Source organism: Nelumbo lutea, chromosome 1 (assembly GCF_056320005.1).
Source record: "Nelumbo lutea isolate HS-2025 chromosome 1, American lotus-T2T, whole genome shotgun sequence".
Taxonomy (NCBI): domain Eukaryota; kingdom Viridiplantae; phylum Streptophyta; class Magnoliopsida; order Proteales; family Nelumbonaceae; genus Nelumbo; species Nelumbo lutea.
Window position 1 is genome coordinate 98,592,131 of NC_142684.1, and position 72,089 is coordinate 98,664,219.

Sequence of the window (72,089 nt, forward strand, 5' to 3'; positions counted from 1 at the left end):
TTTCCAAGTGGGGGAGAATGATGGAGGGCCAACTCTCCAACTAGGCGTCAGCTCATAGTTGGAGAGGCACATGCTTCGGATAGTGACATCTAGCGAAAATCATGCAAAGGATAATAGGACGACTCCATGCATTGGATAACACTGGGAGATGGGGGCTATCGGACGATGGATATCAAGGCAGCTTGAGGAAGACTTCGAAGATGTCTAGAAGTCCAGATGTTTTAGTTGTTTTTCTTTTACAATTTTAACTCTCCTAGTTATTCTACAAATCTACCAGTTGTATTATAAATACTGCTGTTCTGAGTTAATAGAGGACACACAAGAGTTTTCTTTAAGCAATTCTATCTACTAAGGCTCTATGCCTAGCCCTTTACGTGAGGCTTCAAATCCGAAGCTGATTCAATCGTCCGGGTGCTTGCATTGTCAGCCCGGTCGAATGCGTTACGCTGGTCAAAAGCCAAGCCCTTAATAAGGGAGTTTAGATCCATCGCCAATAATTGTTGGTCACCTGAAAGTACGTTGTTCCTAGTAAGCTGTTAATCAATGCCCTCCATAGTGATTGAGTCTATTTCCTTCACCGACTAGCTTGAATGGAAGGGGACACACCAGAGAAGAGGCCTGTTATCCCCGTTATCAATAGAGCTGGTGGGGCTTATAGGAATACTAACATACAAAGGATGTGGTGGGGTGGCAGTTGTACCTTCCTCTCAGCGTGGGGTTCCTTAAATGTTACGGTTTCCAATAGTGGAGTTTGGGTTTCCAAACTTTGGGCTAAGTGACAAGGGCTTAGGATAGAGAAAATAGAAATACTTGCCCTTCTAAAAGTGCACAGAAGATGAGGGCACGCGTAAGACCCTTTGCTAAAAGGGTGATGCCTTAAGACAAATAGTTTCCTAAACAAGTTTAGGGTAAGATGAACACCTCTGAGATAGGCTATGAAGAGGACACCGATGATACTCATGAACACAAATCTCACTCTTGCTAATTGTCCAAGGCCTTTCACCAGCTTGGGGAACTCTAGCGTAGAATTGGTTAGGAATTTGATACTTCTACCACTATTTCTCTACGTCGGAAGGTCCAAGAACACATCATAACTTAGATACTATACCCTCGGCATCAGCCCCTTTAGCATTAGCCGCCCCCTCAGCATCAACATCCTCAAAAACTCATCGAGAACCTCAAGGACATGGCCAGAAGCTTTGCCCCAGTCATCTCTCAGTTTACTAGATCTCTTGCCCTCCTCTAAAGCCAAGTTAGCGGTCCCATCACACTCGGCCTCATTGAGCCATAACCCTCCATTGTAGGACCTCTATCTTTGAAGGCTGAGCAAAGCTCTTGAAGTCTGATTCAAACTCATTAGAAGAAGAAAGGTTTCATTAGGGATTGACCACCAAAAGAGATCATAAACTTTTCTATCCAAATCAAAGGACATGATGAGGGAGATGAAAGCTTATCAAACAAGTATGGAGTATGCAGATGATGGAGACCTCAGAAGATGAATGCGGAAATGTTGGACAAGAGGGTTTAAAAGCTCTCAAGTGATGACTTAAGAAATGGACAATAGGCCTCTGGTTACTTGACCTCTCTTTGATTATGCTTAACACTGACAATAGGCCTCTAGTTACTTAAGATCAATGGATATGATCTTCTCCACCTAACATCAATGATTATGCCTCTTCAATTCCACACACAAGAGCGACATGGCGTGCGCCTTAAAAATTGAAATGACATCAAAGTGTCAACCATCCATCTAGAACTTTAGTTTGACCCCTTGGATAAGTTTTGACCCAATTTCACAGAATTACAAAATTGCCCTTATATTTCCAAATAATTATGTAAATGCCCCTCAAAATCTATACAAGTTTAACCTATTGACTCAGTTTTCCCTAATTTCTTGAGACTCAACTCTTCTCTCTTCTTCTTTTCCTCTCTTCCTCTTCCTCTATTTCCCTTCATTGACGTCATCTACTGACCATCATCCACCTCTGATATCTAATCACGAGGGAGATTCCATACCAGTAGAAATCGATTGCTTCTTCCCCAATTTTTCGAACCGACCATAGTAGATTCCATTGGACTCGGACGGAGCTAATACTAGAAAGAGGATAACCTCCTTACTTCAATCTTCAGAACCAAAATCCTGACTGACGACAGAAAGCTTGTGTGTAATCATCTGGATCATTATCTTGTGTTGTTGAATCTTGTGAACATCTTGACCATCGTCACCGAGAGCTAATATAGGTCAAAATCTGATCAAGTGAGCTTTGTAACCATTCTCTTAGCACTTCGCATTGTTATTTTCCTTATGAGTTCATCTTCTTCATTTGCTTTCTGATATTTCTGCTATAAGATAATTGGGATCGGAGGAGGTGGTCGAAGTTGGTGATATGCCAAACCAATACTAACTCAGATTTTGTTTCTCATACTGTTTTAATCTTTTTTTTTTTTTTTTTTCTTTCATTAACCGCATGCTCTATTTTCATTCTTTTTAGTTGCATTGATTTACATTCATGCTATAGGTGTTATCTTGGATTAATGGTCAACATTGATGATTGAATCATTTCTCCTCAGTTTTGTTTTTCCATATTGACTAAAGTTTAGAATCCTTGAGTAGGATGTTTAAACAAGTTTCGAATCCCTACATACCTATCTGTTCTTCCTTGTTATATTAGTTGTTTCCATTTTATCTATCAAGAGTAAATTTGGTATTGCTGCAACATATTTCCTATACCCTTAATCCAGGATACTTAGTTCTAGCATATGATACTGTAACGATACGTGAATCATATGACCCCCCACCCAAGCTCAGTCACTTCGAAAATGAAGCAATAGTATAAGATCTACTTTTGAATTGATAAAATTTCACTATGATTCGTCTCCATGCGAATGAAATCCATTTGTTGATAAAAATTACTGTAAGGAAGAAAGATGAGAAGAATGCAAAAAGAGAGAGGGAGGAGTAGTCACTGGGAAGATACAGAAGAGTTGAAACAATACCTTTTGGTGGTAGTGTACGCTAAGAAGGGGACAATACCAATTACAGATAGTAGAACAACTATGAAGAATAGATAAGTAAACAGATAATAACAATAATGGGTTTAACCTGTGGATTAGAGTGGCTAATTAGCAGTTAGAACATGCCAATAGGTAGGGAGAATTAGAGGGAAAGAGTAACTTAATCGAATAATTGGTGAGTAAACATACAAATATGATTTCAAAAAAAAGATAAAAAATAATAATATAACAAGAATAATAAAAAATATAACAATAAAAAAAAAATATATATATATATATATATAATAAAAAGAAAATAAAAATATAAATAATAAAAAACAAATGAAAAGTATAATTAAAGTATAATAATAATAGAAACAAAATAAATAAATAAATAAAATAAAAATAAAAAAGGAAATAAAAATAGGGAGGATTTCTTTCATGTGGATTTGTTCCTTCTTTGATATTTTTATGTTTTGATGGATTAAATATTTGCCTTTTGTATTTACGCTTCTGTGGAATCTCATGTAGGTCTCACCCATCCAAGTCTAGTGTAGCTGGTGCTTTGGGCTTTGGAGTCACTGATGAACCAAACACTTTCCAATGTAAATCCTATAGGTCTCATCACCTTCCTTTCATTTACTTAGTGGGTGGCAACTCCATAGGCTAGAAAATGGGTGTGATTTCTTTAGGTGGCACACACAAAAAAGATTCCAAAGATGGCAGTTGAGGTAATTAGGGAACTTCTAGGAAGGGAAAGGTCATTTATGAGGTAGATTGAAGAACTGAAGAGAAAATGAGATTTATGAGGGCCCAAATCCTCCCTTGAACCTAGAGGCAAAATTTTTCTATCCACTATCCTTGATATTATTTTCACTCTAATATCCTCCAACATTGAAATAATGGCTTTATGTCTGGACTCAATGATGCCTCCATTAAATGTCTCAAACATGTTTTTGTCAACACAAACACACTTAGATGATGTCCTAAAATAGGCCTTTGACCAATCCACAGTATCAATCTTCATCAATTCATCTTTAGCAATAGGCTTCAACCTCCCCAGCTTCTCCACTTCAATATGAAAATCAACAACTTTAATGGCCTTAGCACACATCCAAAATAATCTTTGTAATTCTTTGTGTTTCCACCTCTAGTTTGCAAATATATGCCTTGCACACTTCCTGTGCTCTACATAAGGCAAAAGATTTACAACTACCTTCAATAAACCTTAAAAAAATTCACAGCCTCAACCTCTCTAGAAGGATCTCCCCTCTTTGTCAATACCATTCAATGTCAATACCTACAGTCTCATCATTAATTATTAACCAGTCAATGTCAATACCTACAACCTCATCATTATATGCTAACCACTCAATGTCAATACCTATAATCTCTTCCTCCTCCTTTTATCTGACTTACCATCACTCTCATCCTCAACCTCTCTAGAAGGCTCTCCCCTTTCAGTCACTATAGTGGGGTTTTTCTCTCCACCCCCTCCAAAAGGCACTCCACCCTCAATCACTTGAGTAGGGATTTCTTGTCCACTCCCTCTACTATGCTCTCCATCTTCAGTTAATCGAGTGGGATTTTCTTCTCCACCCCCTCTAGTAGGCTCTACTCCACCAATAACCCTAGTTGAATTTTCCTCTACACCCCCTTCATCATTGTGAACCTTAGCCTCTCCACCCCTTTCAATAGGGTCAGCTTGGGTGACATATATATATATATAATATATATATATATATATATATATATATATCCTCTAAATCACCCTTGAAAATTACATCATCACTCAACCCAATCTCATCTTTGAACTCAGGTGCATATTCATTCAAATCCACAACCAATCTGGTCCCAATTGGGTCTATTGGGTCCCCACCATACAATTCTTTTGCAATGCACCTTGCTGCAACATATGTTGGGGCTAATAACATTCTATTCCACATGCATGTCAAGACTCCCACCCTCAAATAGATATGTCAACAACCCAAATGTGGTTGAATTATCAAACACTTCCCTCAATCCATCACTAATACCCATATTCGACACCCTGTAGAAAATTTTACCCACCTCATTCTTCAAATACCCACAATATACCATTATTCGTAGTATCCAGTAGGATATCTTGTCTGCATCTATCTTCTCAGTGAGTTTAACCCTACACCCAACATACACCAACCCGCCGTTGGTGTGTTTAAATCTCCCTCCAATAAACCATCTCAATTCCACATATGTATCCACTCCCATAGTGATTCCAACTTGAGAATAAATAAGCAAGAAACAAATTTAAAAAATTACAGGAAAACCATCTCAATGAGCTTAACAAAAAAACGCCCTTCCAATGCACATTAATAAATACCTTTGTTCCCGCCTTTTTCCTTCATTGTAATGTGATTAATGGATTGACACTAGGTTACGGTGTTGGGAGACTACAAGTTCAGGGTGGGTTAGCTGCTTTGCTTTAGTGGAAAAAAGGTTGTCACAATTTGTTTGTTAGTCGGAAAAGACGACTAGTAGATGATCGGAGAGATTTTGCAAGAGATAAGTTCAAGGTGAAAAATGATCCAAAACAATGGTCCCTTTTGACGTGTGGGGCTTAACGTTCAAGTGTGGGCCCCACATAATTGTTAGGTGCTGAATAGGTATGCCAAATCAGCATTTTTTATTATTTTAATCAAGCTCAAATGGCGTAAGCGACGATGTTACAAACGTCTTCTGCTTACGGTTGGCTTTTTTTTCTAGTCTAGGATCTAAATTGGCCTTTTTCTTTAGTTTGAGGGAAAAAGTGCCTTTTTCAAATAATACAAGGGTTGTTAAAGACATTAATCCATATATATTTAATATAATATATAAATAATATGGAACATATATTATATATATAATATACATATAAATACATATACCAGTCGATTTTGTTAATTGTTTATGAGCATCCCTGTGTAAGGTGCCTAACACCTTCCCACACCATGGTCGCTGAACCCTAAGAATCTCTTATCTCCGTAGGGCAACGAGTCACCAAGAAAACTAGTTTTTCTTGCAAAATCCCATATTTTCCTAAATTCCCATTTCCCAAAAGTTTAGGTGGCAATTCCATCTCTCTTTGGTTTTGGTAGCCACAATCACAATGCTCACTCTCATTCCCAAAACACTCCCCCTGAGAAGAAACATGAGGAAAGAATGGAGTTGTCTCAAAAGGAGAAAGTTCTTGGAGAAAAAAAAAAAAAAGAGGAAAGAAGAAGATGGTAGAAGAAGAAAGGGGTGCCAGAAGTGTTTTGGCTTCCCCATTCACTTGTGTTTATATTTAAAAATTAAAGGAAAGTCTCCCGATTAGAACCCTGTACTTTGGGCCTAGTGCCACTTTGGTCCCCAAAATTTAAAACGTGACAATTCAGTACCCTAACTATCAAAATGTGTTAATCCAGTACCTGTTGTTAACCAACCATTAAGTGACATTTGAAAATACACAAATGCCCTTTGAGTTGTCATCTAATTTTCTTTATCAACCATCCACATGTTGATAAAAATGAACAGTCTCAATTGCCTCTTCTATTCAAGAAAGTTGGGGTTATGTCTCAGTGGGCATTCTGATGACCTCAACATTTTTGAACAAAAGAGGCAAGGATTTGGGACTGTTCATTTTCTGTCAATGTTTGGATGGTTGATAAAGAGAATTAGATGACACTCGAAGGGTGTTTGTGTCTTTTTGAAAGTTTTGAAATGGCACTTAACGGCTGGTTAATGGTAGGTACTAGATTGGCACGTGTTGAAAGTTCGGGTACTAAATTGTCATGTTTTAAAGTTTGGGGACCAAAGTGGCACTAGACCCAAAGTACAAGGCCATAATTTGGAAATTTCCCAAAAATAAACTATCTACAAAGACCATAATGACCCCACTAACACATCCATAATTGGAACCACTATAAACAAATGAAAATAATGGGTAGTAGCCAGGCCCAACAACTAAAATAGTAAGAACAATAATAATAAATAGGGGTGCCAATGTTAATCAAAAATTCAAAATTTGAATTTGATATTCTACATATTAAAATTGAATTTGGATAATTTGGATATCATAATTAGTCGAATTCAGATATGACCTAATTCAATTTAATAAATATCCAGATTTGACCGATTATTTAATTGTTACATATATTATATAAATTATTTAAATATTTTATATAATATATAATAATTGAATTATATAAATAATTTATATATTTATATACTCTGTATAAATAAAATATTTATTTTATATATTTATTAATTACTTAAATAATTAGTTGGTCAAATTCGAATTCGAACAACGATTTTCAATATCTGTCGGGTATTGAATAGAATTTGGATATCGAATTTCAGATATCAAATCTTTTAATCGGATTTGAATTTGGATATTGCCATATTCAATTTGAATTCAATCCATTTCCACTCCTAGTAATAAAGCAAGAAAAATAAAATAAATTGTCGACATACAAAATAAAAAAAAAAAGAGAGAATTGAAGAAAATCTTGAAACAAAACAGCTCGGTAATTGCTGACTGAACCCTAGACACCATTAACAAACAATTGCAAAACAAAGACAGGAGGAAGCTATCGTTCCGTTTGCGAATCATTTCTTCTTCCTCGACTCTATAGCAAGAGTTCTTTCCCGCGTAATTTCCAAAGCCCAAAGTTAGCAAACTTCAAAGCCCATTTAATTAGCCATGAATCCATCAGATTCAACGATTTGACAATGAGGTGATGAGCTACCCGTAGTGGGAGGATCTTTTAGCCTTCTTACAATAACTTAGAATTGGAGAATACACCTAAAATCTTACTACCTCAACGACTCAAGTAGGTCGGACCGTCGGAGTGAGTCTGAACTGAGTGGTTGGCATTGACGATGGAGGTCATTGATTGGGGAAGAAGTTTGTTACCGTCGGGCTTTTGCTATATATTATGCACAAGCATGGCTTCACCACTAACCAATATCGTTGTTTACACTGAAAAAATTGCAGATTCTATATATGAGCTTGCCAAGACAAGGTAAATTAGATATTGAACTTATAACCTGGCTATTTAATAAGGCTCACCGATGTAAATTAGATTTGATTTGTTATATTACTTAGGCAATTTCTATGTTACCTAATTAAAAGGTATGATGCATATATATTATTCCAAAAGAAAGGGAAGGTACCACTAAGCTACCATATATAGAGATCTTTATACTCTGAACTAGAAAGGAGAATTAAAACGACATAAGAAATTAATCATATATATACCGAAAAAGAGTAATATGCTTTGATGTAGTTTAATTTTCTAAGAAAATTGATCACATGGAACAAACAAAGTCAAAGAAGTCAGTTGGTGGGCTAGATATTGAGACGTTTTTCCTGCTGGGTAAATATGCCTAGTGAGTATGTTGAAAGCATCATCTGAAACAAGGCTGGGAGTTGACGCATAGAAAGTATGGCAATTGGGAGAATAGCTAGACAAGCAGGAGGAATCATAACCCACTTCATTTCATGGCGAAGTACCATTAATATGGTGCTCATAAAGTTGGCTATCATGGATGCAATAGAAATGTAAAGGAATAGAAGGCCGATGCACAATATCCAGGGCAGGATAACTAAGAAATCTTGTTCTGCGAAGCGTGTAATATAGATGGAGAGGAAAGCAATCAAGGAAGAAGAGGAGAAGAGGAGTGATATCATATTGGTCATAACGAAAGTGTTGAAGTTGTAGCGATCAATGAAAATGGAGATGCCTGAGTCGGATTTAGTTGCACCAGGTAATGCCAAAGTTGCTGAAAGCATAACTGAAGCCACAAGCGTGGCCACCACCATACATGCTTCTGCGGTTTGCTTCATCCATTCCTCTCCTTCTTTGAACAATTCCTTGTGTGAATCATTGAATAACATCCTAGGTGTCTTGTTGTCCATGTTTTTAGCTTGTTGGTGGAGAGGTGGAAGAATGGCTTGCACTTTCTATCATGATCACGATGAGAAGCAAATTAGTACGTAATTAATAACTACAACATACCTACGGAATTAAAATTACAAAAAAAAAAAAAAAAAAAAAAAAACTCACCCTGAACCACACAATCTCTTTCCGTAGCTGAAGAGCTGCTGCACCAGAGATTTGATTACGTCGTTGCACAGGTGGCAACTCTGCTACAAGATGTAATGCGTTGTTATTGGTTTTTCTGTCTCTGTAATCACCTACCGCAGGACCGGTTGGTATATCAAAATCGTTGATGAGTTGGAATATCTTATCTTTACGGCAGCGGATTGCTTCATGAAACAGGGTCATTCCTTCATTGTTTTTCAGTTGTGCGATTCGAGGACGATACCTAAGAATCTCAACGATGAAGTCAGCATTCCCCTTCTGGACGGCACGGAAAAGCGCATCGATAATTAATGCTTTCATATCTTTATCATCAACGTCGTATTCATCCCCAACCTCGATGTTTCCAACAGTTGCAATTTGCTGACAAATTGCTCGCAGTAGCATGAAAGCACCCGGCGACATCGAGCGGAATCGTCTCTTTTCGTTGGCAAATTTAAGTGGCCTTGGGACAAGATGGTCAGCTAAAACAAAGCAAAACTAAAGTAATTGGTAATTGATCTAAAATTTGAAAATGGAAGTTTCATTCATTGTCTTAAATAACATAGGTAGAAGCTTCCAGAAAAAAAAAAAATTAACACAAAGAAAAGAACACGTGTCAAATGTGTCAAATAGATTTTCTACAATTCTATTTCTTATGGTTGTAATAAGTCATAGCCAGTAGCTGACTGCATTATTATGATTTAACATATATTGGTCCTGAGCGCTTAGCTAAACTCAGCGCTTGTTCGTTTGCTTTCAATTTTAACATTGAAAGTGTTATAATTACATTAATAGATATATTGATATCGGTGAATTTCTTTTTTCTCTAACTTTGAATACAGAGAATGTTGTTTGAATTCTGAAAATTATCAAATATCTATTTTAACCCCACTATATATGAAATCTTTTGTTTGTTTGTTTTTTTTGAGAATATCATTGAAAAATAAAAAATTATTATATGATTGTACTTTAAGAGATAAAAAATAAGAGGAAATGAACAACTAATTTTCTCTTAAAATTAAAAGATTCTTCTTAAAAGATAAGAATTAAGAAGAAACAAACAAGCCCTCAGACTTCAACACACACAATTAGAGATCTCAAATTTTCCTATACCTGTAGTCAAGGGTATGGAAACTGCTTGGTCAGGGATGGTGGTAGGGATTAAGTCAGATATACCATCAAAATGAAGAATGGAGAGTGAAAATTCAACCTGCTTAACTGTAATATTCTAAAATTTGAATATGTATATATCATCATCATCATCCATGTCTTATCCAAATTATATAGGGTCAGCTACATGAATCTTGTTTGGCCAATCCATTGTATTTAAAATCATATTCTTCTTAAAATGTAAGAATAGATAAATCAGGATCCATATTTATAAGAGTTTAACAAAAGTTTTAGTGCCAAATGTCAACTTGACGCAACTTTCCTCCTATGTCCATGCTTGGGACTATTGGTGCAAGACATTCTCACACTAGCGGAGTTGGAGTTTTTAAAACATTATTTGTATATATGTTCTCAAATGGTTCATTTTAACCCAAATACATATTAGTTAAATGTTAAAACAATTTAGATTGATGATTTTTCATTTTCTTTTCTAAATCTTTTTTTAAAGTGGAATTTTAATTAAAATTAAAAAAAGAGTTCGGGGATTTGGTATGGGGATTCATACCAGAGAGAGAGAGAGAGAGGTATACCTTGATCTGCATTCTCCTCATCTTGTCTGTCTACACGGAAAGAAAATATTCTTGATTTGATATATTCAATGCCTTCAAGAAAAAAAATAAGCAATTAATATTGTTTCTATGAGTCTCTTAATTCAGAAGTGAATAATTTTTTGATAGTAAAAGAAAATTTACTAAAAGCAAAATGAAGGGAGAGAATGAAATCCATAGGCCACAGAAAACAAGGCCCACAAGAACAATGCAAGAGGAAGTGAAGAATATGATATTTATAACAGTGAATGAATGAACATGAAATAAATAAATGATAATTGATTAAAGAATCGGTCCTTCTTTTGTAAAGGAAGTCTTTTAGCTCATGATTTTTGCTCAATCATATATAATATAGCAATTTCATTGGCTAAAAAATTATAGAAACAAATGGGTAGATGCTTACTTGTGGAGATAGAGATAGAGATAGGCGTTAGAAGGGCTGCCCACCAGGTTTCATGTTCAGAAGTACTTTCAATTAGTGCAAGTATCGCGGTTTTCTTAAATCTATCCTTGATCAAGAGCAATTCTGGGAAGTCGTTCACTAGTTTCAAAGCCAGATCTGCAAGTATGAATATAAAAACAATATGCATTCATGTTAAGAAAAAAGAATAAAAAGAAAGAGAAGAGAAAAAGGAAAAAAAAAAAAAAAAGCTTCATTTCGTCTAACTTGTTACCATAGAAATTTCCATATATCAAAGCAATAAGAATAGTAACCCTAAATTTGTTGCGTGCTTTCTTGTTCCATTCGTATATGTCGTTTTTAGCATCAGCTTTATCCACTTCAATGGTGGCTTTGAATAGATATTCTACGACCTTCTTATGCTGGTTCCTGATAGCATGGTGAAGGGGTATCTGTTCATCACATTCTCTCAGCACTAGACGCCTTTCCTTTTCTACCAAGGCCATTACGACATTCAAATGTCCACCTGAGGCAGCTAGGTGAAGTGCTGTTCTGTAGTTATTGTTCATCAACATTACCTCTTCCTTATTCATCCTGTCTAGTAGCAGCTTTACAATTTTCAGATGTCCTACCCTGGCTGCGATGTGAAGAGGGATATCCTGCCCTGCTGTGATTCTGGATACAACTACTCTATTATTTCTCTCGAGGAAAGTTTCTACTTTTTCATGTTTACCCTTTACGATAGCATTGTAGAAATCTTGACACCATGTGTGTGCGGTCATTGGCTGCAACCCTGGAATGGCAAAGAAAATCGATCGAGCTCACCATAAATTATTATATATTGAGCTCATCAGTCGTAGAATTAATATATAATAACATTTTGCATTACTCTTTTAGATTTCACCGTATTATCTTCTTTCTATTTGCCAAGTTTAACAGAGTTAGGCCTCCACCACATGGCAAAACTTCCCAACTTTTCAGCCTTATTCTTTGTTTTAATTTTAAGAAGATTAGAGATATTTGAGCAATTATTTGTAAGAAACTGATAATTCAACACTCAACAGCTCCCTGCAAAGTTAAGTACAAATCAATGTTTTCAATTAAATTAATAACGAGTAGTAGTTAACCTCAATCAGTAATTTGACCAGGTCACCAGTCCAATCAGTTGGGTCAACAATGAATTGAAAACATGGGTTTAAAGAAGCTAATCCAAAAATTTGGGCAGTAAAAAAAGCAATATTTAAAGAATCTGACCAAACACCATTTGTTCAGATCACACCTAGAATTGGAATGATAAGAAAAAAAGTACACATGTACCATATTTTAGAATATTTAATTGATTTGTCCAAGCAAAAGCCCTTTGCCTTTGATTGATTGATTCAGCAGCATTGAACTAATTAGGTGGCATTTGATAAATCTAAAATTTTAGATCTAAAAAGTTAAAAAGGTATTTTTTCTGTCTAAATTTTAAAAAGAAGCATAGGTAATTTTCTACTTTTTAGAAACTCTAAATCCATAAGTTTGTTTGTTTTGGATCAACCCTTTACCATCCGAAATTTACTGACTTTATTATTTTACCCGTAAAACATACTATTTCAAAATGTTGAGTTAAATTTGCATTATCTCATAAAAAATATTAAAATAATTAATAATTAGTAAAATAATTTATAATTAATTATTATTATTATTATTATTTTAATATTATTACTCACCCAATCGCTGGTGCTGTAAGTTGTAGTGGCGATGGTGGGAAGACAGGGGAGAGAGAGAGAGAGAGAGAGAACTGCCGCAGCAAGGAGGTAGGAAAACAGGGGGAGAGAATGAAAGAGAGAGAGAGAACCACCATTGCAAGTTGCAACGACGGTAGTGGGAAGCAGGAAGAGAGAGAGAAAGAGAGAAGTGTTCTTCCTAGAGCTTGGATTCAGAGGGGCATTCTTCTTGGAGCTTGGATTCGTGAGTGGCGCTTCCTCCCTGAGAAAATACGAAAATGACTAGGGTTTTGGGTTTGGGGGTAATCAGGGGTAGCGTGTGTCATTTCCAAAAGATTGGAAGGGTAGCTTGGACTATGCACTGGCTTTGAAACACGTCTTAGCGCGTTAAGAGCCAACTCGCGCTCTAAAGTTTTTAGATCTGAAAACAAAATAAAGATCAAGTTTAAGAGGTGAAACCAAACGAGTATGAGGTATGAAAAGCAATGTTTTCAGATTTAGACGTCTGAAAAGTGCAATCAAATGCCCCTTTATACCCATTGAAAATTTTCTTAAATTTAGCTTCATTGAAGAATTGATTTATTAGCTCAATTAAGAGACTTATTGTAAGAGATTCACCTTTGATTCATCTTGAAGAAGCTATTTATATGATATTTGGATAGAGCTTGTGCTTTGTACTTTTGAAAGTATGAAACTACAAAGCACATATTTAATTTCTACTTTTGTATTCTTATAAATGCGTTTGACAAAAAAAATTACAGGAAATAAAATATAGCGTTTAAGTATAACAAAATAATGCACACATATGAAATCTACATGACATCCTTATATTTGTCATGTATCATACATACACATGCACTTGTTACTAAATATATTCAAAAGTCACGTGTCATCTATATATGATGCTACATGACACATACATGTCATTGATGAATACATTCAAATGCCTATGGCCAATCAAAAATCTCCATAAAAGTTAAAACCATGCAAAGGTTTAGTAATGTATTAAGCTATAATATTTTGTAACATGAAATTTATTATATGAGATATTACCAAAGGCCACTTAAATGGCATAGATATAAATCTTCCACATGACAATATGTGATTAATTTTGGTCCAAAAGGATCTTTCTTTCATCGGTCACCACCTTTAATTAGTGGGGCATATTTCAACTTAAAACTGGAATACTATGTCCCATGGTCAAAGTGATCTCTTATTTGAAAGGAATTTCCAAAATTATAATATTAAAAGTTTATACAATCCATATCCCTATGATAATGCTCCAATACAAGGTGATGTTCTAACAATGATGTGGTTGGGTGAGTAAACAAAAGGAATACATGAGCCCAAATCTCAAATAGGCAAAATCTCTGAAAACATGGCATCTAGCTGCACATTAGTTATATATTTTCAACATTTATGTTAAATTTATGGCAAAATGTATCTCCAAATGTGCAATTGGATGCGCATGCATTTAGAGTATTCACAAAATTTATGCTTTCATGAATAAATTAGTTGAAAATAGGCACAAAATTTCTTTGCATTATAGAAATAGATACATTATTTTTTGCTCCTGCAAGGGAGGGACTGCTCTTTTTCACCATAGATAAACATGGGAAATATGGCCTTATTATCCATCGTGAGAAGGAGTATTTCTTCCCCAAGGCTATATTTGGTTTGAAAAAAATGTAAGGAAAGAAAGGCAAACCTATACAAAGACTAAAAGAGCATCTTCTCCTTTTTTTTAAGAGTAGTAAAAAGGTTTTGGAGAAATGTACCTTTCGCATGGTAATCATGCATAACATCCAATTGATTCCATACATCTTTCAACGAGTACAAATCTTTAATGAAAGCCTGGATTATAGGATGACATTGCTGTTTGATTATGGAGTTAGCATCCCAATCAGAGACATGCTTATCCTTCATGTACTCTTTCATCACTCTTTTCCAATCTAAATAATTTGTACTTCTTGCATCAACTAGAATAGGAATATGTTTTATTGGACCTGAAATAATGAAAAACAAATATCTTATCAGCTCAAGTAGATAGAAGATTTTGTCCTTAGACATGATTTGTTGTTTTATAATTTTCTATGCAAAATCACTATTTGTAATTTGTCAAACTATTAGCATAATTAATAAAGAATCTTGTTAATTTTTGAAAAATGTATATACTTAACTTTATATATAAGCATGTGAACATATTTTGCTATGTTCCAATGTTTATACCAATTGTTCATGGGTTTCTATGCCTAGGGGTGCCATTTGCCCAAGGGCACTTCTACTTTGGTTGTGATACATCATGGCATTTGGTGATGCCTATACATCTAAATTTTCAATAAATTATTATACACCATGGGATGTACCGAAGTATTTTACTTTTCTTAGGCTTAGTTTTTATCAAATTTGAATGGGCCTAGCTTGAAACCTAAGCCCAAAACATTGTAAAGTTGAGCCCAAAGCCTGGCCTGTAAATAGGTCTAATGAGTAGAGGGTGGTGGGTGAAAAATCCAGGATTGAAACATCGACAACATTGCTTTTCTAGTGTGTCAAATTTCTATAGATGGGTTAGAGAATTTAGCCTTACCATAACTTTCTATATGCTGCAAATTGAAAGGACAATGGCTTGACATCAAGTAGATTCCAATGTAGTGCAATCTAGCCAATTATATGCTTGACATATGATCATTAAGTTTTTTTGTTCACATTTGGGTGAAAACAAAACACCTAAAACTCTTTATTTAGGCTTAATTTGGGAAGAGTGTAAATACAAATATATATAGTATAAAACCTTGTCTATGGTATTTGTAAACCTTGTATTTGTATTGTACATATTTGTATTTATACTCTTTCTAAACCGAGCCTTAGGAGAAAGCACAACTAATCATGTTTTAGAGAAATAGTATCGATGCTCTTAGAACGAATTTTTCTTAATCAAGTCACTGACTCCGACTTGGCCACAAGAATTGTTGGAAGTTGATTCTTCTTGACTATCCCGAACAACCAGTGTATGCAGGGAAAAACTTTGGTAAAATGTGTATGTGGAAAGAGCATTATAGACAAAATGGTCTATTGAATGTATACATGTTGTGGTAATATGTGTGTTGCCTTAACTTTGTTGAGAAGATATGATATTACCATTGCTTTGTTCACTTTCTTGGGCCGCCTCTCCATATTTAAGCTAGAAACAAAAGACATGAAACATGTTAAAAAAGATAAACAAATATGAAATAGAGATATATTGGCTGGTGAAGACAATATATGGTTTTTCACTATAATATCACTATTATTGAATTTGATCTTTTACTAATTGTGAGGGCACAAAATGTAATTTGAATTATTACATTTATCATTATTTAATTCTCTCTCATTAAGTCTTTAGGTTATTAACTCTCATTTTTTTATTAAAACCAACCCAAAGAATGGATTTCTTTTCCTATATGGTGGCGAGTCAACAATGCCAACTTTTTGGGTCAAATGTGTAAATCCTTGATGTCATAATTAAATAACAATAAAAATTTAAAATGATGAAAACACAAAAATGTATAAACATTACTTTTGTTAAAAATAGTTAGACACATCTCTAACATGGTATATTCTTCATATTAAGCAAAAATAGTGTGATAAATAAAACAATTTTATAGACATAAAAATATAAAAAAGTTTGGAAATATATTATTTTCTATTATCACCATCATCATAAAAAATTGTCACATGCAAAATACATGCACACTTACTAGTCAAATAAAAAGCCCAGTTCAAATAAGGTTCAACACTTGCCACGTGGATGGTGGTTTTGAAACAAACTATGTATAGACTATATTTTCCCCATACTTACCTAAATGTAGGGTGGCATGCGTCCCCCTCTAGCTCTAAAATCATGTTGTTTCCTAATTTCTGAAATCCTTTTGCTTCTTAATTCAAACGAGAATGTTCACTTATCCTTGAATATAAATCAAACCTAATTTAGTTTTCTAATAATTGAAATAAGAATTCAGTACAAGGGCTTTCAAGATGTCACATTAGTATGAATTATAGTTTTCTAGATCAAATGGTTTAATCAAACATAAACTCATCCTAGAAGATTCAAGACCTAAAAGCTTGGATATATAGTAGGGCTACAACTTGGGTTGGGTCAAGTTGAACTCCAGGTTAGGCCATTAGGGTAATGGTTGAAAAATATGAATCTTATATACCTTTGGGATGGTTTAGGGTTGAGACATTGATCACCCTGAACTCGACATATTTTCATAGTTGTATGTATAAATATTTTATAAATATTTATATATGCATGCATGTAAAATGAACCCAACCTAAAATTCAGTAAACCTTAGTATGCTAATCTTAAATTCTTAATAACTAAAAACTTCTAGCAAAATGAAGTAAACAAACTAGACCAATCCAAACCTAACCTGCTCCCACCTAAGGTTGGGTTATAGTCAAGGTTAAGCTTGACGGTTCAACAATTAGGGTTGGATTAGGGTTGATTTCAATTTGACCAAACTCAGCTCAATTTGCACCTCCATTGGATGGTGGATCTCAAACATAATACAAGTGCCATGGGTCTTGATGTAACCGATTCTAGTCACGTACCAATTTTTTTGTGATGTATCAATTTTTTGGCTAAGTACCTCGTCATTTGACCTGCTCGCATGAGAGGATGGTAGAGCTCCCTGGTGGTGAACTACTTGGTGACGAGCTCCCTGATGGTAAGCTACGTGGTGATGAGCTCCCTGGTTGTGAGCTACCTGGTGACGAGCTCCTTGGTGGTGAGCTGCCTGGTGACGAGCTCCCTGGTGGTGAGCTACTTGGGTGGACTTGTCATTTGACCTGCTCCTATGCATCCTGTAACTCGGGATGGTGGAGCTCCCTGATGTAGCACAACCTGACTGCCCTCTGCATGAGGTGATCTCCTCTCCTTTGTAGGCGACGGGAGCTGAGGGACCTGCGATAACTCCATCAGAGGACCCGGGGGTATTTTCCCGACGAGGACTCTCCGATGCCTAAGTTAGCATTCTGATTGTAGGGAGCTTGGAGAGAAATGAGAGAGCTAGAGAGCGGGGATTACCTCAATTTTTCCATTCTCTCCCTCCTTGTCTTTGGGGGTCGGAGTCCTTATGTAGTGGTGTCCTGTCAAATTAGTTGTAACAGCCTCTGTCAAGTCAGGTGTAACCGCCTCTGTCTCTCTGCCGCAGCTGTTACTGCCATAGTTGAGGTAGCGGGTGCAGGCGGCTGCTGTAGAGTACGGCTCTGCCAGTCAAGGGACAACTCTCAGGGCTGGCAGGCACGGCGCCGCCTGGTGAGAGACGCGGGCACAGGTCTCCGGATCTATCAGGTACGGTTGTCAGGCAGGAGATCTTCCTGCAATATGCGGAGCTGCCCCTAAGTGGCGAGCTCTTCGTAAGACGCCAGGCTGCCTGTGGAGTGGCTAGCTGCCTGTGCCGAGCTGCCCCTAGCTATACCGAGCTCCCCGAACTATGCCGAGCTGCTTGTGACGAGCTCTGTCGAGCTGCCTGTGGCGAGCCATGCCGAGCTGTCTGTAAGTGGCAAGCTGTGGCAAGCTCTGCCGAGCTGCCCGAGCTGTTTGTAAGTGGCAAGCTTTGGCAAGCTCTACCGAGCTGCCCAGTTGTCAAGAGGCTGCACTTGGTTTGCATGAGGTGCCAGGTGTCACAATTTCACTGGAGGGCCAAATCCGCCCTCATACAAATCAAGTGCAGCCTCTTGACAACTGGGTAGCTCGGGAAGCTCGGGCAGCTCGGCAGAGCTTGCCACAGCTTGCCGCTTACAGAGATCGGCATGGCTCACCACAAATAGCTCGACATAGCTTGGGGACCTCGGTATAGCTAGGGGTAGCTCGGCATAGGCAGCTCGTCACAGGCAGCCTGGCGTCTTACGAAGAGCTCGCCACTTAGGGGCAGCTCGGCACTTACAGGTAGCTCGGCATAGGCAGCTCGCCACAGGCAGTTGGCCACTCCGCAGGCAGCCTGGTGTCTTACGAAGATATCGCCACTTAGGGGCAACTCGGCACTTACAGGTAGCTCGGCATAGGTAGCTCAGCACTTAGGGGCAGCTCGGCGTATCGCAGGAAGATCTCCTGCCTGACAACCGTACCTGACAGATCTAGAGACCTACGCCCACATCTCTCGCTGGGCGGCACCGTGCCTGCCAGTCCTGAGAGCTGTCCCTTGACTGGCAGAGCCATACTCTGCAGCAGCCGCCTGCACCCGCCACCTCAACTCTGGCAGTAACGGCTGTGCCAGAGAGACAGAGGCGGTTACACCTGACTTGACAGAGGCTATTACGCCTGATTTGACAGGACACCACTATATAAGGACTCCGACCCCCAAAGACAAGGGGGGAGAATGAAGGCATCGGAAAGTCCCCGCCGGGAAAATAACCCCGGGTCCTCTGATTCAGTTCTCGCAGGTCTCTCAGCTCCCGCCGCTTACAAAGGAGAGGAGATCACCTCATGCAGAGGGCAGTCGGGTTGCGCTACACTAGGGAGCTCCACCATCCCCTGAGTTACAGGCCGCCTAGGAGCAGGTCAAATGACGAGTCCACCGAGGTAGCTCACCACCATGGAGCTCGTCACTAGGTAGCTCACCACCAGGGAGCTCATCACCACGTAGCTCACCATCAGGGAGCTCGTCACCAAGTAGCTCACCACCAGGGAGCTCGACCATCCTCTCATGCGAGCAGGTCAAATGACGAGGTACTTAGCCAAAAAATTGGTACGTGACCAGAAATGGTTACATCAGGTCTCACTCTAAGATTTAAGATTTAAGATTGTTCTTTTTTAATAATTCAAGTTAGAAATAAAAATATAGCACAAAAAAAAAATTATGACGTTATATTGGTGTTGTTCCAATTCATCTACATAAAATGTGAGTTTTAATTAAAAACCAAACCTAATCTACTGTCCTATGTCAAATAAAAAATTCATCCTAAATATTTCAAAACTTACCTCTTGGAAAGTGGGTCGCATTGTCGCAAACAAAATACATACGGTATCCCCAATACTAAGTGGGAGGTAATTAGCTAATTTATTATATAAATTACGTGCTTAACTAAGAAAAATGCACAAACACTAGGACATGTAGGAAATACTCGGCTTGTGAGTTACATTTGTTCACAGATTGCATGGTTCTGGAACGAAAAATGCTAAAACCATGCATTCCATCTTTGTGGTGATTCTCAACAAATTCTCCTTGTATGAGCATGCGGATGGTTTCATGACAACTAGTGGTTTTCACTTTTCACGGTCTGGTTTGGTGTGATTTGAATAACATCTCAGACGAAACCAATAAATTACAAGTTGAGAAATTTTCGGATTAAACCAAAATGTTTTGGCAGGGAATCCAAACCAGACCAAATCGTTTTATTCTAATTTGGTGTGATTTTTAATACAGTTTGGGCCATTTTATGATCGTATTAGGCTTAACCTGATTAGAAAGTCCAAATGATATACCTACCCTCCCTAAGTTTGTTATTTTTTTTATTGCATGTATTTTCATAGCAGCATCTCGGGAGGTTAGAGAGAGTTAAAATTTTTATTTTATTATTTATAATATTATTTCGGTTTATAGTTTGATTTGATTTATAAAATCTGGTAAACCAAAACTTAAACTGTAAATTATAATTTAGGAAAATGTGGGCGTGCTGTGCACGTTGAAATTTTAAATTACAATTACAATTTTTATCATCACCATTACTATTACTATTATTATTATTATTTAATTTTGTATTTCATTTCCATCATAAATAAAAATAATTTTTATTTTAACAATTTTCCATTTAATATGGTGAATATATAACATTAGAAATGTCCCCAAATGTTTTCGACAAAATTGTATACTTTTCATTTTTTATGTTCTATCTTTTTTAAATATTTATTATTCATCGTTAATAAAAATGATTCTTACATTTCATACTTAATTTTATTTAGTATAATGAATATATAATATTAGAGATATGCTCAATTCCTTTTTTGTATTTTTATATATTATTTATTTTGAATTTTTATTATTTGATTATAGCATTATTGGTTAACCCATTTGACTCAAATGGTTGAATTTCTTACCCACCATTGGTTGGGAAGAAAATGGTTTTATTCTCAAATTATTTTTCAAAATATTTATTTTTATATTATTAAAATCAATGTTGTGGATTTAATTAATTGAATTTAATGATGAGAAAAATATATTTTATATATATACCTTAGATATGAGACTTAATGAAAGAATAGGAAAATAATTTTATTCCCAATTGGTTTTAAATTTTATATTCCATTTCCATCATTAATTAAAGTATTTCTTATTCATCATACTTATTCTTATCTAATATGATGAATATATGATAATAAAGATGTTCCCAAAATTTTCTTTAATTTCAATATTTTTGCATTTTTTATCAAATTTTAATTTTTGTATTTAATTGGCAACAATGCAACATGGGTTGGCCTATTTGACCCAAAATTGTTTAATTTCTTACCACTACATAAAAATACTGCTTTTCCAAGTCAATTTCAAAAGTACAAGTTTTTATATTATTAGAATTATTATGTATGGATTTAATTAGTGGAATTTAGTAATTAAAAGAAACAAAAAATACCTTAAGGGGGCATTCTTTTTCTGGATTTTGAGAGGGGGAAAGTTGGTCAATGGGATTTTGATTCCCATTGACCAAGAATCCCATATTCTTTTTTAAGATTTATGTGGGGACCAGGGAAAGTTTATTTTCCTGGGTAAGTGATACCCATCTTCTAGGTGAGTAAATAACTTTCCCACCTTGGGGGAAAGTTGTCAACACTTGAATGTGACAAAAATTCCCCTTATAATAATGGATTTTTATGGATAAAATGGTCATTGTCTTGTTTGCATGAAAAATAAAAGAACACGGGTAAATGCACTTATCCGGGTAAATCTTTCCTGGGAAACACTTACCCTGGTAAATGTATTTATCCGGGAAAGTAACTTACCAAAAAGCGAACGAGGCACAAATGTATGGTTAAGTGAGGGTGAATGAGAGTTAATACCTTAAATGAAATTTAATGAAAGAGAATTAAATGCAATAAATAATAGTATTCAAATTACATTTTCTGCCCTCATAATAGATAGGGACTCTATTGTACTTTTTATAGTAGTATAGATATAGATATAACAGGGGGACTCAAGAGTAGGGACAGTCAGACAGAGTAAGGGATGCATGCGAATTCATAGGTGATAACACACCATTGCTGTGATGAAATGGCTGGTTCATACAAGAATTCTCGGCGTACTGTAAGTATTGGAAAGTTTGCAACAGAAAAACCAAAACATGGAAACAGGTCTATGAAAAAGATTCTAGAGCTAGGAAATTAGCATTTAAAATTGTCCATCTTTGCAAATGTATCAGAATGGGTTTGGATGATACCTACATGGGTGATGGGCCACATTGAAATTGGATCCATTAATATTCTGAACCGAACATGATGAAATTAATGATGAGTTGGATTCTACATGGACTTGGATCTGATTCGAATATTAGATATACCCAGGCCCAACCAGGTCAGAGCCCACATCAATGTGTGTTGGGTTTTAGCGTCGGTTTGCACTACCAGTCTTTAATCTCGGGTTAGAGAGTGGCTCAGATCTGAGGGTTGACCCTAAACCTAGCAGAACCTGTCCAAGTTGCATCCTTATAAAGTTGTTGAAGAATGAATAGGAATCACGGAAAGTGGCAGCACGATTTAGGTATAAACAGGATTCTGTAGAACATAGATACCTAATGACTATTATCTCTCTGATGGCTACTTAGTTTGAGGATGTAAGCTTCATACGTGCACCAAGAGCATGAATAAAAAGGATAACGGCAATGGACAGAGTGAAATGGCGGACTAAGATTGATCAATGTAATCGGAACAAAGCAGCTCGGATGAGTAGGAGTCAGGAGATAGAGAGGGGGGATGTGTTATATAAAAACAGTATACCTTTATTTGCTTATAAATTTACTTAATACTAGCTAAAACAATCAAAATAAATGCAGTGGAATTCCTTCAAAAAAAGGCATTTTGAAGGATATTTTTTGTAAAATAACATTTTTTCTTAATGTGGAAAAAAGGAAAAGATATGGCTGAACTTTGATTATTAATAATAACAATACATTACTGATGAATCATCGCTTCAAGTTTGGTAATTGCAATCACTTCCCATGAACTTTTTGACACAGTTGCAAGTACACCCCTTTATTAGAATTCTCTAACAGAAGGTATGACAATGTCCAAAATACCCATACAGTTACTATTGAAGTTGGTTTCTACAAAAAGGAAACAATACAAACCTTATGAACAACAAGAAAAGAGAGTATAAAGATGCAAGCTTTACCTTTGAGCAATTGATATGAAGGGAAAATTCGGAAAATACATCAATTTTAGAAGAGACTGGAATGGTTTGGGGTAGTGATTGATATGAAGAGAAAATTTGGAAAATAAATATTTTAGTCAAAAGTAATTGCATGAGTATTTTGGACACTTTCATACCTTTTGTCAAAGGATTCTAAAGGGGTCGTCTACTTGCAACTGTTTCTAAAAGTTCAAGGGAGGTGATTGAAATTACCAAACTTGAGGGGGGTTTGAAATTTACCCTAATAATAAATTATAGAACATATTACTTTATGACAATTGTATATAATTTATAAATAAACTTGGACAAATTAGTAAAGTGTTTTCTCAAACTGCATGCATCATGTGTTGCAAATATGTACAATATTTAAAATTAATATATTTCTCATAGCAAAATTAATTTTGTAAGATTACTATTTCTTATTAATTTTATTTATAAAACTAATCATATATATATATATATTAATTTTATTTATAACATTATAAATTTAATTTGAATTTTTAATTAATAAAAATTAATATTATTATTATTTTAATTACAAATTTGAATTAATTTTTATAATTTTTATACTTATAAATATGACTTAAATGGATTAAAATTAAAAGTTTTATAGTTCTATTAATAATAATAAAATTTAATTATTATGCTACCTAATTAAGTCAGTTATGATTGTTTAACCACATCAAAAAATTACCTAATTAAATAACTAACTTAAAGTACAGGCATGTTCAATAATTTGTACTTACAGCCGTTATATAACATATGGAGCCATATTGGCATCAAACTAATGACCCATATGTTATACACGTCTAAATTCAAAAAGGAGCTATATAGATCTAAGGGTGCAACTTGGAAGAGCCAACTCAAGTCCAAACCGACCCAAACTAGAAATTTAAATGGAGTGGACTTGGATTTGGTCTTTGGGTTGGGCTTGATCTTGGGGCTAAATGTTTGGACTTAATTTTTTGGGACAAGCTGAGGCGTAGCACAAGTTGGACAAATTCGAATTGACCTCAAGCCCAGGCCTTAAGCAGAATTACAAGGGTTGGATTTTATTAATATCACTTTAATTGCTATAAAATTATTTTACCTATTAATTTAATTACTATAAAATAATTTTACAATAATTATAATTTAAATAATTCATTAAATATGGTAATTTAATATTAAATTACTTTTTCAAAAAGTTTGATAATTTATTAACTATAATTACTTATCAATTATTAAGAGTAATATTTAACATTAATTAATTAATCATAAATAATCAGTTAATTAATTATCAACTCTACTCAATTAATTAACTGTATTTAGTTTTGTAATTGTATTTTTATAATTATATAGGGAGAAGAAAGAGACAAGATTAAAAGAAATTTTAGGAGATGAGATGGTTTAGGTAATTAGAATTAGAGAGAGAGAGAGGAAGAAGCTTCGGTTAGGTAAGGGGAGAAAGGAGAAGTTTTTTAGCTGGGATTACACCAATGAATACTTATTTGCATTTGGTAAATAATCCCAAATAAGTTTTTATTATTCAAAAAAGCCCAAATTTTAAGCTTATTTCCTTTTTGGCCGATCTTAGCCCATATAATGTAACTTTGAAAATACCTATACTACCCTGCTTGAAACAAGTGCTTTTTCACCAAACACTTATGAACCCTTATTAGGACAGGCACTTATTTTTAAACACCTATTCATCAAATAATCACTCCCACCCAAATATATGCTTAGCATAACTTAAAATAGTCAAAGTAAATAGGGCTGTTCATAAGAATGCCCAACCCGACCAAACCGACTAATCCGGATCAACCCAATCCGAGTCAGTCGGGTTTTCATCAGTACCGGTCGGTTTTCGGGTTGGGCAAATATATAAATTGATATATCGGGTGAACTAGTCTTCTACTAGTTAGGTAGTTCCTAATTTGAGTAGTTTCCTATTTAACTATAACTAGTCTTCTACTAGAATTAGAAGTCTCATTAGGCAATTACAATTAGAATAGGCAATCTATCATAGTTTCTAACTTTCTATTGTCTTTTACACCAAATAGGCAACCCATTATGCAATTACAATTAGAATTCAATTAGGTGTCCTTTTGTATAGGAGCAAAATCGAAACCGACCGAAACCGGCCCAACCCGACTCAAACTGACTAGGTCGGTTTGGCCTACAGTGGGTTGGTTTCGGTTTCCACCTCAGGTAACCCGACCAGGTCGGGTCAGTTGGGAAAACCCCAATAAACCGACACAACCCAACCCGTGAACACCCCTAAAAGTAAATGCTATAGAATTCCTTCAAAAGACCATTTTGAAGGATATTTATTTATGTAAAATAGCATATTTTTTCCTTTATTATTTTTAAACTAATCTAATTGATGTTAAAAAGACTCTATATCTCCTACTCATGGAAATTCTGCCCATACCTACCCACAATACACTATCCCCATGAATTAGGAACATCTTTCCCTATGAAATGTTCTCCATGTACGACTGGGATTAACGGGGGCAGAGTTCTTGTGGGCAGAAGATCCAGACTCTATTAAAAGAGAGAAAGAGACGGCTGAACTCTGATTACTTACGTAATAAGTTATATAGAACAAATTTCTTATGACAATTTATATAATTTAATAGTCTTAGATAAATTAATAAAATAATAACTAGAGGTGCTACTCCTACAGTAGTATGCATCATGTGTTGCAAATTAATGTGCACTTAAAGTTAAACACTACGTCCAATTAATTGAATACTATTCTCATAATTAACCATACCTCTATCAGTTTCCAAGCGCTATAGGCTGATGAAGAATCGGCGATGAACCGGAAAATATTTTTATCCACAGCTCGGAAAATGTAGAACAAGGCCCCCGAATCTTTCTTTTTAATCTGTTTATCTTGTGATGATATTTCCTTTTTAACAACTTCCCATAAATCCTTGGATTTCAACATGACTTTCATCTGGATTTTCCAATCTTCAAAATCTTCCCCATTAAACCTTGGAAGTAGCAGCTGAAGCAAATCATCACCCTGCTCCATTAATTGATCTTTGAATGAATTTGGAGCTAGAATGACGTCTGATTTATATAATAATCCTCTACCAAGTATAAGTGGATCCTATCAAGAATTAAACAAATAGTTATTACAACAATAGAAGTGGAACTTTCTAAATCGCCTTTCTAACTCTGGTGTAATTACAGAACAAGATCTAATTAATTAATTCCTAAGATAATTTTCTCAATTGTACATCACAAGTTGAGAAGATCAAAGCAATTAATAAACCATATAATTTTATACTGATTTTGATGACTTTGAAGAAAGGTTTAAAACGAAAAAAAAAAATTCTTTGTACCATGAAACAACAATTAAAATTGAATATGAATCACTAATTACTCAATTTTTTATTCCACGGTGGAATAAAAGAGCCACGAATTTCATTTGGGAAAAGATTAGACAGCATCAGCAGCTGCCACATCAGCAAAAATATCGTAGGGATAACTACACTACATTCCACCTCAGAATTCTAAACTCCACTGCACACTTATAACATTTCAAAATTTTAAATACCTCCCTTTATAAGACCAATACCCGTCTGTGTATTGGCATCAATTCTGAACTGGCACCTACCTCAAATGTGCAATGGAACTAAGATTTATTGAAATAGACTTAACAGTAAAAACCTCAAAATCATATTGTATTTGATGGCATGGCAGGTGATTTTGTTCTAGAAAACAAAACCATTCACATATTGTGGAACATCATGAATATCAGATCGAAATTTGTCATTGACCCGGATAAACAGGATTCAAAATTTGCACAAGTCTATTTAATTACACTGTAAATTTTGTACTGCAAACAATAAACTGAGGCCTTGCTTAAGAAGGATGGATGAAGATCAATTCTACTATTTACCTGCTGTATGCTTGTAGGGAATTAATTGAAGCCTTGAACGTTTGTAAACAAGATATTGATTTGCCGGTGTACTTCCAAACCTCTGCTTCATATATATATATATATACACCTAGCAGGACCACAACGTACATTTATCTTTAAAAAAGCATTTGCCCATTCGTTCCATTAATTGGATGCTTTCCTTCCAAACTTAATTTGCACATTCCTTTACAGCCATTTTAAAGGGAGAAAGACGGTTCAGCCTAGGGTTAGAATTTTTAGGCCCAAAGTATAATTAGAGTGGGTGTTAGTTTGGAATTGATGCCAATTTACTAATGAGCATTGATATATAAAGTGGAGGTTTTTAATATTTTGAATGATTATAATTCTACACTGAAAATTAAAAATCTACATTGAGCCTATCCATACTTTTCCGTATTCTAAATTCGATATTCTCTCTATAATTTTATAATTATCACTTTCATCAAAACCAATGAAAAAGCATTTGCCCAAAAGCTGTCTGTCGGTGGATTTGCTTGAGACTGGGGATTGCTCTTGGGTTCTAACTGTTGTGGAAATAATGTTAAGGTGGTAAAAGAAATCGTAATGGAATGTTTTTGTCGGTAGAAAAGAAAAAGCATGACTGAATAAACATTACAGAGAACAAAGGAATTCGGATAACAAAATTAAAGTTAGCGAGATGTTTTGTGTCCATTCTAAGGGATTTGGATATGCTTCGGACAGAGCGTGCCTCACAGAACGTTTCAGTCATGCACCTGAAACATTTCCTTAAGAATAAGAATTTACAATTATCGAGATGTTTTAGATGCGTGGCTGAAACGTGTTGCAAGGCCGGTGTGAGGCGTGCTTTGTGAGTAGCAAACCTAAACTGTACACGCATCTATACCAAGACCCCCTCTCTGATTTTTAACAGGCCAGTGTTTTAATCAAGACACGGGCTTACGTGATATCGTCTTTTTCACCCAACACTAGCGTGTTGAAAAATCACTGGGGGTCTTGGGTTTGTTTTTCAACTTTACACTACAGGTGCGATATTGTGAGATGGGATTAGTTGCACACTTAAACTGTTAAGCAGGAATTCAGATCTGCGCCCCACAAGGGGGCACCCAACAACGTTCCACAGCACTCTGCCATGTATTGGGAACGTCTTCTAATGATGACATCATTGATTTTGGTATTATCGTCGGAGATGTTCTTAATATATAGCGGAGATGTGCTGTGGGATGTTGTGGGGCGCCCCCTTGTGAGGCGCAGATGTGAATTCATTAAATAAGCTATGAAACCAATGATAACACTCCACACCAGTAATAAAATACATGGGCCCACAACCATTCAACCTATCAGTTTGGGCCTCATATATTTTATCAGTGGCATGGAGAGTTATAATTGATTTCACAGCCCACTAAACAGTCATCATGTTCAGCTAATCCGAATTTGTATCTTGTGAGTAGGAGATGCGAATCCTCTCCTCAGAATGGGATCTACTCCTCACAAATAGGTGCCTCACAGGCACATCCACCATGCATTAGGAATATCTCCCATACTTATAAGTTATTATTCATGGGAGATGTTCCCAATGCATGATAGGATATACGTGTGAGGTAGGTATGAGGTACCCTGTGTAAAGAGCAGATCCAGTCTCTCTCTCCTCAGGCTCAGGCTCAGACAGTCGGACCAATACCATTTGACGGGAAATTCTGATTTCAATGTTGATGTGTTGAGACTATGAATAGGTAAAACAAAAAAGGAAAATGAAAAAGCAAGTTCAAGATTAAATGAGATTCCAAAGCATGGTAGGTTGGAGAGAAATAAGAAAAAGGAAAAAGGAAAAAGAAAAAAAAAAAAAAAGCATCCACCTCGGTTGCCATTTATTCCCCTTCCTCTCGACAAAGAGAATGTTCTGCTTTTAATAGTCCAGACTCTAGAGGAACACAATGAATGGAAATCTATGTTTTTTTATTTCATAAACAAAAAAGGAAAAGAAAAATGATTGAGAACTCGTGGAGTTGTTAATCTATTTAATCCCTCTATATAACCTTACTAGAACTATTGGAACTAGGGTGAAACTCAGTTGGATTGAGTTGGGTTGAAGGTTAATTAGGCCTGAGTTTTTCAGTCCCAGGCCCAATCTAGCCCAAAAGCTCAAGTCCAACCCTAGTTGAACATCAATTAATATCAAGATAATGTGGTCCCACATTATATAAGAGAGACTTGAGTTTGATTAGATCCAACCACATTCTATTCCAAACCTATTATTGTAACTTCTAATTTGAATCTAATCTGAAATCCTATAGCACTCGACTCAAACTAAGATTTAATCTAAATTCGCTTTATTGTGTTTAAAAAGAAGAAAACTTAAAATGTTTGAAAATGTTTACTTAGTTTTAATTTATACATTTACATATATGATAATTTTATATAAACATAAAATATTGAATTATGTAATACTATGACTTAAATATGTCATTCTAATAATTATTGAGGCCGTTGATATTGATCAGCAAGGACAAATTTGGAATTTCTGAGGTTCAATGGGCGAGGGTCCCACCTATTAACACAGAAAGATGTTAGAGGTCTCAAAGACGAAGTGTGATCCCAGGGGGTGAGGATTCCGATGGTTAAGCTTACCGAGGTCTTAGGATGCTGAGCTATCGAGGTGAAAGGAGAATATGAGCAAGTAGGAAGATTACAGTGTGTAAGAGAGATTACCCATGGTAGGTGGTCCATACTTACAAGCGAAGCGAAGAAGGATTGTGGCAGCCTGTACGTTCACTAAATGGTATCTCCACGAGTGACCATAAAAGTGTGCGTGCGAGGTTCCTCATTATTTACACACGTGATACCCTGTTCCAAGTGTGACTCTTCCACCCTCTTCTCTCAAATTTTCTTTCCTGTCGTATTGTTCCCCAATCTTTCTTGTCACCGGTTTTTGGGTCAACGGCTTGATCATCATATTCGAATAGATGATACGTTCTAATAACAAAAATTATAGGCAAAAAATCATAGAACCATTATGGCCATCGATTTTCGAGCTAATAGTTTGACCATTCAGTTCGAACAGATGGCCCATTTTGACAACAAAAATTACAGACAAAAAATTTGAGTGTGTGAGGTCCATTAAGTAGTATCGTACGTATTATATCATTCGAACGTGTGACTCATATGACCCAAAAACGGAACCATTCTGGCCACGGGTTGACAGTTCGACTGCTTGGGTCAATGGGTTGTTGACTGATTCAACAGTTTTTGGCCAAGGACCGGGATTGGGGTAAAACTGACTAGTTGCCTGGATGGTTCCCAATTAAAAATAAAATAAAAAATGGTGGTTCGTCCGTCCGGTTTGAATGGATGGCCCGTTCTGACAACAAAAATTAAAAAAAAATAGAAAAAAAACGGCCACACACCGTTGAACGGGTCAACGGTTCGGTCACCTCGGTCAATGGGTCATTGACCGATTCATCGGTTTTTTGCAAGGGACTAGGATTGGGATAAAACAGAACCGTTTGCCTAGATGGTTCCCAATTAAAAAAATAAAAAATGGCCAAAAACCATTGGACAGGTCAATGGGTTGACGGTTCAACCGCCCTAGTCAATGGGTCGTTAATCGATTCAACGTTTTTTGGCCAGGGACCGGAATTGGGGTAAAATGGAAATGGTTGCCTAGACAGTTCTTGGGCTGAAATGTTTGTCTGTTCAAGTCAATGGCAGTTAAAAAACTATGGTTTTTTATGCTTTTGAATTTTCACAATTTAGAGGTTTCTTGTATTGTGGCTTTATTTGAGTGTGTACGGTATGTTCCTCTTTTTTTTCATTTTCTATTTTTTTTTTGTATTTGGTCTTCTTCTTCAAGATCCTCCAAAACGGTTTAGGGTCTACCACTATTTTATTTCTTCTATTTTGTTTTTCTTTGGGTTTTTTTGTGCAATGTTTTTTTTTTTTCTTACAAGATGATCTGCTTTGTCTCTTTCTTTGATTGCATGTATGTTTAGCTCCATCTCAAAGCAGAACTTTGAACTTGATTTTCTAATTTTTTCCTTGGTTTTCTAGTTTGGTGATTTACTGCCATTTTTTTTCTATGTTTAAGGTCACTTTGGATTTGTCTTTCAAGATTTTGGCATCCCATGCAATGTCCACCCTTTCCATGACCGTCCGGTTCGAATGGATGGCCCGTTCTGACAACATAAATTAAAAAATAAAAAATAATTAAAAATAAAATGACCAAAACCATTGAACGGGTCGATGGTTCGACCACCCAGGTCAATGGGTTATTGACTAATTCAACGATCTTTGGCCAGGGATCGAGTTTGGGATAAAACAAAACCGGTTTCTTGAATGGTTCCCGGGACCCTAATGGTCCTACCATCCAGGTGAACTGGGAATTCTTGATGTGAAACAAAAGACAATTATGAAGTAGAACTCAGAACTATCGCTATATGATCGTGTTCTTTTAAATGAGATGCTTTGCTGAAGTAATATTTAAAAAACGAGCACATGATCTCTTTTAATTCTTTATATGAGTTTCAAAACTTGACTACTTATAATATAACAAATGGCAATGTTACAATTCCAATTCAGCTACTGTGAAGGAGGGCCCCTCTCCAACATACCCTTTGAGGGCTTTGTAACGATTGAGTTTCATTCCCTCTAGGGCATGTCACATGTCTATGTTTGATTGGATGGGCGGTTTAAGCTATATCACATGCCCCTTATAAGGCCAAGGCCGAAGTGAAGGTCATTAGTTTGTCCTAAGCTTGGTTTCAAGTGATGGAAGTAGCAATGGATTATTCAAGTAGGCCCCATCATTTTTTGTTTGAGGTCCTTTGCACCTTCGCATGTTAGTAAAGATAATGATTTGGGATCGTAGAATAATGAGGATTTGGTTCTTGATCTAGCGATCATGTGTGGGGACGGGGAAGACCGTCGAAGAGCGACTGTAGTTGCTGAATGAGACTTATCTAGACTGTTAATTAAATTCCTTGTAAAAGGAGAGGTTGAGGGGTCGAGAAATCATCATTTGTTCCTTGAATGGTATCTGAGAACTTTCAGACCACCTTGGCCTACTTGCAACATCCACTCTTCAAAGTTCTTGTTTTTCTTCATACTTTTTGATATGTCCTCATCCTTTACATCATTTCCTATGATTCAAACAAGGAAGTTTATAAGCTCCTATACTGGTCCACACCTAGTGAGACTTTTTCCTCTTACCCTGGGTTTGAGTTGGATTCTGAGCTCTATTCGACCTCTAGAGTTCGAGGAGGTCCTACAAAGGGGGGTTAGGGCTCTCTAGGATAAGTGTGAAGAAGCCTCTTGCTTGGAAATAGATGAAGGCTAGGAGAGTAATTGGCCAAGGTGAAGCTTTAGATTTTAGCTAGGCTTTAGAGGAGGCTTTTGAAGAAGTCTCTGAGGATGAAGTAGAAGAAGTTAGGGTCCCCCAAGTCGTACACGCACCATCAGCCACCGCCTCTAAGAGTAAGAGATCCAAGTTAGAGTGTGTCCTTGAACCCATCTACGTATAAAAATTGTGGTAGAAGTATTATATTTCTAGTTAGTTCGAGATCAAGGTTCCCAGGGCCAAGGAAAGGCATTAGACAACCAACAAGGGAAAGATTTGCGCCCATGAGCACCACCTGCAAGTCAGCCTCCATTTTCCTTTGCATCCTTTGGTTGCTAAGAATTGAAGGTCTACAAGATTACCCTCAGCCAACTAGTTCCTGGTGCCATTAAGACCATCACCAGCGTTCTTTCAATAAGCCACCAAAGAGACCCTAAGATGCAATGGTATTCTCCCATTTGAGGGAATGGTCATTTCCTTCCCCTCCCCAGGAAATGAATCTATCATCCAATGAAACAGTACAAAATGAAATCTTTGCCTAATGGAAGGGTAAATCTAGGAGTTTTGAGTTAGAATTTGGTGAAAAGGTATTGTGAGGTGTATGGAGTTTATTGATGGTGTATGATAGAAACCTGATTTGGGTCAAATGCCCAGATTTGGGACTTGAAGGTTTTAGTTATTGGGATTGGCTAAAATGAAATCTATGTCTGATGATAGGTCAAATGATAGAGATTAAAAGTGAGATTTGGTAGATTAGTGTTTAAAAGTATCCGATATTTGATGAAAAAAACAAATTTTCTTTTTTTTTATTGAGTGGGTATTTCAGGCCTAACAACAAGGTTTGATTGGATCAATGAGATTCTATTAGGCAATTTTAAGCTTTGGAGTTCTGGATAAATTGAAATCATTGAAATGGAATCTTTTAGGATAAATGGTGAGATCTTGGATTTTGGGGTTGCAATTTGACAAGTATGGGTAATTGTGGATTCTAATTTGGATAATTGGATCTGATTTGATGGTAAAAGTGTGGATAAGGGCTTGATCGAAGACATTGGATTAGGATTAGATAGGTTTAATGGTGCATCTAGAGGATTTTAAGTTATGATTTGACCTCTTATGGTTTTTTGATGTTTCAGGGAGATTGGATTGATTTAGTCAGGTGTTTGGGATCTATATTAGGGTATTAAGAAGGAACTAGGTAAAAGTCGGGTGCCAACACCCGTAAACCTAGGCCAAGCTTGGTTTTGTAGCTTACACCCATTGATTAACATGACCCATGAGCTATAAGGGCCCATGCCAGCATAGGCTGGCACACATGGCCCATAAAAATATAGTCATTGTGGGCACATTCTCAATGGTTATAAGAACTTTTGGGGGGCTAAAATGACTTAAATGCCCTATAATAACTATTAACAGCTAGTTTAGGGGGCATTTGTGTATTTAACCTTAGAGGCCAAAATGACTTAAATGCCTCCTCAACAATTGTAAATAGCTATTTTAAAGGGGGGAATATTGGTTAAGTGGTAAATAAACTTTATAAAATACCAAAATACCAATTCTAACAATTATAAACAATTAGTTTAAGAGGATATTTTTGTTAATTATACAATTCCCAACTCCTATAAATACCATTGCGCTTGCTAATTTTCATCACAACAAAAAATCAATCTATTATACTTTCATACTCTCTCATATTCACCTTTCTTTCAAGTTTCAAAAAGGATGAGGCTTGCTCAAGTGTCTAAAGTTAGTAATTTGTGAGACTTAGAAGGCTCACCTATTGAACGAAAGTTGAGATGCCAAATTGGAGGATCGGGTAAGGAATAGTTAATTTTCTCTTTTTTTCTAATTATAAGATTTTTAATATTTTACATTTATTGTAATGGTCAATTCTTCTTTAACTCACTTTTCCTATGGCTTCAATAAGGCTTAATCCCGATGTGATAGCATTGGTGTTGGTGCTAAAGTGTTGTTGTTATTGATGATACTCCTAGTGGATGTAAGTGTGACAAGAGAAAAAACTAGTGATGTATGGACTATATTCACAATGGAAGAACTAGCTTGAAAATTTTTACAAAAATCTATAAATCTTTCTTTTAAAATGTTTCTAAAAATACAACAAAAATGGATTCTATGAAAGTTTTTCATTTATATAAATAAGATTTAATTTCTACTCTTTCAATTCTTAATTCTAAAATTTCACTTATTTCAAAATATTTGGACTTGTAAATATAATATTAGTTATATTTGTGAGTGTTATTGGTCATTTCATTGATGGATCATGGCTTTTGAAAATAAGAATTTTAAGTTTTACAACACTTGAATAATCACATATTGGCCCAACAATGGATCAATAAAAGATGTAGGTGAAGAAAGTGGTGGTGGAACTTTTGAAACAGGAAAAATCGGCATTAGCAACAAATAAAACCATTGCAAACAGATACCCAAAACCGTTGCTAATGGCTATAGCAATGGTTTAGCCACGGTTTTTATCAGTGGGGGATATTGTTGTGGCTAAAACCTATAGCCACGGATATTGTACACCGTGGCTATAAATATACATATAGCCACAGTTTTAACCATTGCTAATTAAAATTTTAATGCAATAGATTTATTTTGTACCGTTTTTACAAATTTCTATAGTAACGATTTTAGCTGTGGCTATAAAATACGTTGTATTGATGAATAAGTAGAAATAGCAACGGTTTTAGATAAAACCTTCGCTTAAAGTATTAACAATTCATTTGTATTGCCACGGTTTTTTTACATTAACGGTTTCTATAAAATTCTTATGGCAACAGTTAGTGTTAAAAAAACCGATGTTGTAGAATAATCATTTTACTAAAATTGTAATTGTATGGAACTTTTAGCAACGGTGTTCTCAAACCCAGTTCGGATTTCCTACTAACCTTTTCCTCCTCTCCTCTCTACTAACCCACTCAAATCAGGCCACCTGCCCCTATCTTATTTCCTGTCGTATTTTATAACATTTTATTTATAAAAATAAAAACTAAGAAAAGTAAAACGAACACAAGAAATAAGAAGGAAAAAACAAAATATTTTTGCAGAAGCGTGCGATGCTTGTTAATGCAGTATACACTTTAGTCAGAAGGGGGGTATCTGATCACTTTAGTCGGAAGTACTCTGCAAGTCTGCAAGTCTGAATACACCTTTCTCCTCTCTCCCCTCTATGAATACTGTTGAATGCACTTGCAAAGAAGACAACTTTCCCCTCAGGTGTTTTCTTTCGTCTTCAAATAATCGTACAATCAAATAAAATTATTTGATGTAGTTATTTATGTATTGTGGATTTTTATTTAATAATATCTCAGAAAAAATATTGAAGACAAGAAAAAGATCTTCATCTTCTATAATAGTACAAAATCAAAATTTGCTAAATCTTCAAGAGTCGAATGAGGTTTCCCCTAACATTAATTTTCATAGCAAAACGTTGTGCCGAAAGAAGTTATTTAGTCACACCACCAAACAATGATAAAAGTACCAATAAACAAAAATTGGAATAACATATTTTGTCATTAAATTATATTATTAACTGCTTGGAAATAATGTTCTAGGTTGTAATTATATATTACTTGGGATTGAAAGACTTAAATTGGGGTAATTATTAGTAGAAAATACGTCATTCATGATTTAGTATTTGGCCAATTGACAAAAGAGAAGAATTGTTTTTGTTTATTCTATTTTTTCATTTTTTTTTTCAATTTCTCATTCTTTTAGTATATATTACTCTATGTAGTTGAAAACCAAACTGGGCCGGATGGATGGATCGGAAAAATCGGGAATTGGTCACCTGGCCGGTTCCATTTTTCCCTAGAATCGTCTTTTGGCCAAAAACCGTTGATTTGGTTAGTAAACCACTGACTCGAGTGTTCAAACTGTTTCAGACCATCCAATGATTTTTGGCTGTTTTTAATTTTTTTCTATTTTTTGTCAGAACGGGTCATCCGTTCGGTTCGAACAATCAGACCATTCGATCCGAGATAATTTATGACAAAATATGTTATTCCAATTTTTGTTTATTGGTACTTTTATCATTGTTTGGTGGTGTGATTAAATAGCTTTTTCCGCACAACATATTATTAAATAAAATTTTGGTTGCTATGAAAATTAATATTAGGGAGAAACCTCACTCTCTTCCTTGTCTTCAATATTTTTTCTAAGATATTATTAAACAAAAATCCATAATACATAAATAACTACATCAAATAATTAAAAAAATAAAATAAAGTTTATTTCAAAAGTTGATTGTACAATTATTGAAGATGAAGAAAATACCTGTGCCAAGAGTATTTGTTTTAATCATGAAGAAGCTTGTTTCTAATCCACCGAAAAGAACTGTATTGTCTTGTCTGCAATTGCATTTAGTAATACTCATATAGGGGAGAAAGCTGTGCCAAGAGTATGAAGAAGCTTGTTTCTATCCACCGAAAAGAACTGTTTTGTCTTGTCTGTTGTGCCAAGAGTATTTGTCTTGTCTGCAAGTGTAATCAGACTTACAGAGTACTTCAACTTCTAAGTTCTATCTAGTTTAGGTTTAGAGTACTTCTAAGTTTATCCAGTTTAGGTTTTCCATGACAACCAATAGAGAGAAAAAGGAAAATTGTGTGGCGTGGGTAACTAAAAAGTAGGGATCTATTTTCTCAAAAGTTTAATTCAAAAAATAAAGTTAATAGAGGGTTAACTTTGTTAGACATTTGTTGGGAGGTTGGACAGATAGGGACAGGTGACCTGATTTGAGTGGGTTAGTAGAGAGGAGAGGAGGAAATGGTTAGTAGGAAATCCGAATTGTATCAAACCAATGCTAAAAGTTTATTTCTCATTTGAATTTTGAACGAATGCCATTACAAAAAAAAAAAATTAATTTCACCTATTCTTGTATGATAAAAGGGGTTTTTACAAATAAAACCTTTACACATTTACACAAAATATCCATAGTAGTCTTTGTTCAATATACACATTTAATAAATTTATTTATCACCAAAAAAAGAAAAAAAAATTAACAAAATTATCCTCATCACATCTGAATAGTTGCTTATATGCATGTGCATCATACTCAAGACCTTCGCTTTGGATCATAAACTTTGGTCTGTCAAGTTCAACAAAAATGAATACATATGGATTGATGTTAATAATTAGCTATATAAATTCAATAATGTAAGAGTTTTACATGCATTATATACTTCCCATTGATTTAATCCATGCGATGTGAGATCCAAGTGCATCTCCAAGAATTACAATATTACCACATTTCCTTAACAAAACTAATTCATTAATCATTACTAATTTTAAGGATATCTCACACCATCTATGACCAAGTGCTTCATTACCAACCAACTTTTTAGGATCTTCACTAACAAGTATACCTCTAAGCCCCATTGACAAATTTATTAAAATTAACTTCACCAAAGAGTCGATTTATTAGTTCATTTAAGAGCCTTATTTTAAGAGCTTCGCCTTTGATTGAATTGTGTTGACTAAGACATCTTCAAGAAACTATTAAGATTATATTTGGATAGATTTTGTGCTTTGTATATTTGAAAGTATGAAACTACAAAGCACATGTTTTATTTCTACTTTTGCATTGCTATGAAATGTGTTTGACAAAATTCTTTACAGAAAGTAAAATATTGCATTTAAGTATAATAGAATAATGCACACGGGTGAACACTACATGACATCAATATATGTTGTCACGTATCACACACACACACACACACATGCATTTGTTACTAAATATATTCAAAAGCCATGTATTATCCATATATGAATGCTACATGACACATACATATCATTAAATACATTCAAATACCAAGTGTCATCCATATATATTGCCATATGACACCCATGTTATTAATATCAAGTGGAATTTATATATGTTGTCACATTTTAAACACTTCATATATTAAATGGCATGCACATGTCATTGTTACCATGTGACATTCATATATATTGACACAAAATTTAAATGTCACAAATCATCCATATATAATAACACATGAAATACAAATGTGATTAAATACATTCAAATGTCACATGTCATCCATATATGGTAATGTCACAACATACTTGGAACCATGTCTATAGTAAACCAAATATCTCCTTAAAACATAAAATTAGGCAATTGTTTAGTAATGTATTAAGACATAATATTTTATAACATGAAATATATTATATGAGATATTACCAAAGGTCACATAAATGACCTAACTATAAATATAATCTTTCACATGACAATATGTGATTAATTTTGGTCCAAAATGACCATTCTTTCATTAGTCACCACCTTTAATTCATAAGGCATATTTCAACTTAAAACTAAAACACTTTGTCCCATAATCAAAGTGGTCTCTTATTTGAAAGGAATTTTCAAAATTATAATATTAAAAGTTTATGTAATCCATATCCCTATGACAATTCTCCAATGCAAGGTAAAGTTCTAACAATGATGTAGTTAGGGGAATAAACAAAAGAAATACATGAAGACAACAAAACCTCTGAGAATATGGCATCTAACTACACATTGGTTATATTTTTCCAACATTTATGTTAAATTTATGGCAAAATATATCACATAAAATATGCAATTGAATGCCAATGGATTTAAAGTGTTTACAGGATTTATGCTTTAAGGAATAAATTAGTTGAAAATAGGCACAAAATTTCTTTGCATTATAGAAATAGATAAGTTCATTTTTGCTCCTACAAGGGAGGGACTGCTCTTTTCACGATAGATAACACATGGAAGACATGGCCTTATTGTCTATCATGAAAAGGAGTATTTCGTCCCTAAGGCTATGTTTGGTTTGAAAAAAAAAAAGAATGTAGGGCAAGGAACTTTCTCCAAGTAATTGACTCCATAAAATTGACTCCCTAAGACGTCCAATTGACTCCATACATCTTTCAATGAGTACAAATCTTTAATAAAAGGCTAGAATATAGGATGACATTGTTGTTTAATTATGGATATAACTTCGCAATCAAAGAGAACTTTCTCCAAGTAACTTTTCATCACTCTTTCCCAATATAAATAATGTGTACTTCTTGCATCACATAGAATAGGAAGATCTTTTATTGGACCTAAAATAATGAAAAACAAATATATATTTGCAATTTGTCACTATTTGCAATTTGTCAAATTATTAGCGTAATTATTAAAGAATCTTGTTAATTTTTGAAAATTTTATATATTTACATTTATATAAAAACACGTCCACATATTTTTCTATGTTCCAATGTTTATTCCAATTTTTTCATGGGGTTCTATGCCTAGGGGTGCTATTTCCTCCAATAGGGGGGCACTTCTACTTTGATTGTGATATGGTGATGCCTATGCATCTAAAATTAATTTCAATAAATTATTATACACCATATGATGTACCAAAGTATTTTACTTAACTTAGGCTTAGGTTTTATCAAATTAATTAGATGAAATTAATGAAGTTTTCTTTCTTTTTATCTTCCTTCACACACACACATATATATACTGTTTAATTATGTACCCCTCATACAGTCATATATACTTGGCAGATCTGGCTTTGGAACTAGTATTTAAGGCCTTCCCCTCTTCTTTTTTGATCAAAGATAGATTTGGGAAAACAGCCATGGTGGCACTAATTGAATGTATTTCTGAACATGAAACCTTGTGGACAGCCCTTCTAACGCATATCTCCACAAGTACATCACTGTTAATTTCTATATATATGATTTTCTAGCAAGTGAACATTTTTATTAATTTTCTGCAACAAGAGTTATCATAATTACTGAGTAAAAACCATAAGCTATAAGAGTCAATTCTCTAACCAATCATCACGTATATATCCACCCACTAAGGTTATGTTTGGTTTGAATGAAAATGTAGGGAAAGGTAGGGAAATCTATACAAAATAATACATTTTCCTTTAAACCAAACATAGCTTAAATGTGGATATATCAAAAGAATACATTTGCTACTGTTGGGAGGAAAACAAGCAATCCTTTCCTGCCTTTTGTTCAAATTTCAAGGGCGCAATCATGTTGAGATCTATTTGGGTTTGTTCAGATGCTCCTTACATGAGGCTTCTTAGATCTACTAAGCTCATTGTGCATCATAGGGTCAGACTTTGGGCAATTAGGACAAGCCTTTCATGCTACACGGGCCAAGTATAGGCCCAATGAAGGGATTTCCAAATGTTAGTGGCACTGGATCATGATCGTTCCTTGGGAGGTGTCACTTACATGCCAAAAGAGGATTATGCGTTGACAAAAATAGGCATAGATATGGCTAACCCCCATGCAAAGCCTCCCTTAATGCACGAAGGGTAGTGTTGTTCCATGTACTATATATCCCCATGAGTATGTATGTGCATATGAGGAACCCTACTAGCCATGTAGCCATTAACCGGAGTTCCCTTCGAGGGGATGTGTGGTCTTGGGAGTTCGACTCGTGAGGCTCACAAGTTAGCTCAAATTGCTACATAATAATAATAATAATAATTTTATTTTTATATATAATAATACCTAATTATTATAATTCTTAATTTTTTAAATATCAAATAGAAAATATTTTATATATATTTTTTATTTTTATAAAACATTTTTTCTCAAATCAAGCACAAGCCAAGCTGAGCTCGAGTTCAAGGTTCTAGCTTAAGCCTTGTACTACCTTGGTGAGCCAAACTCGAATAGCTAGCTATTCGGCTCGGCTCAGCTCAGCTCGAATCCACCCCTACCCATAACCCAATAGCTTAACCTTTTGGGTTGTATGTGGTGTCCCTCTTTTGTGTACAAATTCTACGCATGTCTGTAGGTGTACAAGCCCCCGGTTTTGATGACTCTCGTCAATACTCTACATGTAGTATTAGAGTTGAAGGTTTGGCTAGGCACACGTACAAACAGATGTACATGGTGAATAATTGCTAAGAGCGGTTGATCTCCCATGATATCATTATACATGGGAATGGTGCAGGGGAGTTTGGAATTTTCAATCTGGAAGAGACTCATACGTGAGGAGGAGATTATTGGAATTCAGGTATGAGTAAGTAGAGGAGAATCCCACATTGGAAATGAAAGAGGTGCCAGAGATTTATATACAAGAGTTGTCTATAACCCAATAGCTTAAGCATTTGGGTTGTATGTAGTGTCCCTCTCTTGTGTACAAGTTTGTGTGCGTGTATATGTACGAGCCCCTGGTTTTGATGACTCCCCTCAATACTCTACACTTCAATGAGAGGAATTAGTGGCACTCTCGTTGGTTGCAATGAAGGAATGAGTTGCTCCAGTGTGAACAGTCGCCATCAGTTCTTGGTGATGCCATGCTGAGATTTTTACTCTTATATTATTTGTTGTACATAGTATGTATTTAACATTATTAAGGCTCTTAAGAGATAAATTTTGTTTTTATATGAATAATTAATCTTTGTCTAATCTCCTCAACTTTTCTTTGTTTTTTTTTTCCAAATGTTATTAAGGAGGTAGTGGTTGGGGGAATCTTCATTTACCCCACTTGACAAATCTTTATTACATTGTATATTGGAAACAATGATAATAAAACTCAGTTTGGAAGGAGTACAAATACAAATGTGTAGAGTGCAAAACCTTATGTATTTGCACCGGATAAATTTGTATTTATTCTCTTTTCAAACTGAGCCTAAGGAGAATTCAAGCCCATACAAGGGGAGGGTATAGTATCATATATGGAGTTTTTTGGAAATTCTTTTTGAAGGCAAAGTTTTTTTTGGAAATCACAATTTATTGTGATCGTAAAACATAATAAAAAATTTATAAGTTGGGTTAGTGAAAATCTCTTTTTTTTTTTTTTTTTTTCTTTTTGAATGCGTGTAACCAATTTCCCAACAAAACTAAAATCTTGATCAAAATACATATATTAATAATATTTGCACTTTTTTCAAGTGTGTGGTTCGCTTGTTCCTTAATTTATAGTTATGTTTTTATATCATATACGTAACTTTCAAAGAACCAAATAAAAAAAAAAACAATAATAATTACTTATTTACTTCTTGAAGGCATTGAAGATATCAAATCAAGATTATTATCATTCTCTTTTCTTGGTGGAAAACAAGATGTGGAGAATGCAAACAATGATGAAGGTGTGCTCTCTCTCTCTCTCTCTCTCTCTCTTAATAGTAATAGGTGGTAAATGCTGGGAAATGGGGTCATTGTAAATTTGGAGGAGAAGCTCTGAGGCGCGTTTGAAGACACTGTCTTTAGAACGTTATTTTCCCCCACTCAGTTTCACTAAGTTTGCTATTGGGTTACAAACAAATTCGTTCCCAGGATATAACAAAGCCTTGGGCGAGAATCTTCAATCAGCAAAGTTGAAGAATCTCCAAAGAAACATTCTGTGAGACTGTAGCAGACTGGACTGAGAGAGAGAGAGAGAGAGAAAGTGGATTTCGAAAATGTATGTTTTTGAAGTCTGATTCATGCTCCTTAAATAGTTTATGAAGAAGTATGAGGAAAAGGTAGGTGCTGGTTCAGAGAAGGCACATTGAACAGTCACAATTTCAAACATTATGACTGTTTAAAAAGTAGTTAACAGTTAATGACTGTTAACTTTGAATTGTGCCTCTTGATCACACCCAATCGACTCGTGATCGTTGATCTCATCAACGGTCAGCATCACACCAAAACCAAATCTGCCCTTCGTGAGCCATGCGGGTGTGAGCAAATTGCACCTCTAAAGCGCCTCATTACGCCACACACACCGCACGTTGTGCGGTATCAAACCTCCATACTCTCATTTACAATTTCTAAGGAGTGTAAATCAACTCCTATTAAAATACTGAAAACAAAACTTATAATTTTCCAATGTGGAACAAGTTCAAAATTGGGTTTTGTAAGAGAAAAAGCTAATTTTCCAAACAAGTGTGCAGGTGAAATTTCTCATGTAATTAACCAATCAAACCCATTGGATTTAATCTCTTATGAGATTAAAATCCAACCATCCCCCACATTGATTGATCAATTACAATGTTCTCTCAATCCAAACTACTATGACATAGTTATGCATACAAAATGTGTTTATCAACTTAAACCTTTTTTTAGTATAAATATCTCAGAGCCTTGTCAAAGTTATTGGTGGTAAGACCTTAAACCAATTACTCTCAAGACAGACCGGAGACACCCATACACACAAAAATGTCCAGTCTCTACAAGAGTTTCAAGTTTTGCTCAGCACTGTTATGGTCATGTGTTTCTTTCCTGGTTTCATGAACAATCCCGAGAGCAAACCCAAACTCTTATGAGAAGCGGCACCACTTCTATGTTCACATAGGTGAAGTTCAACTATGTGTTCCATTATTTGACACATTTCAGAACTTCATTAAGAGTTTAGCTCAACCTCTCATCATAACGAACAACGTTGTTTATGTTGTGATGGAAAATTTCTCAATGTCAGTGCTAACAATCATATTGCTGTACTTTGTTGTTACCCATTAAACCTAATACCGATAGTTTTTTAGTTCAGGTTAGGTTACCATTATAGGTGATTAAGTAAAGGGTTTTAATCCCATCTCTTTGGTTGCCATTCTTACCAATTCTCTGGCCAAGCCCTTGGTAAGAGAATCAACCAAGTTTTTACTTGACCTCACATAGGTTATAGTGATGACTCCATCTTCAATCAGTTGCCTAACAAGTTCATGTCTCAAATTTATATGTCTGGACTTACCATTGTAGGTACAACTATAGGCTTTTGGCAGAGTTGCCTCACTATTACAATAAATGGAAATTTGATGCATAGGACTAGGCCAAAGTTTTATATCCAATAATAAATTCTTAATCCATTCAGCCTCTTTTACAGTAGCCGCTAAGGCTATGAATTCGGATTCCATGGTCGAGTGAGGTATACATGTTTGTTTCTTTGATGCCTAAGAGATCGCACCCCCACCAGGGACGAAAATCCATCCAGATGTGGACTTGTTATCTCCATTACCAGTAATCCAATTTGGATCAGTGTAACCTTCTAGTACAACTGGATAATCAGAGTAAAACAAGCCAAGTTCCAAGGTTCTCTTGAGATACCCAAGAACTCTCCCAATTGCCTTCCAATGCTCTGCACCGAGGTTACTTGTAAACCGGCTGAGTTTACTTACAGCAAATGCAATATCAGGTCTAGTACAAAGTATAACATACATCAAGCTTCCTACTGCACTAGCATACTCAAGTTGTGCAATTGCTCTACCAGTATTTTCTACTAGCTTTTTACTAGAATCATATGTTATGCTATATAAACCCTAAATACTTAAATTTCTCAAGTACTTTCTCAATATAATGTGATTAGCTTAATGCATAACCCCTACTATGCTTTTTAACTTTTATTCCAAAGATGGTATCTACTTCTCCTAAATCTTTCATCTTGAAGACAAAAGATAAGTAGTTTTTAGTTTCATCTATGCCAACCGTATTTGTACCCACACTAAGCATATCATCAACATAAAGACATACAATTACTCCATAATTTTCAGTGAATTTTGAGTAGATGCATCTTTCAGCACTATTATGTTTAAAACCAAAAGCTAGAATGCAAGAATCAAATTTTTCATGCCATTGTTTAAGTGCTTGTTTTAATCCATATAGTGATTTAACAAGTTTACAAACTTTTTTCTCATTTCCAAGAAAAACTAATCCTTTTGGTTGTTCCATATAAACATCTTCATTTAAATCACCATTTAAGAAAACAGTTTTAACATCCATTTGATGAACATATAAGTAATAAATGGATGCTAATGCTATGAGTGTTCTAATATAAGTTGTTCTAGCCACTGGTGCATAGGTGTCAAAGTAATCAATCCCTTCCTTTTGACTAAATCCTTTGTCTACCAATCTAGCCTTAAAAGTTTGTACAGTTCCATCAGTATAGTATTTTCTTCTAAACGCCCATTTACATTTGATTGGTTTTGATTTTGGAGGCAGGTCTACTAGTACCCATGTGTTATTTGACATTATTGAATCCATTTCATGATTTATAGCTTCCTTCCAAAAGGCAGCATCTCTAGAGGTCATGGCCTTATTGTAGGTTTTTGGATCATTTTCAATGTCCAAGACAATGGGTATCTTATTTAAAATCTTCTCTCTATCAGCCTCAACCAGAAATACAATTGACTACTGGGTAGAGATAAAATATAAACCTATATGTCTCTCTATTCTTTGTCTTTGACTTATTCTAGGTTCTATTGTAGGTGTTACAATTGTGTCATTTCTTCTTTTAGTCTCATTATTATCAACAGGTATTGAGATCTGAGTTTCTCTTTCAAGTTCTCTATCATTTTCTGTAGATTCATTTTCTGTAGATTCAGAACACAGTTTGTTCTCAAAGAATTCAACATCTCTAGTTTCAATTATTATGTTGGACTCTAAGTTTAGAAGCCAATAGACCTTGCTATATTCTGCATATCCAACAAACATAATTCTCTTAACTCTGAGTCCTAACTTGGTTCTTTTAGGATTTGGAACTCTATAATATGCTAAGAACCCCCACACTTTTAGATATGCTAAATTAGGCTTTATTCCTATCCATAATTCATATGGACATTTGTTATTAACTCTAGAAACAATTCTGTTATGTAAATGGTAGGCTGTTAGGAATGCTTCGCCCCACAGGTTTAAGGGTGCATTAGTTTTTAACAACATGCAGTTTATCATTTTTGTAAATGTTCTATTTTTCCTTTCGGCTAGACAATTTTGTTGAGGGATATAGGGAGCAAAACACTGATGTATTATTCCAAATTCTCCACAGAAAGAATTAAACTCATTTTTAAAGTATTCAACACCCCAATCACTTCTAAGGATTTTAATTTTCTTTTCTAGTTAATTTTCAACTTCAGTTTTGTACAGTTTAAACATGCCAAAGGCTTCATCCTTAGTTCTCATAAGGTAGACATATGTGTACCTAGAAAAGTCATCTATAAATGTTATGAAGTATTTCTTATCTCCTCTAGTTAATACATCATTGAGTTTATAGATGTCACATTTTTCAGTTGATTCATTACTGTAAGCAATTATACCAAGTTTGCTCATATTCTTTATGGATTTAAAATTTAAGTGTGCTAATCTATCATGCCATAAAGAGAAAGAATCAATAATATAAGCATAAATTTTTCCTTCATTAATACTTAATTTGAACATACCATTACAACCATATCCCTTTCCAACAAACACTCCATTCTTGGATAGGATTAGTTTGTCAGATTCAAAAACAACGTTGAATCCCCTCTTATAGACAAGATTTATTGAGACTAAGTTCTTTCTAATGTCAGGAACATGGAGAACATTCTAGAGAGTCAGTGTCTTTCCGAAGGTGAAATTCAACTGTACGTTACCTCTTCCAACAACTTTGGCACATGTTTGGTTTACCATTTGTACCTCCTGGCCATCAGTCACTTCTTCATATATCTTGAACAATGATTTGTCCTTACAAACATGGACTGTGGCACCTGAATCAAACCACCATCCAGAAGACGATTTTGCCATGTTGACTTCAGTAATCATGACCACTAGATTGTCTTCTACCATGTTTACAGACTTGGTTCCGCCTTTTCGATGACAGCAGACTCGGGCATAATGCCCATTCTTTCCATAAACATAGCAGGATATTTCTTATTGTTGCTCTTCTTGAAGTTCCCATCCTTTTTCTTTACTTGTAATGCAAGGTTAGTCTTCTTCAATCCGTTTTCCACAAAATTGATCTTAGAGTTCAGCATACCGGCCAAGGCCTTATCCTTACTGTCTCTAATCCGAGACTCTTCTTCAATACGAAAGTGTTGCTGAAGTTGCTCTAAGGCAAGTTCTTCAGCCTTGTGTATAAGCTTCTTCCTATAATCCTTCCAAGAGGGTGGAAGTTTGGCAATGATTGCTCCCACTTGGAAAGATTCAGGAATGATGATGTCAAGGGATTGAATTGTGTTGACTATCACCTATAGTTCATGAACTTGCTCCAGTATGGGTTTATGGTTGTTCATGGTGAAGTCAAAGTATTCTGCAATAAGATACTTATTCGTATTTGCTTCTTGCACCTTATATTTGAATTTCAGGGCCTTTCAGATTTCTTTTGGAGATGTAAGTTCCTTGTAGAAGTTGTAGAGCCAGTCTGATAAGGCCTTCAGTATGTGTCCTCGGCACAGAAGTGAGTCCTCTTATCATTTTGCTCTTTCCTTCTTTAGTTTTTCTGAGTCTTTGTCAGTGGATTCAGGAAGTGATTGCAGATTCGGGTCCAGCAGATAGTAAAGTTTTAGTGTGGTTAGAAAGAAGATCATCTTGTCTTTCCATCGACTGAAGTTTGCTCCATCAAACTGGTCCAGTCGAGAAAGATCTTGGTTCATCATCTTGATCGAAGTCATGCTTGCTTCCATCTCCATTGCAGAATAACATTCTAAAATTGCTGGGAAATGGGGTCAATGTAACTTTGGAGGAGAAAGTCTGAGGCGCGACTGAACACACTGTCTTTAGAACGTTATTTGTCCCCACTCAGTTTCACTGAGTTTTCTGTTGGGTTACAAGCAAATCCGTTCCCAGGATACAACAAAGCCTTGGGTGAGAATTTGCAACTAGCAAAGTTGAAGAATCTCCGAAGAAAATTTCTATGAGACTGTAGCAAACCAGATTGAGAGAGAGAGAGAAAGTGGATTTCAAAAATGTGTGTTTTTGAAGTCTGATTCATGCTCCTTAAATAGTTTATGAAGAGGTATAAAGAAAAGGTATGTGTTGGTTCAAGGAAGGCACCTTGAACAATCACAATTTTAAACATTGTGACTATTTAAAAAGTAGTTAACAGTTAATGGCTATTAACTTTGAATTGTGCCTCTTGATCACACCCGATCGAATCGTGACTGTTGATGATGAGATCAACGGTCAGCATCACACTAAAACCAAAGCCGCCCTTTGCAAGCCACGCAGGTGCGAGCAAAGTGTGAGCAGAGTGCACCTCTGAAGCGCCTCATTGTGCCGCACACATGCGTGCGCGCATGTTCCACGGTATCAAACCTCCATACTCTCCTCTACTATTTCTAACGAGTGTAAATCAACTCCTATTAAAATAATGAAAGCAAAGCTAATAATTTTCCAATGTTGGACAAGTTCAAAATTGGGTTTTATAAGAGAAAAAGCTAATATTCCAAACAAGTGTATAGATGCAATTTCTCATGTAATTGACCAATCAAACCTATTAGATTTAATCTCATATGAGATTAAAATCCAATAGTAAATATAGATTTGTCAGATCTGTCGCTAACCCTTGATTTGGATAAAAGGGATATTAATTATATTTCCACACCAAATACTAGTTTACTAACTTCAGTTTTACTACTTTTAGCTGACCGTTTTGTCCCAAAGCCACTTAATTTGGCCAAGGGAATGAAAATTTTCCGACTACCCGTGGGTGCCAACAAGCTAATACAAGTAATGTGTCAGCAAACTATAACTCTTGCCATCAATGAGGATGAAGAATTGAGAATATCAATTACTGATGCGATTTTCCTGGCCGTCGAGAGATTCTTAGATATAATCCTAGAATAGGTCAACTAAGAAACCAGGATGGCATGACCCTGTTTCATGCTGCAATTATCTACCGTCAAGATAAGATATTCCAACTCATCCACAATTTTGATATGTCAAAGAATATAATAAGTAGTTACGTTGATAAGAAGACCAGAAACAACACATTACATCTTGTAGCAGAGTTACCACCTGTTCACCGACTTAATCAAATCTGGTGCAGCTCTTCAATTGCGGAGTGAACTTATGTGTGGTTCATGGTGAGTTTTCTTCTTGCAATTGCTTCATACTCTTGCCTAGCTCTCTCTATATATATCTATACTACCTATAAAAGAGCGAATGCCCTTCTTTTTGGAATTTTCATTGGACGTTTTCTATCCTTTTGCCCAAGCATACAAAGGGCATAAAGAGGGTATATATGTCCTTTATTCTCACTTTAGAAACTGTCCACTTATAACCATGGTTTTCAAAATCGGACCGGACCGAAAAACCAGCAATTGGTCAGGTGACCAGTTCCGTTTCCTCAAAAACTAGATTTTCCCCCAAAACCGTTGATTTTAGTCAGTGAACCGCTGAGCTGGGCGGTTAATCGTTCGAATGGTTTTGAGAGGTAATCATAGGAGTAGATACTGACGTGCTATTTATAAAACCTGTTTCCTCCAAGAGATCAATCACATACTTCCTTTGGCTGAGATTGATGCCAGTCGTGGATCTGGCAACTTCTAAGCCAAGAAAGAACTTGAGTTGGCCGAGGTCTTTAATTTTAAAAGTATCATGTAATAATTCTTTGACTTTATTTATCAAATCAATGTTATCACTTGCCAAAATGATATCATCAACATAAGTTAACAAGGCTAAAAAATGAGAACTGGTTTGTTTTGTGAATAGAGAAGTATCAAAAACTGCCTTAGTGAATCCTTGAGACAACAAGGCATCAGTGAGTTTTTGATTCCATTCTCTACTTGCCTGCTTGAAACCATAGAGGGACTTAGTTAATCTGCACACTTTAGAAGGATCAGATGTTTCAAAACCTGGGGGAAGGGTCATGTAAACTTTTTCATGTAAGTCACCATGTAAAAAGGCATTGTTAATATCCAATTGATGCAGATGCCAATTTTTAATAGCTGCAACGACAAGTAAAGTTCTAATAGTTGTTATTTTTACAACTGGAGAAAAAGTATCTAGATAATCAATGCCATTTTGTTGAGTATAACCCTTGGCAACTAATCTGGTCTTATACCTTTCAATGCTGCCATCGGCATGATACTTGGTTTTGATAATCCATTTGCAGCCTATAGGACGTTTTCTTGTAGGTAAGTCGGTTAAAAACCAAGTATTATTTTGTTCTAATGCTTTGATTTCAAGTGCCATTGCATCTTTCCAGCATTGCGATTTTATAGCCTCATTGTAAGTTCTAGGATCTTTGCTTTGGGAGATTTTAGTAGCAAATATCCTATGAGAAGAAGATAATTTGTGAGTGGAATAGGTAGAGGATATGGGGTGAGGGTTGGAGGTTTTGAAAATAGAATTGGCTTTAAGATTTGGTATTTGACAGTGATATTGGTCAAGATATGACGGAAGTGTATGAGGTCTGGATGATCTTCTAGGTTGAGTTTCAGGATGTGTACTTTGTATGGCATCTGGCGAAATGTTCGTAGAAGGGAATGAATCAATGGTGGTATTATCTGAAGTGGTAAGAGGTGGTGACAGATTAATGAAAGGAAAATTAGTAGGTGAAGGTGTAAAGGAGGTGGAGAAGGGGCCCCATGTATCAATGTGAAAATTAGCCTCATTGTAAGTTCTAGGATCTTTGTATGGCATTTAGCTTCAGATTTAGTTTTCATAAGGTATATGTATATCTACTCTTGTCATCAACTATTGTCAAAAAATATTTATGCCCATAGAAGGAAGGAGTGGAAAAGGGGCCCCATGTATTAATGTGAATCAAATCAAAGCAGTTTGCAAAAGCAGATTGATTGATGGGAAATGAGAGCTTTCTTTGTTTGGCATAGTGACATATAGAGCAGTGATCTGAAGATGGTAGTGAAATAGTATGATCCAATTCTCTCAAAAGTTTTGATCGAGTATTGGACAAATGCACTATCCTAAAATGCCATATATCAGTGGGATTAGGCTTATTCCAAAAGGGAATAGTAACAAAATTATAAGTAATAAAAAAATTATGAGAAATAGAAGGTAGGACAAGCCTGTAGAGGCCATTAATCTTTTTAGCTAGTCCAATCATCTTCCAGCATTGATGATCCTGGAGGATACAAAGATTGTGTTGAAAAATGAGACAATAAGGATATGAATCAGTAAGCTTGCTAGTATATATGAGATTGAAAGAAAAATGAGGTATATAAAGAACATTGTGAAGTACCAAATTGGAAGAGAATATAACAGTTCCTATGTAAGGAACATAAACCTTTTGGTTATTGGGTAGAACTACATGTGTATTTGCGATAGGTGCATAGGTTGAAAAATTGGATAAGCTATTGGTTATATGATCAGTTGCACCGCTATCAAGAATCCATTGTGTTTGATGAGACTTATTATTATCAATGGTGCATGAAAGAATGAATTTACCTGATTCATTGGCAATTGAACTAAAAGCTGATGTTAACTGATTGACTTGAGGTGTGGAGAAAGGAGTTGGTGTAGAACCAGGAGCAAAGTTGACTAGCTGAAGCAGACTCATGAGCTAATTGTATTGATCCTGGGTAATTAGAGAGGTGGCCATACTATTGGCAGAAGTGAATCCATTATGGACACTAGATGTGGAGTTAGGAATTGAAGAATCTAGAACATCTGTGCCTTCATTTGCTAATTCACTGTTATAAGAAACTTGGTTGGCATGCGCAGCTCTTGAACCAAATTTCCCTCTTCCTCCTTTATAGCCAACTGGGTATCCGTGCTTTTTATAACAAGTTTCAACTGTATGTCTTGGAGTGTTACAACGGCTACAGATTGGCTTGGGTCCTATATTAGTGTAGGACCTTCTTGAATTAGTGGTTCCTGAACTAGAGTTAGAAGAGGAAGGAGGTCTCTGAGATTGCTGTGAATTTTGTGGAACAAATGGTCTGTCCTTGTCCTTGAGACAAGAACACAAAAGCGGGTTCCTCTAACTTAATCACAGGATTATTGAACTATCTCTCATGTTGAAACACTAAAAGAAACAATTTGTTGATGTTGGGCAAAGGGTCCATCAAGAAGATTGGTGACCTAATTGTTGAGAAATTATCATTGAGGCCTTTCAAGAATCTGATAGAGTAATTGGGGGCTCACAAGTGCAGACTGGAACAGGTTTGAGAGTGACATATTCATCCCATAGAATCTTTAATTGGGTGTGATAATCAATGACAGACAGTGAGTTTTGTCGAAAATTATAAATTTCTTCTTGCAATTCTGAGATTCTTATAGCATCTCCTTGAGAAAATCTATCATATAAGTCCTTCCAAATATCCACAGCATTATCTAACCACAAAATAATTTTGGCAATTGAAGGTGATAAGGAATGGATTAACCATGAATATACCATAGTGTTGCATCTTTGCTTGGCTGGATAAGTGGGATCATCCTTTGAAGGAATCGATATGCTTCCATCAACAAAACCAATTTAATTTTTTGATAGTAAAGCCATTCACATAGACCTGAACCATGAATGAAAGTTCGATCCTGATAAAAAAGGTGAAACTAACACCAGAGATGGATTCTCATTTGGATGAAGGTAGAACGGGTTTAATGGTGTATCTTCAGGCCTTGCTGTAATTGCAACTTGTTGTTGCACAATATTGTTTGCCATGCTGACTTTAGAAGAAAATTCTGTCTAGGAGCTCTCACTGATGTATGTAAGTGGAAGATCGAAGGGGTGCCGATAATCAAAACAGGCAACGCTAAGGAAGCCTTATCAAGATTATCCAAATGAATCTTGATGTAGAGGGACCTGTTCAAAAGATCAGACAAGTTCAAAAAAGGTAATTTGATCATTTAATCTTTGACTCATAGTAGGCATTCCGAGACACTCATTATGATTGTTACAATGTCAATTGACTAGCAACTGGGTTCTAGCCTGTAGGGCTACAAACGAATCGAATTTGTCATTTTCGAATTCAAATCTCATTGATTATTGCCAGGTCAAGTCAAACCCGAATGTATCCAAGGTATTGAATCCTAATTAAACCAATTAATAAAAAAAAAAGGAGTATAACTATTTAGAAAATAAATGGTAATATTTATTATGCAATTGCAAATGGTCGTGATCGACAACAAGCCAGAGAAAAGAAGGAGGTTAAATAGTGTATATCTACTTTATGGAGGTGATTGTTTCGGTGCAAATAGTGGATCTTCGATTTCTAATATTCAGTTTGGCTTATTACCGTGATCACAGTCATCAAGCCAGAGAATGGGGTTTCTTACTCAAAAGCCACCGAAAAACACAATGGGGTTTCTTATCTTTTCATTGTCTTGCAACAAAAAAAAAAAAAAAACGAAGAAATGATGTTACCAGATGTTCAACATGATACTGGTAACATGAAGTTTCTTTGTCTTGTTCAACACAAAAAAAAAAAAAAAAAAAATCTGGCATGAATCAAGATCAGTCCCCCAAGAAGTAAGATCTATCAATCGGATGATCTATGAATAAGATCTATCAACCAGATGATCTATGAAACTAAATATCCCAGCAAGCATATGTTAACAATTCAAACGTATATGTTAAGAATATTGATGTGTCCATTGATGATAGCAACTCTGCCCTAGCTGCTATCGAGGCTCTTCATGATAATCTACTTCATGGGAAGAAACTATACGTATCTAAATTTATCAAGAAGAGCGAAACACATGCGAACTCAAATATACTAATCTATATGTGAAGAATCTGGAGAGCGAAACACATGCAATGTTGTGATCATGAAAGATAATCAAGAAAAACAGAGATCAAAGATACTTAGCTGATCGAATGCACAGAGACTGGAGAGCCTTAGAACCATGCGCAGAGATCTTTGAGCGCTGAACTCCATGCGCAGAAATGTTGGAGATCACTGAATGTTGGAGATGTTTGAGATGTTGGAGATCTTTGAGTGCCGAACTCCATGCGTAACGGAATGCACAGAGATCTATAGTGAAAAACAAGAACAGAGGAGTCTGAATGTGAAAAAACAAGAACAGAGGAGTCTGCTAGTGCCGAACTCCAAGAAACAGAGTCAAATATCTTTGAGCGCATCTGTGACAATGGCGACGCTGGAGAACGATAGAAACTGAGAAGCGCTCTGATACCATATTGGAATTTGTAGAGAGAGATAGTGCTTTTTGTTTACTTGAAGAGTAATACAGAAGGGGTTTATATACAACAAAAGGGAGGAAGAAAGGAAAAAGAAAATGCTAACAAATTCATAACTAACTCGTAACTAATCTTGATTGGCCAACTAATCTTGGTTAGCCAATCTTGGCTAATCATGACTAACTTTGTGAGGTGCTGGTTTGGTCTCTAATAAAACTGAGCCTTAGGGTATTCCGGATCTTATTGAATAATACCACGGGTGTGTTATTTTTGTTCTGGAAGAATTTTCCATTCATATTTTTCCATATGTGCCAGAAATTATAGGCTATTTTTTACCATAACCATAAAACTAAAATTCCAATTAAAATAGGGTAGACACCACCTCCCTTGTAGATACATCCAAACCCACCTTGTCAAACCTATTTGACTCAAACAAATTTTTTGTAGCATCTGCAAAAGGCACATTTATTCCCTTTCGTTTATCTTTTGTTCAAATCTAAGGATGCCTAGGATGATCCCCATCTTCATCCAAATGAGTGAAAAGATGTTGTTGAATGTTTTCCTTACAAGCTGAATGTAGGAAAAAATAATCTTAAAACATATACTATCTGTGGAGAAACACTTGGAAATCCTAATTCGGTAAGAGGATTTATTTCAAGTATCCTAAAGCATTGATTGATCCACACATATCAATGTAATTTAAGTGATAGACATGCTAACGTACAGAACCAACAGATGATGATTTCCATTTTTTTTATAAAATATCAAATGGGGATATGGGTTTGCTGGTCACCTTTTCTTTGGCCCAATCACTTCCTGGATCGACAGACGATGGTGAAAGCATTTCAAAAGGAATCAAATAAAACTGCTACGGGGAGTATGCAGGTGGGGTGGGGAAGAGGCTTTTTAGACTGACCCCATTCAGACATTTAGTCGAATGGATGGGATCATCTGTTTTCCTCCAACTCAACAAAAAAAAAAAATACTCAAATCAGTTTAGACAGGTTACCAGTTATAAAACAGAAGGGAAAAATAGGGTTGTTCAAAAATAGCAATAGGTTGCATGGACCATATTTAACGTTTTTAACGTTTTATTTATAGAGGGTATGTTTAAGTCGATGGAGGTCAACCCGAAGCCACAGGTATATTTAAGTCTATTATGAAAATACGAGTAAATTTCAAGGTATGTTTAAGTCTTTTACACATTGGTTGGTTCATGAATGAGGCTCTGGCCATTTGACCTTTTACCCTAATATGGTCTGGGTCCTCTTCCTCTCCATAAAAGGGACAATTTATGTTTATGATCAGTCCTTTTCTACCAAAGTTCTTCTTTGTCGATAATATAATATATTTAATATGAAATAAAATAGCAGAGAAAATTTTGAACTTTTTCTTGACATGAAAATTTCCTTACCTTTTACTTGGTTGGTTTTATTTTTAAAAACAAAAATAACTGCACAATATAGTTTTGCTGACATCGCAAATGATTTTGTTTTCAAGAAGAACATTCCCCAAGTTTGGATTGGTCCCAGAATTTGTTTTTGGCATCAATTTAGTGGCTTATTTTCTACTTTAGTTTTTGAGTCCAATTTATTTCACTTGGTAAATCTTTTATGGGTTTTCGGACTATCCAATTATCCCAACCAAAAGTAATACTTTTTCCCATCTCTAATTTCCCAAATCATTCCTTTTTTCAATCAATTTTTTGTTGCTTAATATTTTTCGAAGCCCAAGAGGCCGATTTTGGTGTTTTGTGGTCTAGGAACTCTATTGTTTCAAGTATTTTTTGTGAACCACTTGGACTCATAGATTATTGTTCTCGTTTAAGATTTTCCATCCTAGTTTCATTAGATTTGCATAATTCAATTGATTTATCTTTCTTATTCTTAGACCACCATCATTTTTTTTTTTTAATTTCTACGTACAATTTCTCACTTTGTAAGAGCAAATGTTTTATGGTTTTGCTTTCTGCCCCAGTTACCCACGCAACTGATTCGCCAATTTATGTACAAGATTATCTTTGTCTTGGCTAAACTAACATAATCTCTTAGTTAACCTTATTTTCTCTTGTAACTAGTTTCCTTGTTGCACTCTAACATTGTACTTATCTATCTCATTGTAACAATCCAACTCGACCGAGTCTATTGTTTTGCTTTCACTTACATGGTATCAGAGCCACTTGACAAACGTCCATGGCTTCTGAGACAAGCACCACTGCTCACTCCACTCAGGGTTAGATGCAGTTTGGATCAACCAGTGGACGAATTATTATGGTTGTTTCACTTTCAAGCTTTATGAATGTGGTTTTAGTTAAATTGGGTCGTACCAATTTCTTACTTTGGAGTTCACAAACTACACCAGCTTTCAGAGGTCATCGTTTATATGGCTATGTGGACAAGTCTTTCCCTGTTCTCCACAATATTTGGAAGATGGAAGCAGCCAAGGAACACAAGGCCGTAGCAACTCAGACCATGCAACATGGATCGAACAAGATCAGTTGATCGTAAGTTGGTTACTATCTTCTTTAACAGAGTCTGTATTGGTTCAAGTGGTTGGTTGTAAGACATCCAAAGAGGTATGGGATCGACTCCATGTCTTGTTTCTTCCTTGAGTCAAACTCAAATTTATAATTTGAAACTGGAGTTAACCTATCTTAAGAAAGGTACTCTCACTGATACTAATTATGTTCAAAAAATTAAAAGTTTATCTGATGCTTTGGCTGCCTCTAGACATTTCCTTACTGGTGTTGATCAAATTTATTATCTTCTTGGTGGGTTACCTACCGAAAATGATACTTTTGTGCTTTCTGTGACTACTAGACTAAATAGTCTATCTTTCTATGAAATTCAATGTCTATTACTTACTTTTGAAAAGCGCTTAGAGTGCCATTCTTCACACCCTGTACTAGAATCTTCCTCTCCTAATTTGGCCAACAAGAAGAAAGTTTTCAATTATCAATCACCATCTTATAAGCCTCGGTAGTTCAATAATGGTGGTGATTCTGAGAACTCCAAGAAAGCTTCATACAATCATAACAATAGTAACTTTAATCGATGCCAATCCAATCATAAGAACACCTCAGTAGTGTGCCAACTATGTGGATATCTTGGTCATATAATAGCTACTTGTCATCGTTATTTGGAAGTCACTACCAACAAGAGGGGCAAATAGGCCCATACTGCATCATCTTCCTAGTCAGTTCGTGATGACAATTGGTACTTTGATTTTGGGGTAGCCAATTATATGACTTCAGATCTTGGGAACCTTTCTATTCACGATGAATATCATGGATCAGACCACATCACTATGGGAAATGGTACAGGTCTAACAATATCTCACATTGGTTCTTCTGTATTGCATAATGATTTTGGATCTCTTATCAACCAGTTTTGTAAGGATAATAATGCAATTTTTATTTTTGACTCTACTGGCTTCTCTGTTAAGGACAACGCGATCAAGAAAATTCTCATTCAAGGGCCGATTAAAGGAGGGCTCTACCAAATCAAGGCCAATTGCACAAATAAAACTCCATCTACATTCATTGGTGAGAGAGTGTCTGTTTCAGTATGGCATCAGAGCTTAGGACATCCCAACAAGAAAGTTGCAACTCACATCTTATCTTTGTTTCAGATTCCAATTTTGAATAAGGACTTCTCATTTTGTCCATCCTGTCCTCTAGGCAAGAGTCAAACCTTGCCATTTTCTTCTAGTAGTTTTTTTGCCAAGCGTTCGTTAGAATTATTATTTTCTGATGTATGGGGACCAGCCCCAGTTCCTACAAGACAAGGTTATCATTATTATTTGATTTTTGTTGATGCTTTCAGCAAATTTATATGGATTTTTCCTATGGCTTCTAAAACTCAAGTTGTTTCTATCTTTGATGTTTTTAAAAGAAATGTGGAGAACTTATTGAATACTTCTATCAAAGTGCTACAAATAGATAGTGGTAAAGAGTTCAAGCCTATGTTACCTAGTTCAGGCATCACTCATCGTCTCTCATGTCCCTATATTCATGAACAAAATGGGGTTGTAGAACGGTGTCACCGCCATATTGTTGAGATGGGTCTCACTCTCTTAGCTACAACTTCAATGTCCAAACATTAGTGGTATGATGTCTTTGAGACTATTGTTTTTTAATCAATCGACTTTCTACCCCAATACTGCACATGAAGTCTCCTTTAGAATGTCTGTTTAGAAAATAACCTGATTATAATATGTTGTGTACCTTTGGATGTGCCTGTTATCCACATCTCAGACCCTTTAATTAATCTAAATTGGACTATCACTCAAAATGTTGCCTATTCTTGGGCTATAGTCTGCATCACAAAGAGTATAAATTCTCGGTTTTGACCTCAAGTCATCTCTGTATTTCTCAGAATGTGGTTTATGATGAGAATACTTTCCCATGTGCTTCTTGCAGTCCTTCTTCGGTGCCTAGCTCGATTACCAGTACTCTAGTTGGCCCACCAATTGTTATATCCGTGTTCTTATCCTAAACACATTCCCAACCTTTACTAGAACTACCTCCATTAGTCAAAATGTCATCCCAATTGGTGTTAGTTCTACTGAGTTGACTACACCATCATCACCTAATATTCATCCCATGGTGACACGGGGTAAAAGTGTTGTTCGCAAATCAGATCTACGGTATACTTTAGAAGCTTCTATTGACTCGGACATTAAACCTTCTTGCTACAGTGTTGCTAAGAGAGATCCTCTATGGGTGCATGTCATGGAGGAGGGATACAAAGCTCTCTTGAACAATGATACATGGGATCGCATACCTCCGCCTCCTTAAAAGAATATTGTGGGCAATCATTGGGTTTATAAAATAAAGAGACGTCCAGATGGGACAATTGAGCGGTACAAAGCACGCTTGGTGGAGCAGGGGGTTTACCTAACAAGCTGGTATTGACTTTGCTAAAACTTTCAGTCCAGTTGTTAAACCTACCACATTTCGGTTAATACTCTCTCTTGTGGTTCACACTGGTTGGGTTCTTAGGCAACTTGGTGTGAGCAACACATTCCTTCAAGGCTACCTCAATGAAGAAGTGTTTATGAAACAACCCATGGGTTTTGTTGATCATACACGACCACATTTTGTTTGTCAGTTTAAGCGTTCTCTTTATGGCTTGAAACAAGCCCCAAGGACTCGGTTTACCTGATTGCGGGATCGTTTGGTTCATCTTGGTTTTATTGAATCTCGAGCAGATAGTTATTTATTTATTTGTCAGAATGGTACTGATGTCATTTTTTTTCTTGTGTATGTAGACGACATACTCATCACTGGATCTTCTACTTCAACCATTACTGCTCTCATCTCCCAGCTCTCTACCACCTTTGACCTCCGTGACCTTGGGGAAGTCCATTACTTCTTAGGATTGAAGCTTCATCGTACTATAGATGGTGTGCATCTTTCACAATGTAAATATATTAATGATCTTCTCCTTAAGACTAAGATGTGTGAATCTAATCCCATCCATACGCCTATCTATGGTGGTGTCTACCCGTCTTGATGACATTCAAGGTTCACCTCTTCTAGATGCCACTGAATATCATAGTGTGGTAGGGGTGTTGCAATATATTACTCTCACTCGGCCGAATATTAGCTTCTTTGTTAATAATGCTTGCCAATTTATGAAGGAACCTACTGATGTTCATTGGAGTGAAAAGAAAAACAAACTTTTGAAATAAACGGACAGATTAAAATATTGCAAAAAAGTAACAGAAAAGATCAGAAACAGAGAATCAAGAAGAAAGGAGAGGGAGAAGAAGGGTGCGACAATAAGGGTTCAGAGAGAGATTTTCGAATGTAATCCTCTCTTACACCCTAATCCCTTTTCATTAACTTAATTTTAGTAATTATAGAGAGGCCCTTAACTGGGCAAATAATTTAAGAAAAAACATAACATATGTAAGGCCCATGTTGAGTCCCATTACGACAAAGAACATAAACAAAAAAAAAAAAACAAACAGTCTATGGGCCATTCGGCCCATCCTCTCTACACTCCCCCTCAAGCTGAGTATAGATGTCTATCATGCCCAGCTTGCCAGTATCATGTTGAAGTTTGGCCTTGGGGATGTCCTTGGTAAGGATATCAACTAATTGTCCATCAGAAGAGATAAATGGAAGACAAACTTCTCTAGAAGCCACTCTTTCTTGAATAAAATGTCTATCAATTTCAATATGTTTGGTCATGTCATGTTGCACCGGATTGTGAGCAATGTTGATGATAACCTGATTATCACAATATAACATTAATGACTTGCCATACTCAATACCCAGTTCCTCCATCAAGGATTGAAGCCAGTATAACTCAGAAACTCCATGACCCATGGCTTTGTACTCTGCTTTAGTTGAATATCTGGCAACAACTGATTGTTTCTTGCTTCTCCAAGAAACACTATTACTTGCCACCAAGCTACAGTACCTAGAAGTTGATATCCATCATCAATGTTTCTGGCCCAATCAACATTTATGTAAGCCTCAAGTTTCATATGACCATGCTTAGCAAAAAGAATTCCCTTTCTAGGAGAACCCTTTAATTAGCACAAAATTCGTTTTGTTGCTGCCATGTGATTGTCCCTGGGAGCATGCATGAACTGACTAATGCAACTGACAGCATATGCAATGTCTGACCAAGTCATGAACAGATAGAGCAACTTCCCAAGTATCCTCTAGAAAATTCCCTTTTCTTTCAGCAATACTCCATCTGAGGCAGAAAGCTTATGACTCATATCAATAGGAGTAGCAACTAGTCTAGCACCCATCTTCCCTGTTTCAGTGAGCAAGTCAAGCACATACTTTCATTGAGAGATAAAGATCGCATCCTTAGACTGAGCAACTTCTATGCCAAGAAAATACCTCAATTCCCCCTAGATCTTTGATCTCAAATTCTGTATGAGGGAAAAATTTAAGATCATTAATCCCTGCTACATCATTACTAGTCACAACTATATCATCAACATAGATAATAAGGTATACCACCAGAGAGCCTCTCCTCTTCACAAAGAGGGTATGATCAGATTGAGTCTGTATATAGCCAAAGTTAACAAGGTCAGCCCTAACCTTTCAAACCATGCCCTAGGTGACTATTTAAGTCCATAAAGAGATTTTTTCAGTTTTAATTCTTTTCCCTCCATATCTGTGTCATACATCCCCGAAGGAAGAGACATATTGACCTCCTCATGTAACTCTCCATTTAGAAATGCGTTTTTCATGTCCAACTAGTAAAGTGGCCAATCTGAATGTGTAGCCAGAGATAACAGATTCTCCATTGAGACATACCGACTCTAGAGAAGGACCATAGAAAGAAAAAGACTCATCAAAGGTGACATCCATTGAGACATACCGAGTTCCAGACTTTGGATCAAAACAACAATAAGCCTTTTGTATGGAGGCATAAAAAAAGAAAATGCACTTGTGGGCCTTTGGTTCAAATTTATGTCTCTGGGTACTTGGAATGTGTACATAACAAGTGCAACCAAATACACGGAGAGGAATAGGAAAAAGATTATTGTCCGGATGAAGGAGACTAAAAGGAGACTTAAAACCCAACACTTTGGATGGCATACGGTTAATTTGGTATGTTATAGTGAGAACAACATCCCTCAAAATCTTGTAGGCACATGTGAGGCAAAGAGGATACTTCTTGCAACATCAACAGTGTATCGGCTTTTTCCTTTAGCAACTCCATTCTATTCTGAAGTCCTAACACAGGAAATTTGGTGAATAACCTCCAAATCAGTGAGATAACAGGTTCTCAAAATACTCTTTTTGCATTGTCTGATCTGAAGATTTTGATTCTGGTATCAAATTGGGTAAGAACAAATTCATGGAACTGCCTCACAAGTCTAGGAACTTCATCATGGGACTTCATAAAAAATAGCCAGGTATATCGTGAAAAATCATCAATGAACAAGATAAAATATTTATAGACACCCATAGAGGGTAAGTGGTATGTCCCCCACATATCAGAGTGCACAATATGGAATGGAGAAGATCTTTTATTACTCAAAGGATAACTGCTTCTACAATGTTTTGATAAATCACAAGACTCACAATGAAGACTAGACAAGTTAATTCTCTTAAATAGTTTTTGGAATAAATGACTCAATGAAAAAAAAAAAGAAAGATGACCCAAACGAAAATGACATAACATGACACGACTGACAGACTCTGAAGATGTAAATCCAAAAGCAGCTTTCCCAGGTTGTCCTTGACATTGTCTAGGAGTATCCAGTAGATATATTCCATTCGCGTCATGGCCACTCCCAATCACTTTCTGAGATTCCAGATCCTGAAAACACAGTAGGAAAGGAAAAAATGTTACACTGCAGTTCAAAGACTTAGTTAGACTACTTACAGATAACAAATTTGTATTTAATTTGGGCCCATGAAGAGCAGGATGAAGTAAAAGGGAGTTTGTGGCCTTGATGGTTCCCTTGCCAGAGATAGGAGCAAAAGAGATGTCAGCTAAGGTAATCTTATCACAACCAGGAAATAAGTCATAAGAAATAAACAAAGTAGAAAGGCTGGTCATATGATCAGAAGCTCTAGAATCAATAATCCAAGGGATTCTACGATTACCTGAGATAGTTGCATGATTGGCAATAGCCCTTATACCTGAATGAGCAAATGCAGAAGAAGTTGAATTTCCTGGAGGGTTGGAAGAAGAGGCAGCACACTCAAGGTGACTGATAATTCTTCCAAACTTCTCATATTCTGCCTTCATAACTGCTAACTGTTCACTAGCAGTTCTCTCATTGGTTAAGCGCTAGTCATTATCTAGACCAGTAGCAATGTTGGCACTTCTAGTCTTCAAATTATCAATCTTCTTTTGGAAGCGAGGTGGAAGAAGCTCCAGATGCAGTTTCCAGCACTTATCTTTTGTATGTTTTGATTTCTTACAATACTCACAAATAACTTCCTTTTTTCCTGAATCACCTGGACTTCCTGTAGCTCCTTTAGGTTTTAGCCCCATGTTAGCAAAGTGGTCATTTAGACCAGCCCCTAGAACCTGGACTAGTCTTCTGCTTTCTTCCCTACTCAACAAGGCATAGGCCTGAGACAATGAAACACTATCCTTGGATAAGATGTTCTGTTTTGTTATGTCATACTCAAGATTCAACCCCATCAAGAATTCAAAAACCCTATTTCTCTCAACTAATTGTTTGTAGGTTTCAGCATCATTAGTACTTTCCCAGGCAATAGTTTGCATCAAGTCAATTTCTTGTCAAAGAGATTTCAGCATAGTGAAATCAACGGCTAGAAGCAATTTATATGCCCTGGCTACATTCAATTTCTGAAAATAGGTTTCAGCAACACTGTCCCATATTTCCTTTGCTGAATTCATTCATAAATAGTGTTGACTGATGTGAGGTTGCATCGAATTTACTAACCACCCAATTGCAGTATAATTTTCTTGCATCCATTTTTCATAAGATGTATCATCTTCCAAAGGAGCCTTCTTGCTCCCAGAGATATACCCCCACTTGCCTCTACTGCAGACATGAATTTTTACTAATTGTGACCATGCTAGATAATTGGTTCCATCTAGCTTGAATGGTCACAGCCAGTAAAGAGTTAAAAGAGGCCCCGGGAACCTGTCTGGACTCAACAACATGCTTGTTTTCAACTCTCAAAGGATCCATCTTCTTAAAACACTCCAAAAATAACTTCTAACAGCTTTAATTAACAATCAAAGAAGACAGAAAAGAAAATATGTTGTGAATCAACCTTTATGCAGCCGTACCTGTTAACTGCGTCAAACCCGAAACCCGAGAGAAACAAGAAAAAACCAGCCGCACCTTGTAGACTTCATAGAACACTGAGCAACTTATATCGATCTTCAAGATGAAGAACAAGAAGTCTTCCAGCAATCACTGAGCGCCAAGGTCAAACACTTTGTGGGACCTACAAGCAGATTTCTCCAGTAAATTAGGGTTTTGGACAACACTCCTGAGACTGTCAAAGGGACGATAAGTACAACCTCCTTCTCTCCAAAAACCACTAACAACTAGGCTGAAAAAAAATTAACTATTCATGCGATTCAGTTCTCCATACACACTATGTATGGGAAGAAAGAGAAGAAAAGAAGGGAAAAGAGAGCCCGCTCTGATACCAAGAAGAAAAACAACCTTATGAAATAAACAAACAGATTAAAATAGTGCAAAAGAGTGATAGAGAAGATCAGAAACAGAGAATCAAGAAGAGAGGAGAGGAAGAAGAAGGTGGCGACAATAAGGGTTTTGAGAGAGATTTTCGAATGTAATCCTCTCTTACACCCTAATCCCTTTACATTAACTTAATTTCAGTAATTACAAAGAGGCCCTTAACTAGGCAAATAATTTAAGAAAAAAAATAACATAAGTAAGACCCATGTTGAGGCCCATTACAACAAAGAAAATAAACAAAAGAAATAAACGAACAGTCTATGAGCCATTAGGCCCATCCTCTCTACAATGTGTTGTTAAGTGGATCCTTCGTTATCTTAAGTCAACGATTGACCATGTGATTATTTTTCGTCCCTCTCATGAATTGGATTTAGAGGCTTTTTCTTATGTCCATTGAGCTAGTTGCCTAGTTGATCACCGCTCCCAAGGAAGTTTTTGTGTTTACTTGGACCGTAATTTGATTTCATGGAGCTCTCGTAAACAATCCACAGTTTCTCGCTCTAGCACAGAGTCATAATACCACTGCCTTGCCTCCACTGACACCGAAATTATTTGGCTCTAGATGTTGCTCCAAGAACTTGGTTTGAAGGTCCCTCGACCTCTTGTAATCTGGTGTGACAATTTTGGGGCCAAGTTTCTCTCATCCATTCCTACACACCATTCTCACACCAAACACATTGAGTTTGAAGCTCCCTCCATCTTCATTTTATATGTATGCATTCAAAAATGTAAATGCAATTATTCATCCATAAATGTATATTTTTATTTTCCTTGCAAATATATGTGTTTATGTATGTAGATTAGTATGTATGTATCTATACATATGTATGTATGCATTTTATATATGTAAAATTTTGAACTTACAAGCAAAACTTTTATAAAACATGATAATTATTATGTTCTTTTACACATAATAATGCTGAAACTGAATTAAATCTTGAGTCTAGGAAATAAGACAGTTTGGAAAATGGAAGTAGTGAAATCGGGCCAACCAAAACCCTACCCAATCCTAATGCAACCTAAAGTTTTAGGGTTTGGGTTAGAGTTGACTTCAACCCAACCTAACCAGGCCTGACTTATTCCCATAGGCCTAGGGGTGCAAATGGATAATCCAATCCTATTTTTCCAAATTTGAATATCCCCCTATCATATTTTTTTATCAAATCAGGAAAATAGGATCCATTTAAAAAATCAGTTTGGATTCGGATCACCCTATCCATTTTAAAATCTGTTTATTTATTTATTTATGAATATGTTTATATTGTACTTTTATAATTTGTTTTTATATTATATATGTTTTTTTATAAAAAGATATGTATATGCATTTTGTATGTATTTATAGACTAACAATGATTATTTTGACCTTAAATATAATCTTATGAGTATATTTATGAAATTGACTTGTATTTCCTAGCATATGCAAGCAATTCCATATTTTTTTATCCGTATCCATACATTAGCAAAGAATATCTGTAATTGAACGGTTTAATACAATATCTAGTACTCATACTTTAATCCTTGATTTATTGATATTTTAACTAGGTTTGGATTTAAGCATTCGCTATAGATTGGGTTTGGGCCCGAAAACTCAGGCCTAACCTAAACGTAAATTAGGCTTGGAGTGAAGCCTTGGGTAAACCGAGCCTGATATCTACACCTTTACGTTGGGCCTTGATCGACTTTCAGCCCAACCCACTCCAACCAAATTGCACCCTTGTCCAATAGTTCTATTACGGTTATATATGTAGTGAGATTAAATAGAGTAACAGACCATGTATTCCAAGTATTGCAAGTTCATGTTGTAAATCACAGTCATTATTTTTTTTTCCTTTTTATTTCTGAAAAACAATAAATATAGATTTCCATTCAACGTGTTCCTCGTATAAGAAAAGTAGAACCTAAGAGGAAGGAGAATAAGTAGCAATAGAGGTGGTTACTTTTTTTTTTTTCATTTTCTCTTTTATATTATTTACCTCCAACCGAGTATTTTCTTTTTCTTTTTTCTCTTTTACTTTTTATTTTCCCTGTTGATACTTTCAACACATCAACATAGAAATCAGAGCTTCCCGTCAAATGGCATTGGTCTGATCATCTGAGTCTTTGAGGAGAGAGATCGGATCTCCCATCCTAATGTATCACCGATGTGTATTGGGATTCCCACATCATACCAACAAAAGAAGATATTTCCAATGAGTTGGGATCTCCTGACAATAAAATACATTTCAACAGCTTATTAATTCACACATCTTATTATAAAATTAGGGCCCACCATAAAAGTGGAACCTACAATGCATGAGATGTGCAGTGTATTAGATGATGTTGATAGGGTGTTAGAATATATTTTATTGGCAAGTGATCCGGATTCATTTCCAATAGGCACCTATAGCATTTGTTTGGTATTGTTGTCGTTGCTTTAGAAAACAGTGATACATTAGCGTTATTGTCAGAAAAAATGGTGCTCCAGGAAATGCCTGATTATTTAAAACCATTTTTTCATAAAAAACGGTGCTCTAAGTCACACTTTGAAAATTGAGAAGGCGTGGTTTGGAGCAACGCCAAATTTGGTGTTTCCTGGAGCTACAACTCGTTGCTGCCAACAGAGACATGAGATGGCAATGGCAGGGACATGATATGGCACTGGATAATAAGTACTCGTGCTGAAAACATTTCATAGAGCATTGGTACCAAACAAAAAACATTGTTATTGCTCCAAGAAACGTCATTCCTAGCAGCAACATTTCCAAACAAAAAAAGAAGTCGTTTTCTCAAAACACAGTACTTCTAATCCACACATCACAATCTGCAGCATCGATGCCAGATATATACATAATATCTTCTAGGTATGGATGTCGGTACAGTTTGTGGCAAGGAAATCTGAAGTGCCAAGGAGAACCATATAAGAAGAGGAATTTTCCGTGACCCTTTTTTTTGGGTAACCAGCTAGGACCTTACTCAAACGAATCAATGGGGTTAATTCCTTGTTGAACACTCAAAAGAACATAAAAGTAAAAAAGGAAAAAAGTTAGATGTATAGAATTCCTCATGTAATGATTAAAAAGAAATTTTATTAATTATGGTTGTTAGGATTAATTGAACAGCAGGCTGTGAAACCAATGATAACATTGATGTGATAAAATACATAAAGCCCACATTAAGGAGACCGGATCTACTCCTCACACAGGGCATTTCACACCGACCTCACACACACATCCTACCATATATTGGGAATATTTCCTGTACTTCTAAGTTATTATTCATGAGAAATGTTCCCAATGCACGGTAGATGTGCCTGTGAGGCGCCCTTGTGTGAGGAACATATCTCGTTCCCACAGTAAGAGGTTGAATGATTGTAGGCCCATGTATTTTATAACTGATGTGGCATATTATTATTGGTTACACAACCTAATAAACACTAAAGCATTCAACTAATGCTATTTGAAGCTTGAAGGAGCAGGGTTGTGTTGATACTTGATAGTGATGTCTGGTTTGTGTTGATACCATGGTTTTTAAAAACAAACCGGAAACAGAATCGGTTTCCGGTTAAACAGTCCAAACGTCCAGATCGAACGGTTCAATCTGTAATGTCATAAATAAATTAAAACTAAAAAAAATTACAGAAAATAAAACTATCTAAATAAAAAATAATACAGTACAAAATGCATAAAAAATAGAAAAATAAAATACAAAAATATTCTAAAAAATACAGAAAAACACAAAAAATTCAGAAAAAAAACAAAAAAATGCAAAAAATACAGAAAAAAACTCTAAAATGTTAAGTCCTAAAATGCAAAAATCCTTGACCTAAAATCAAGATTCAAAGAGATAATTCCCCCGACACCAAAATAAAAGGGGAGAAATATGAGAATTCCCTCTACAATGTTAGATTGCTATGCAACCAAGATTGATCTATAAAAGACTTCAATATACATTAATTTTACCTAATTGATCAAAAAAATTATACTAATTTTTACTTGGAAGTGCTGCAAACTCGCCTACCGTAAAGCCTGGAAGTGTTGCAAGTTGCAAAAAACGCTAGCCATCGTTGGTCACCGTTAACCGCGGTCAGTCAATGAAGGGGATGAGAGGTCCATCCTATGGACGCCCAAAGATTGCGGAATAAGGGGACGAATTTCAAAAATTTTTCTCTCCCTTCAACTGGGAATCGCATTCCCTATCATATTTTCAAGGATCAATCTTGAACCATAAACTGAATCAGATCTAAACCAAAAGGAGTAGGAGATGATTATACCTGATACAGAGAAGTAATATCTCCCAATGGAGGTGTTCACGCCCAAGGAAGGATCCAAAGACTGCTCCCACTGAAGATGGCGCAGTGCAGGATGGAGCAGAATCAGTAGTGTTCTTTTCCAAGAACTTTGTCCTTCGCAAGAATCAGCAGGATGGCACGTGAGCACAACTTCCTATCAATTCTTTCTCAAAGAACTGATGTCAAGATCCAATCTTGACTTCTACCACAACTAGAGATCGAACTGGCAAACAGGGCGGCAAGAACTGGGAGGCGGCAAGAGAGTATTCGCAGGGTGCAGAATTCTCTCTTCTTGATTTCAGCACTGAAGAAAATTTGATGATCTGTGTATCTTCTGAAAGCTGCCGCCCCCTCCTTCTTTTGTTAACCTAAAAGATCAGCTCCTAATCCAATTAGGTGCTGCTTATCCAAATCATATTTAGATAAGATCTCTCTTTAGGTGATAGGGATAAACCCTTATCTTATCTGCAGATCAGATTAGCTTTCTCCTAATCTGATTAGGAGGTTTCTATATCTGAATCACATTCAGATCTTGACTCTCTGAGTGGATAGGGTCAAGACCCTATCCTATCTACTAATCCATCTCAGAATTCGCCCCATAGTTAACCAATTAAATAGCCCAGTTCGAAATGGGCTTTAGGCCCATTAAGCTTATGTGCGCACTTAACCTTCCTAACTGCTGCCCAGTTGGGCTTCTTGTATGGCGTGTGACACAAGCATTGATCTACACATCAGCCACATGGGTTCGGCCCAGCCTTTGTTACAAGGCCTAGCCGAATACACTATTATGGACAGTGCACCCCCTGAAACCCATCAGATGGGTTCTATGGGCCCAACACTTACCCTAAGTGGTCCCTGGGTCAAACCACCTTGTAACACCCAGGGACTGTGGGCAGATGCAAGATTAGCCCATCAGGTATTAACCTCAATGGTCTTACACTTAACCTCTCAGCCCATAATGATCATACACTGCCCGACAAGAGAGGACTTCTCCCTCGGCTGCAAGGAACAGTGTTGCACTCTCTACTTATATGGATCCCGGGAATTAAAACCTTTTGCAAACCTTTTAGAAACCATAATATATATACTTTTATATCTCATATAAAATATACTTTGCAAAACAAATCTCAACGATTGAAATCGGCTGCCGGCAGTCTTGGTTTCCATCAGTGAGAGTGCATTACCGATCATTACCTTTGTCCGGCAAAGGGGCTGATCCTGTCACTATGATCACCCACTCAGATGAATTCTCGGGCTGTCTCAACATACCCAGGTTTTGACCCCCGCTAAGAATCTCACTGATTGGTACATCAAAGATAGCCCAATCTGACACCTAGTGCAGTATCACAATCGAGTCTAGGGGTCGGGTGTAACTTTCAAGTTTCGCCCATCAATCTCCAAAGTCCATGGCAATACTGAAAATCTGGTCCAGTTCAAAGATTCAATTAATCCTACACTGTATGTGCCTAGGGTCTCACCCTGGCAGCTGAGACAGGCCACCCCAACCGACTTGGTGGCACCACAGTGTCAGCCTTGTCAGGATAGGTCTCCCTAGACCGACCCACCGATTGTGAACATTCTAAACTAACACGAGTCTCATTAAGTGTCCAGTTTAAGGGGATTACATAGAAACATACCAAGGGAACATGAATCAAATATGCACTTTTATTCATTTACAATAAACTCATAAAGTACATCATTCTGATTGAAGCTAAGGACATACAAAACTATCTAACAGTCGGTGTGTGTTGCCGTCGAATGCCGGAGGTGCTGGTTGCCATTGCAAACTCGCCTACCCCAAAGCTTGGAAGTGATAAAAATCACAAAAAACGCTGGTCGCCGCTGCAAACTTGCCGTCGCCAGTCGTTGTTAGTCGCGGTCAGTCGGTGTGTGTTTCCGTCGAACGCCAGAGGTGTTGGCCGCCGCAGGTGGTCGATTTGGTGTGAGGGATGGCCGCCGCTACAAACTCGCCTGCCGCAAAGCCTGAAAGTACTGCAAATCACAAAAAACGCTGGCTGCCGCTGCAAACTCGCCGTCGCCAGTCACTGTTAATCACCGTCGTTCGGTGTGTATTGTCATCGAACACCGGAGGTACTGGCCGCCGTAGGTGGTTGGTTAGGTATGAGGGTTGAGAGGGAAGAACGAAAATGGGGTTCTAACCCTACATTCGATTAATTGATTTGGAATGAGGATATTAAAGGATTTTTATTTTTTATTTTTTATTTTATTTAAAACATTGAAAATAAAAAAGGGAACCCATGAACCACTAACTGGGTTGAATGGTTTAACGGTCTGACTGCTCGAGTAAATGGTTTTTTGCGATTTTTTGACTTTTTCAACGTTTTGTAAAGATTTCCAGTTTTTAGGCTAACCAGACCCAGGGGCCTGATCGGTTATCAGTTTTTCCGGTCCGACCGTCCGGTCCGGTCCGGTTTTGAAAACCATGGTTGATAATTGAATGGTCTCCTTAATTCTGTAATTTGGAAGTATGTTAATCGATCCTCAAAACTCAAGTAGCTCACTTTCTTTTTCTAGTCAGTTTAGTCTTAAAGGGTGTCTGGTCCGAATCGGTGCTAGCATGGTTTTCTCTTTAAGCATTGCTGGGTAACTTTTTTTATCCCAACTCTTTTGTTTATTTGAGTAATGCTTTAAAAAATCCAGTCAAAAAACTAGCTGATTCTGTGCGACTAATTTATCATCCAATAGAATGGGAAATTAATTAAGTGCTTTTATAAAGATAAGGAAGCTCAAGGCCAAGCTTAATTGTTATGGTCTTAGTAGGTGTATATATAAGTGCAATCCAAATTAGAGGCATTCCAGGCTACATTGTTTCTTGCTTTAACAAATTACTTAAGAGACAGCGGAGAGTTTGGAGTGCTTTTATTTTGTTGCTAGCAAATCATTATCTTGTTTACAAATGCTTTAAGGTATAGCTTCAACTTGAGAGAAGGCATTCAATTCGCAGCTTCAATTCCTTACAAGCACACAGCAGGTAAATAGAATTCAATTTTACATCAATAACTTCTATTGTTATTATTATTATTAGTAGTAGTGTTCATCAATAACTTCTATTGTTATTATTATTATTTGTTTGCAGAAGTACAAAATTTGCAATGCACTAAATTTTGTGTCAAGTAGGGGTGGTCATGAATCGAGCTCTTCACAAGCTATTCGAGTTTGTCTTGATTTCGACCAAGCTTCGAGCCGAGCTCAAGCCCAATTTACAGGCTCGATTAGTAAACAAGCCAAGCTCGAGCCTAATAGAGCTCTCTCTCTCTCTATGTATGTATATATATATTTATATAAATTATAAAAAACAATGTATAATAAAAATACTATAATTCTTAATTTT

General features: G+C 36.1%; 1 protein-coding gene and 1 long non-coding RNA gene across 3 annotated transcripts; both read right to left on the reverse strand.

The window, feature by feature from the left end:
* Positions 1–8,246: 8,246 nt before the first annotated feature.
* LOC148876347 (uncharacterized) lies at positions 8,247–27,264 on the reverse strand. Its single transcript, XM_088965410.1, has 9 exons — positions 27,179–27,264; positions 26,042–26,383; positions 16,043–16,085; positions 14,683–14,910; positions 11,470–11,988; positions 11,199–11,354; positions 10,778–10,849; positions 9,060–9,559; positions 8,247–8,956 (listed from the first exon to the last, which is right to left on the reverse strand). Exons 2-9 carry the CDS (start codon positions 26,303–26,305, stop codon positions 8,342–8,344), a joined length of 2,397 nt encoding a protein of 798 aa, XP_088821536.1. The 5' UTR covers positions 26,306–26,383; positions 27,179–27,264; the 3' UTR covers positions 8,247–8,341.
* A 10,108-nt stretch (positions 27,265–37,372) lies between these two features.
* On the reverse strand, positions 37,373–54,331 carry LOC148876348 (uncharacterized). Of its 2 annotated transcripts, XR_016112826.1 has the most exons (3): positions 53,967–54,331; positions 52,552–52,959; positions 37,373–37,617 (listed from the first exon to the last, which is right to left on the reverse strand). It is a non-coding gene; the product is annotated as an uncharacterized LOC148876348 (long non-coding RNA). The 2 variants fall into 2 exon arrangements; XR_016112825.1 differs by lacking the exon at positions 37,373–37,617 and having other exon boundaries at positions 52,506–52,959.
* Between the last annotated feature and the right edge of the window lie 17,758 nt (positions 54,332–72,089).

Bases quoted from the DNA above. Each gene is read 5' to 3' on its own strand.
- LOC148876347 (XM_088965410.1), bottom strand. From the start codon at position 26,305: ATGGAGCAGGGTGATGATTTGCTTCAGCTGCTACTTCCAAGGTTTAAT. The intron at 16,086-26,041 runs GTATGGTTAATT...TTTTGTTTCTAG, and splicing joins GCGCTTGGAAACTGATAGAG to CTTAAATATGGAGAGGCGGC. The intron at 14,911-16,042 runs GTAATATCATAT...TCATTATTTCAG, and splicing joins AGAAAGTGAACAAAGCAATG to GTCCAATAAAACATATTCCT.